Raw genomic sequence first — 72,089 nt, 5'->3', positions numbered from 1 at the left:
CAACCTGAGTTTTATGCACAGACTCCTTTGGAATATTCACTTATAATTAAGTCAGATTCTTTCAATTAATCAAAACCCTCCCATATATCTTCTAATTTTTAGTAAAAACCCTCCCTGGGTGGCTCTGCCAGGCTTTCTGACATTTGTTAGTAATTCTCTTATTTCTGGCTTGCAAAGGGTAGGAGCAGAAAGAATGAAGGGATCTCGTTGGCTCTTTCAGTCAGGAGGGGCTGCCTTTCACTGAAATTTCCTGAGTTGAAGAGAAAGTGGTAGTTTGCAGTAGGAACTGTCCTTGGCAGCACTAACAAGCAATTTGCACAAAATGGCCTCTTTAATGACCAGCTATTTTGCCACTTCTGTTACCCACTATTTATGTCAGAGATCCAATATTCCTGGATTCTAAAGACCTTCACCATAATTTTGGATTATTAACTTAATACATATTCAATTATGTAAAGGAGTTGAAAAATGTAAAATGCAAAGGAAAAACTGTCTGCAGAATGTTTGATTGTGACTTTTAAAACAGAGTTGGAACCATAGATTTAAGTTGTATATTCTCTATCTTATGTGATGTTTTGAAAAATTTCCATGTTATTAAATATTCATCAGAACCAACATTTTAAATTGCCACATAGTGTTTCACCAGTGACTGGGCCATAGCTTATATAGCCATTCTCCTGTTTTCAACGTTTAGATTGTTTTAAAATTTTCCTATCACAAAAAATGTTGAGACACATTTTATGTCTTGGCCAGATTTCTGAAAGGTAGAATATTGAATTCAAAATTGTACAGACTTTTAGTCTTAAAATTTCTGAAGGTTTATCATGAAATGCTTTTACAAAGATGCATACTTTGCTGCCAGCAATATATCTGAGAAAGTGTCTTTTACTACATCTTGATCGTTATTGACTGCTATTAAAAAAACAAACCACAAATACTCAATAATATGGTACACATTTTTAAATTTTATTTTTTAAAGATTTTATTTATTTATGCATATAAGAACTGGGGTTCAGGCCAGAGGTACAGGAGGTAAGAAGATTCACCAGAGATAGAATGGGGAGCAGAACACCTTGCCTGTTCTCAGAGCCTGGAGAGACCTTTGTTTCTTTCCCTGCACTTAGGAAGGAATGTGGGAACACCCCTAGATTATCTGACAGCCTCATGGGGCTCCCGGATCATTGGAGTGATAGTCCAACCAGGTGGTAGGTGGGAGCTTGTTTAAATACTCTTGCACAGCTGTCAAGAGTCCCAGTTTGGTTTCCCCATTCCCTCTTTTTGTTCCTTGTGCAGTTATTTCATTTGCTAATGTGTTTTTGGTATATTGAAAAAGTTTGTAGTAGGTCATGAAGTTCATGGTCTGGTAGAGGAGAAAAGAGCATATACCTGTCATAGGCATGTATGGTTATTATTATATATACCTATTTTATATACAATAATATATCTAACATTTGAAAATATATCACATATAATATAAATATATATTTAGTCATCTAAGCATATTATTTTTTTATTTTATATATTTTTTTTACATCATTTTTCATTTTTACACAATGTATGCATTTTTATCTTGGTTATAGTCCCCATGCAATTCCCAGTCCCCTTGTTTTGATCCTACTCCCTTATCTCTCCCCACCCCCCATAGTGTGTCTCTGGTTTATCATTGCTTGTTGATTTTGATTTTTACTTCATTATAATTAGTCTTTTTCCTGGTCCCTTATTTAGGTTTTCTAAATTCCTAAGCATATTAATTTTTAATTAGAATTATATATTATATAATATATTCTATTAATTATACTCAATACATAATGAAGTTATCAGTCTACTAATAAACAATGATAATTATATGTATGAAGATATACATGTAAATACATAGAATATAGACTAAAAATAAATATTTGCTTATACCCAGATTCCTGCATATTTTGTTGTCTGTGAACACACAGAGGATAGTTCATGACATATGTTAATTTCCACAGGAATGGTGCAGATGATGCCACAGTTGTTGGGGAGAGAGCACATTGAGGGCTGTGGAGGCAGAACAGACTTACCCAAGTATGTGAAACTTAAACTTGGCACTGAGGAATAAGTTCCCACATGGTGAAAACCATCAGGGATGATATTCCTTCAGCCAAGTTGTTTCTGAATAATTTTTCCAGCAAATTCTCATCCCAATGGATTCAAGGGTGGGGGTGTTAATGAAAACAATGTGTTCCTGAGAGAAAACTAGTGAGTTTGAGATAATTAATTTAGGTGACTGGTGGCAAAATCTTGGAGATAGTGTATTGTATTTCGTAGTGTTGTAAGTTATTACCTGTAAAATAAGGTCATATTTTACAGAAGGGAATCATTGGAGGTTATTCTATAGGCGACTAAGCTGCAAATTATTTTTGTTAAAGAAGACTGTGTTAGTGGGCCTCCCCTGGTGGCGCAGCAGTTGAGCGCTGGGCTGTGAGGCTGCCCGCAGCCTCTATAGCGCCGGTTCATCCCCCAGCCACTGGTGAGGGTCCCACAAAAATAAAAAAAAAAAAAAAAGACTGTGTGAGAGCAGCAGTTAAATACACTGAGTGAGGCAAAAATTTGTGGTAGGCTGACTTGATGAGAGATGACAATTTCTCTGAGTGAAATGTACTGAAGGTGTGAGGTGCTTGTGTGAAGCATCTTAGCTAAGTGTTGAATCGGGTGGCTGACTGACATTGGAGTTTGGCTGTGGGTGCAGAGATGATACTGCAGTAGTACTCATTTAATTGGCAGAAATAGTACACAGTCAAGAAGGAATGTGGTTTTGCAGAAAACAAATGACCTATTTTGTGTGGCTTGAGGAAAGAAATGGGTGAAAAGCATATCATTTCGTTTCACTTGCTAATAACTTTTGTGCCGTCTGTCAGGTATAGGGATGTGTGTCATCGTTACTGGATTGCGGTTCCTGTGCTTTTCCTAGTAATTCTGATAAGTAGTGAGGCTGTGTTCCAATTTTCAGAAAATCATGAATTCTCTCAGGCCATTGTTTAGAGTCTGCAGCAGTATTTTTCCACTTGGAACAAACTGTTTTCTTTTTATGTCTTTTCTTCTTTTAAAAAAGCCTACACTGGTTAACATAATAGTGGTTAATATCTAAAGTGATCCCATCTAGAATTCTATTAACATCTTTGTATTGGGAGCAGAAGCTACTTTAAAGGAGGATATATTTTTTTCTGGTTTCAAGGTCCTAGGGATTAGTATTATTTGAAAGTTAATATCTTTAGTCAAAATAAGAGTTTGGGCCATTTCACTTTCTAACATAGGTTTTCCTCTTGTCTGTGTTGGCAATGTTGCTTGAGAAATTCTGGTCATTCTAGATTAATAAAATAACTATTTGTCATTTTGGAAGAGAAATCCTATAGAATTTGCATCAAGCTAAATATGTTACTTCTAGAAGGTGATGATGCTTTCTGGAGGTTCTGTGTACTATGAGGGTGACTATGACGAAGAACTCTGAGCTTCCCTGGGGTGGAGAGTGTCTGTAGTTACTCCTGCTGGTGGGTGGGTGGGCTGTTTTAAATAATAATACTTATGCACCTTGTCTCATAGTTGATTAGGGAGTCAAATATAAAGATAAAGTATATTGTTTTTATTTACTGGAATAAAATATCAAGTAAAAGAAACATTAATGGGGATTTACTTCAGTTGTCTTCTTAATATACAGTAGTCCTTGTAATATCAAGGGAATGATAAATTACAAAGGATATTTTAATTTCAAATTTCAAGTGAACACTGTACAAAATTGGAAATCTCTGCTGCTGGAATTTCCTCCTTTCATTTCCTGGAAACATGTAGCAAAGGCAAAACTTCAAAATGTGTGCAAACATTTTAGCATTAAAACAAGTTGTCCAAATATACAAATGTGTGTACATAGGCTTTCATTTGTCTTGAGTAAATTTCAGGACTGTGATTGCTGGGTCTTATGGTATCTATATGTTGAATTTTATAAGAAACAGAAAAACTGTTTTGTAAAGTGGTCACACTATTTTGTACTCCTGTCAGCAATTTATGAGCATTTCAGTTGTTCCTCATTCTCATCAGCAGTTGGTATTCTCAATCTATTGTAAATTGAATTTTTTTTTTTTTGCCTTTTTCAGATAAATAGTCTTGTAGGTCTTGCCCAGGTACAAAGAGTTTTTGTTACCGGCTTATTTGATGTAAGGCAATTCAGAGTTCATTTCACCGTGGGTTAAGTGTCTACTGTAAGTGAGTTTGTTTCTAGTTTGACCACCAATTCTCTAAATTTACCCAAAGGACACAGAAACATTAATTCAAAAGGGCACCTGCACCCCTATGTTTATAGCAGCACTATTTACAATAGCTAAGCTATAGAAACAACCCAAATGCCCAAAAATAGATGACTGGATCAAGAAGATGTGGTATATATACACAATGGAATATTACTCAGCAATCAAAAAAGATAAACTCATGCCATTTGCAGCAACATGGATGGAGCTGGAAGGGGTCATGCTCAGCAAAATAAGCCAGAAAGAAAATGAAAAATACCGGATGGTCTCACTCACAGCAGGAATTTAGAAAACCTAAATAAAGGACTAGGAAAAAGACTAATTATAATAAAGAAAAAATCAAAATCAACAAACAACTATAAACCAGAGACATACTATGGCGGGGGGGGGGCAGGAGAGGAGGGATTAGGGTCAAAATAAGGGGGCTGGGTATTTTACGGGGAATATAACCAAAATGAAAATGCATACATTGTGCAAAAATGAAAAATGATGTAAGAATTATATAAAATAAAATATTAAAAAAATAAATATAGGCATAGAACTGGTAACATGTTCATGTGCATTATCTCATCTACTCTCCAGGTTTCTGTATGTCCATCAATCTTTGTTATAATTCATGCTACATTTCTATGTAATTGTCATATTAGCATATGAACATACTGCTGTAGAACATACTGCTCTTTACATATTTTGATACTAAAATCTGTGTTTATCTGAGTTCCTTTTGGGCAGGGACTGAATGATATTTAAATTTTAATTATCCACATTTAATAACATCTCCATCTTTAAAAAGTGTTAACTGGATAAACAAATGCACCGATTAGTAATTTCTAAGGCAAAACTGATCATTTATATTAGTGTATAATATAATTTATTAGAATATTTTGAATGATCAGAATAATTTAAATGGTTTGAAAAACTTTCATGCTTAGAGAACAGTTCTACATGACCATAAAAAATGTTTAGGACCCCTGGTCTGAGAATTTCAGCAAAATACCTATTTTGATCTGAATCATTAAAATGTTTCACTTTGCTTGGATGAGAAAATTCATTGAAAGAGATAGCACTCATAGAGACAAAGTTAAAAAAAGGCAAAGTAGGGAGGTTCAGGATATTTTTGTTTTGCTGTACAAAAATTTGCATTTTCAGAGCAATCTTTGGATCTATGGAAACCATGGAAACTGTCTTCAACATAACCATTTTTATACTTAGGTTTATGTATAATTGCCAGAAAGTCATTTTCATCTGAGCTACTGGTCAATGGGTTTTACCTTTGATAATATAGCAATTCCATTTTTTCGACGCAGCATAATTTCAAGAGTTCCTCCTATGCACTAGGCGTTCTTATCTCAAGTCCAAGTGCTTCCCTAGGGCTGTGTGATAGTTTTGAGTGAAATACAGTATGAACATTTGCTGTGGTATTTCACTACTCTCCTTTCTTTGGGGGAAATAAGTGCATTCAAATTTGGCCAGAAGTTTGTCAAATATTATTCCCCCCCCCCTTTTTTTTTTAAACTTAAGAGCCTTCATTTTGATGATTTATTTGTTTACTTGTGCTTTCTTGTTTGATTGTGATTCCTAAATACTGAAAACTTGACTGACTTTTCAGGGATTTGTTTTGGGATTTATTTCTCAAACGCACTGACAGTAAATTACCCTGGGTAGTCTCTCCCCTCCACCCCCCTTGTAATCCTTAAATTTAAATGAAATGTCCCCCCTTAGTATTGGTTGATCTTGTATTCAATGACACCTTGGAGAAACATTTGTTGCCTTCCAGGTTAATTTTTTTCCCTATTGTTTTGATGGTTTAACTTTGTTTTCTTTCTTTTTTTTTTTTTTGCATTACTTAAATTGAAGGTTGAAATTCAAGAAATAAACTGTAAATTATTCCAGTTCAACAGGAAGGAGGATGGTTTTGCAACTGCACATATGAGGTCACAGTTGAGAGACCATGGGAAACATTTGAAGCATTAAGAATTAGACAACTGAAACACTTTATCACTTATGATATTTCATTTGGTATTTACAAGATATACCCAAAGGGACCCTCATCTGCTTTGCCATATGGAAAGTTTCTAAATGGTAGCATACAGACCAAGAGCAAAAGGGGAAAAAGAAGCAATTTAAGGTGGTTTAGGTGCTCAAGAGCAGCGGTATTTTCTTTTGTTGTGAGAAACAGCTGTTGCTTTAGGAAAAGGTACTCAAAAATGATATACCTCCTGTTCCTTTGGGATCTGGTAAAAATATCCGAGAATAAACATTCACAATATGTATTTTATTTTTTGTCCTTTTATAAAGGTGATTTTATTCCACGTAGTTAACTGACAGAATTAATCATGCCAATGTGTTTAAATGTAGGATTTTTGTTTCTGTCTCAGTTGAAAATAAGTAAGGAGAAATTCAGGTATTCGAAACCATTTTTAGTTTATATTTCCTTTCTGTTCGGCAATGCTGGCATCTTGAAAAGTATTTTAACAGCAAAGATTCAAAAGTGGGTCTTGCATCTAATAAACCTAGTATCTAATAAAAACCCATCCAAATAAGAACCAAAATTCTGGGTTAAATGTGAGAAATTTTTTTTTTTCCCACAACTTAAGTGTTGAGATCTGATCATTAATCATCTGTCACAAAAAGGGCGATGTCCTAATATGGTGTAATATGCTTCAAAAATACTTGCTCTGTTAAAAAAGGTGACTGTCCGAGGCCTCTAGGCATTTTTAAAATATGAGTCATATAAAGTTTTGATGGTTATTGAAATAAAGTAAAAAATATTTTTCCCTATAATTTAGGATTGATTTTTTTCTATCTTTATTGATTCTAGTTTTTTTATGTTTTTTAACCAATTCTTTCAGTTTTCATGTATTTATAATTTTTAAAAATTCTATTTGGTTTTGTAGGTTTTTTTAATTGGGGTAATGTTGGTTTACAACACTGGAGAAGTATGGATTCATACCTCTTTAGATGTGTGTTACTACACTGCTTACCACCGAGTATAATTTCTTTTAGAGCTGATCTTCTACCTCTTCACTGATACTCATTCAACACACACTATTGCTCAATCTGCAAAGCACTGTTTTTGGAAGGAGAAGAAAAGGTCTTTGTGGAACAGTCCATTGGGAAGATGGGAGCTAGGTATAGTTGCAGTCCACTGTGACAAATGCTGTGAGGAATCTTAGCAGAGACCCAATGTGACCCCACTTTTTCCTAAACAGAAATTTACTTAACAAACAAACAAAAGCTCCTTAAGTTGCACCCTAACCTGAAAAGACAGCTATTCATGATGTGAGTACTAGTAAGCTCAGCGAGAAAATGCTGAGCTTTTATTTTTTTAGAAGCTTTTCTAAAGCTTTTATTTTTTTTTAGACCAGTTGTAGGTTTACAATATAATTGAAAGGAAAGTACAAAGATTCACTATACACCCCCTGCCTTCATACATCCCAGCCTCCTTCATCATCAACATCACTCACTCACCAGATAGCATTTTTTTTTTTAAATCAAAGATGAGGATCTACAGTGATATGTAATAATCACTCAGTCTCTAGTTTGCCTTGGGATTCATTCTTGGTGTTGTATGTTCTATGGGTTGTACAAATGTACAGTGACATACATTATGATGATGAATATTTTCATATCCTAAAAAACCACTGTGCTCTGCCTTTCTGTATCTCCCCCTGCTGACTTCTGGCAAATACTTACATTTTTACTGACTCCAGAGTTTTGCCTTTTTTTTTTTTTAAAGCATGTTCTATCTTTGAGATCATACAGTATATGGACTTCCAAATTGGCTTCTTTCACTCAGTAAAATGCATTTAACTTTCCTCAATCCCTTTTCATGGCTTGGCAGTTCATTTCTTTCTTTTGGGGGATCATCTCTTTTTTGTGCTGTGTATTATTTTATTGTCTGGATTACTACTTTCTAACTATCCATTCAATCTACTGAAGGGCATGTTGGTTGCTTCCAAGGTTTGGTAGTGTGAAAAAAAAAACTGCTGTAAATCCTTATGTGTAAATTTTTGTGTGGACATAGAAGTTTTTAACTCCTTTGGGTAAATACCAAGTAATGTGATTATTGGATTATATGGTATGAGCCTGTTTAGTTTGGTAAGAAACTGCCAAAGCTCCTTCTACAGTGGCTTCTAAAGTACCATTTTTTAAAAAAAGTACCATTTTGTATGCCCATCAGAAAGAGGGCTCTTATTTTTCCACATCCTCACCATCATTTGGTGTTGTCATTCTAATATTGGACAGTGCTACCTAGTTGTTTTTAATATGCATTTCCCTTGTGACACATGGTGCGGTGCATGTTTTGATATGCTTATTTGATATCTGTACATCTTCTTTGTTAAGGTCCTTGACTCATTTTATTTATTTCTTTTCTTTTTTTTTTAAAGACTTATTAATTTATGCATACAAGAACTGGGGTGTAGGCCAGAGGTGAGGAGGGGGTGAGTGGATTAATTAGAGACAGTATGAGGAGCAGAACAGGCAGATGCACTGAAATATACTGCTGAGAGGAGCAGTGGGCAAGACAGGAGAGGTCTGCTGTGCCATGTGGGTCAGCTCCCTGGTAGGGGATCAAACTCATGTTGCAGTGACTGGTGTACCTTGATAGCGCTGTATCTTTAACCCCTGTGCCACCAGGGAGGCCCCCTTGGCCCATTTTAAAACCATGTTTATATTTTCTTTTTTAAAGTTTGAAGATTTTTTTTTTTTGGTTAAATTTTATAGTTTTATTTTTAAGAGAAAAAAGTCAGAAGTCTAATATGTGCATTTAGAACAGTGCTTTATCGGATAACTTTTTCTTTGGTTCATTTTCTCACTGAAAAAGTCAATATGGCTAAAACCTTTTTCCAGATATCTTTTTCTAACTATTGTTTTGTTTACAGTCCTTTGAACCTTTAAGAGTTAAATATAATGTTGAAAATCTTGGGAGGGGTCAATTGAAAGCATTTTCCCTGGGCCTTTAGAGGTAAAACATCTATTCCTATGGGTTCCAAGGATCTTATGGGCAGTTCAGATTTGCCATCTTGAAAAACGTTTGCAAAAGGCTAAGATTCCTCCATATGGAGGCTAATGTAAAGCCAAATGCAAATTAATATCTATTGCTTCTAAATACTATTAATATGGAAATACATTTTCCTTTTTACCAGGAGTGTTTCTCTAGTGCAGATTTTCTTTTATCTTTATTTATAGCACACACACACACACACACACTTTTCAGCTACTGACTGTGATTCAGATTCTTGATCTTTCGGGCTCTCTTAAATATTGACAGTTTTTGAGGGGTGTAGTGGGTGCGGGCTTTGGAGGAGAGCTTAATGTAGTATAGAGTAGAATTTCAATTTTGGAGCTTTTTGGTTGATACAAATTTCTAGTCAGCTGAAAATTCACAAGGATAAAGATAAAGTGCTCTTAGACTTTCAACTGTAAATTGACTGCATGGAACCAATTTGAGAGCAGGCCAAGAAGGTAAGGTTTAGAGGAGAACGAGATGATCAAATGTTAATGTAAGATTGATAATGTTTTAGTAGTCATTGAATTGAAATTTGAAAAAGGGAAATCTGGGAGTTGAGCAGACTGACATTAAATGAAGCTGAGAAGTATTTCAAATTCTAAGTTCAACTCTTTCCCCAAATACTCTTCCTCTAATACATTGTTATCAAGCTCCTTATTTATAACCTAACCCCTTCCCATCTCTGGGAATTTTCCTCTGATTGTCACTAATGGAGCTGATCACTTTTTCTCCTAATGATTCATATCCTTGAAAAATACATTTTTATATTATTGAAACTATCTCACTGTGCCAAAGCAGTACCAGTGTTTTAATAAGTTTTGTTAAATACCTATTTTGAAATGAGACAAATATAGATTCTTCTGTTTTACTGCTAAGTGACTTTTTGACTCTGGACAGGTCACTTACCATTTCTGGGTTTCAGGTTACTCATTATTGGAAGGAATTGCTATTAATAGCATAGAATTCTCAATGAGTTCTGTATGTTGTAAACACTTCAAAAAAAGTCAGTTTCATGAAATTTAAAATTCTTTCAAATAAGGCTCTATTTCTTAGTGTGTTATTTCAGTGCTTCTATATTAATAGATAATGCATACTATTTACCTTTGATACTTTGTACAACTTCATTACAGTATTATTTTCTCAATGTATGCTGGAATGTTCAGAAGGTTAAATGGTGTATAAGAGAGAGTTGCTAGAAATTGATCTAACATCTAGGCCTTGTAGAAGTTTTTCTTTACTAATGTGGAGGGAAACCCCTCAGAGGGGACTTAGAAAACACATAAAAGTTGTATTATAAAGCTGCCAGTATTTGACCTTAGAGCAGGTCCAATTGACAAAGGAACTGCAGGGTATGAAACATTCTCATTACAATGTCATGGCAACATTACTGAAATTATTAACTATCCAAGCGGGATGATGGATGTTATAGGGTGATGATGTCCTTGGCAGAACATATTGCTTAATTATCTTCTTTTAGTACTAGCATACAGTCACGTTCCTATGATCAAGTGCTATTCCAAGTGAATATGAAATGAATTCATAAGGAGAGAATATTTAAAGATCCTATCCAATAAAAGAGCAGATTAAATGTCAGATCTTCATTAGGGGTTCTTTAATCAAAGTTCCTTTTTGTGGTTTTGTGACAAATCCTTCCAATTTGGCACTTGAACCAAAGACCCCTAGGTCTAAAAGGAACTATTCTGTCACTTGAGTTAAAGGGTAATTTAATGATTTTTAAAAGTAAAATTTATGGTCTCGTGGGTAGGACTTATGAGTAGAATTCAGAAAGCCTTTAATTTCAGTGCCAGAATTAATATCTCATCTTTGATATTTTTATAGGGCTATGAAGTCCTGTGACTTAGTTTCCCAGTATGTTAAAAATAGAATACAATAATCTAGTATGAGTACTTATAAATTTATAGCCAGTAACATTTATCAGGTACTATTAAGATTTTTAACAACACTCTGTGGTGGGCTTACATAATTCTAAAGAAGTAGAGTGGCTTCAAGTGAGTTACTTAATGTAAATGCTTGTCTTAATTAACATTTAAGGAATGTTTAAAGATGGAATGGACAACGAGATAGACTTTTATCCAGGTCTGCAAAAAGGCACACCAGTAGCATTCTCTTTTTTCCAGATGAGAAGTATATTACATTTAAGGAAAGCCTTGAAGGGAGCTTGAAGAATACTCATCCTAGGCATCTAATATATAATCCTAGAATATCAGAGCTAAATATAGTAGTTTTACTGCAGAGTGAATTGATTCAGTAGAAGAATAAAACTAAACTATTTTTGGTGATGATGAAATTGGAAGTAATTTATTATCTCTGTGGTCGTATGGAACTGTTTGTGGGCATGCAAAATAAAGGTGGGATATCAAATGAGTTGGTTATCAGAATCTATGTCGTCAGTACTATGCCTTGGAGAATTCTTATGTTTTTAAAAATAAAGTCAAGTATTTGACTTATCTCAAAAGCTTTTGAATGAGAATTATAGCATTAAAAATGTAGTATATTTAGTTCAAATATGGGAAAAGTAGTCTCACAGGAAACTCTTTTGGCTGTTAATTTGCATCTATTAGAACTCTATATATAGCAAACCTATTGTATGGTAATCAGTGTTGCTATTTATTATGACTTAAGAAAAAGAAATTGAATTTTAGATGATAAAGGCCTATAATTTGTGCACAATTGAGTACATTAATTAAATTTTAGTTTTTCTGAAACCAGTAAACCATGTCTAATAAATATTAGGTTTTTGGTTAACAAAAATATCACAATCTGGGATTCTTGGTATTCATATTTTGGTGCGTTTGAAGACCAAATTATATCAAATTTGTTATTATTCATTGAAAAGATTACTAATGATAAAAATTTTATAAAATACTATATCAGGACCTAAAATAAAAAGCATCGATCAACTGGAAACCATTTGAATTTGCATCAAGTCATTAAACCAAATTATATTTTTTGATAGGATACTACTCCCATAGATCAAATGGGACAGATAAAGCAACTGAGAGTCTCAGATGCTTTCCTTATAAACTACTTGTAGAAACTGATCTAACAGAAAATACATTTATAGAGACTTAAGTCTTCTTTTAAGATTTATCTGATTTATTTATACATACAAGAGCTGGGGCATAGGCCAGAGGTGGGGGGTTGGGGGGAATGAGAGGATTCATCAGAGAGAGTGGGGAGCAGAACAGGTAGAGGATCTGCTGAAATACACTGCTGAGGGAAGTAGAGGGTAAGACAGGAGAGGTCTGCTGTGCCATGTGGGTCAGCCCCTAGGCCAGGGATTGAACTTGTGCTGCAGTGGCTGCCGATAGCTTTACAGTGCTGAGACTTAACCCCTTGTGCCATGAGGGAGGCCCAGAGACTGATGTCCATTTAAACAGCAGTATCTAGGATGTATTGATGAGTGAAATATTTGCCGTAGGGAAGGTACGTCATGTTCCATTTACTATGTATGTTCCTATCAATGACTATTGATATATAAGGTACTCTTGTTAACTATTTTTTTTATAGAGTAGCTGTTCATGATATTAACTGTAGTAGTTTCTGATGATTTTAGCACGAGTCATTCAGTTTTGTTCTCTCCCTCTCCCCAACACTAAATGGATTTCAAAGATTGCTTTGTTTTACATTCAAAAGTTTAGTTACCTAAGTTGTGGACCAAATATTTCTGTGAGTGAATATTTTTTTTAAATGACATAATCATGCTCATATACATATATATAAAATGTGGCTTTGTTAGCTGATAGCAATTCATGTGTTAACTTGTGTGTTACTTTAAAGACATACATGCTTTTTATATTTACTCATGCCAGAAAAATTATTTGAGTTAAGTCTAAGAACTATAGATTAAAAAAGGTAACTCTTTAAGTGTGATTTTGCCTTGGCATTGTCTCTGGTATTTTAAAGATTAAAATATGACAATTCATGTTGCAAATTAAAACAAAAACTAAACCAAATTTAGATGACAAGGTAATTAAAAATGACTTACTTCAGTAATAAAACAAGTTTAATTTAGACTCTCTCTTCTAAAATCTAGTCTTACCTGAGAACTCATCTCTTTTGCTTTACTGTACTGACTAGATGAGCCGCTGATGGACGTATTGGGAAATGTGGTTTGAAATTCACTAGTAATTTTTTTTTTTCATATTCAAAGGGTAGGTTTATTATAAAAAGTGAAGGAAAGGAAAGGACACTTGCACTGTTACCAGCGGGCAGAAAGAGCTGCCTGAAAGAGATGGGTTTGCTAAAGAGAGGCCTGCGTAGTCACAGGCAGGCAGGAGAGCTTCTGCCCCACTAGTAATTTTTTTGTTTGATGTCAAGAGTCAGCTTCCATTCCCTCCCAATAATGATAGTACACTTCAAAGATCAGAACTAGATAGATTCTTTAGTGAAAGGAGGAGATACCCCAACATTGGCATTTTCCTTTGATGTTTAAATGTTCTTCAATTCCAAAGAATGTCACCATTAGCTAGTGTTTTTTGAAGCCACGGAAGACTCTCATATGGCTCTAATTTCAATAAGATATTGAAAGGAATAATAGGTATTAGCCAAATAAATTGAGAAGAACGAATCATTTGCCCAGGGATGAAAGATACAGATTCTGCAATGTTTCTAGAATGGGCTCATGTACTGTCAATATTTCCCCAAAGTTCAATTTGAAACTCTCTGACTTTAGTAGGTTGCCATGTTATTATATAAAAAAATAGTGTTCTATAAGTATCCACAAATGTTTTTAATATACTTTACCAGAATAATGATTCATGATTTCTTCATTTATTTTAGTAGACATAGAATTAATATTAATCCTAATTCCTAATATTATAGAAATCAAATGGGTAGCATTTTGTGAACTTACACATTTTTAGAAGAGAGTAGAATTGACTGAAATGGTCTCACTGCTCTCCTTTTACTGCCAAATACCTAATATACACTGCTATGCTTTGATTTTTCTTGACATCTTACTTCAATGAACTTCTAGTATTTGTTTCCTAGCACTCCGTGTAATGCTTGTACATCAACTGTGTAGATAAATAATATTTTGTAGAATGAATGAGGAAATTAATTCATTGGCAATGTAATCCCATAAAAATAACTGCAGTGTATTTGAGTTAAAGCAAGGGATTGCTCAGAAACAAAGGTCTGAAATTTTGTATGATAAATAGAAAACCAGTGGATTTTTTGTTTTAAAGTAGCTCCGAGTTATTACAAAAAAATCAACAATAAGAAAATGGCAAATCAAGAGTATTGAAAGCTGCTTGCTATGATCCAGTAATAATAGTCCAACTAGTATTTTGTTGACATCTTCCTGAGTGATACAGATACAGAGCATTTCTGACCAAACAACCATGACATACACTGTAGATCTGGAATGAATGCTATTACGATAGCATGTCTCTCTCTCCGGGGGCAGCTGCCCATGTGTATATCTCTTCTACTTTATCGTCAAGAAAGAGAAGGTATGATGGAGCCAACAATGTTGATGAGCATTGATCTGTTTCAGAAATAAATTAACTCAGTTTCAAGGACTGAGAAATGACTTCAGGCTTTTCCTTAAAAGAAAAAAAAAAGATGATATCTCATTTTCAGAGTTCAGAGATGAGAAAAAAAGTGGAAATTGAAAGAAGCAAGGTAAAAATTCAAAGAAATTGGGTCAATTTTGAAGGAGAATTTTTATTTCCTTCTGTTTTGTTTTTTACCAGTTGATACTTAAACAGTCAGAGTTTGCTTTTCAGCTAATGAGTTAATGCAACAATATGGATTGTTAATTTGGAAGGTGACTAGAAAATTTTCCCTGTCATATTTTTTCATTTTATTCTCCCATCCTTTATAACTAAGAAAAATATTGCTTTCAGAAGATATTGCAGGGAACACAAACTTGAGATTCTAGTCTTCTAACTAGTTTCAGATGGGGGCATAAAAATGATATTTCAGAATGTTAAAAATAATCAATGTGAGTAAAAGTTGGACTTTGAATATTTGCCTGCAGTATTATTACTTCCTCTTGGTGGTGTGTTTCTAATTTTAGAGCCTGTGAGTGAAAGACAAAGTGCAGACATAAGTAATCTAATATTGGCTCCATTTGTTTAGAAGATCTACTGGTTTTATTTTCAGACTTAATACCCTTGAGAGATTCCTTAATAATTTCACATTCCATCAGAAATGCCCCTACCTTCAAAATTATGTCTAATGGGTTCGTTTCTTTTGATTTGTAGAGTGGTGGAGTCAATGAAATTAGTACTTATCACAAATATTGTAAAACACCTTCATTAAACCTCTTACCAAGAAAGATTTTAATGGCTAGTGTGCATGTACCCATGGTCTCCATATATTTCCCCCACAGCGCTGTTGGGACTGGGGTGTGACTGACTGAAGGGAAGGATTAGTATGTCCAAACTTTTTAGCAGACCAGTTGAAGTCAAGAAGGAGAGAAAATGATGAATTATCAAACTAGATTATCAGGAGTATAACCATCAGGAAGATGGTTAGACTTCAAAAATATGGGGCAATTATTATAAACACTGAAAGCTCCCAAAGCTGTATATGATTAAAAAATATTTTGGGGACACAGAAAAAAACATTTAAAGACAAATGAAATGAGCCAAAATGACAAAAGAGTGAGCAAAACAGAAAAGCTTAAAACTTAGGTATGCTGTGTGTCACTAAATTTCTCCATTTTGACAAACAACTGTCAGTATTATACTAGATTAAAACTTTCTTAGAATTTAGGGACTTTTTAAAAAATGTCATATCCAATTCCCGGTATAGTATTTTATCATTAGACTTACACTGTAGATCTATTGTATTCAGTATCATGGTAAGCCCATGCGTCTCCTGAATATTATCATAATTCCGATTAAATTCCCCAATAAATTGCCTGAATAGAAATGTTGATTTTCTTCCTTTTGAGTTTCTATGCAGGAAAAATTTCAACTAGCCTGCTGAATAGACCAGCTTTTTAGAAAACAAAGACTTTTCTTGAAATAGAATGAGTTCTCTTTTTAAAGGTTCTCTGTGTATATAATCACTAGGTGTTTCTCTTCCTTCATTATCAGCAACAGCAGTGCCTCAAGTCTAATGTCAGAGGCATCTGTTTGAACCAGAAATGCTTTATCAAAGTCAGGAGGGCGTAATAAGGCTGGATTTCCACCGAATGCATTTGTTAGGTTCCTGAATGTTAAATCACAAGCTGAATCATTGTCCAATTTCTTCTTTCCTTTGTTGTTTTTTTGGCAAGCCAGGAAATGGCTCTGCAGAGATAAATCTGAGTTATCCATTAATGGGTCACCATTTATACTGAAACCTGTCTCTTTTCACCTTTCTAAAATGAAGCTCATCTTCATTAATGTGCTTTTTCTATCAGGTACATGAAATCACTGAAATGTTACAGGAAGATGCATGCTTCAGGTGACCCAGGAAGCATCATCTCTGTGTAGTCTCATTACCTCCAAAAGCAAATGTAATAGCTGCATCATAACACCAGAGAGAGGGAACATCTTATTTGTGCACTCTTAGGTTGTTAGAAGATTTGTTGCTTCATATCCCAATTTGTTCAGACAGACAGTAAACATACATTTGGTTTTCCACAGCACCGCCTCTCAGGTACAGTTGTGAAGGTTGGGTTCTATTTTGTTGTCACTGTACTCTAAGCTTTACAACCTCCCTTGAGCAAGCTGACCCTCCATTTGGATGTTGGCTGACTGATTTCTCAGTGAACCTCCTGTTCAGAATTATGGGTTGCCAAATTAAACGCACTCTATGTGGTTTGCAGTATTATCCAAAGTGATGCTTAGATGTGTCATCTGAGCATGGGCAAGGGAGCGTATTGGCATTTATTTCCCATGGAGACATCTTAGGAAATAAGTTGTTAGTGTTTTTTAAATATTGTTTGCACCTTCATGCATGCCTTTTGACTTATTTGAAATAATAATATATTTTTATAATATAATAGAATAATAATATAGTACTATAATAATATTATAATAATAATATAATACTATTTGACCAAATATAAAATAATAATTATGATGATGTAAAAGTGAGAGCTCACCTTTGGTGTCTATCATGAAGCTATATTTAATTTCAATTAACAATTTGCTTCTACTCTAAATAACAGCTGTGTAGCGTAGTGGTCATAGTTCACACATTGTCGTGAGCTAGGGATGAAAGTTGAAGGTGGTTTGAGTTGGGTAGTATGCTTCTTCAGTGAGCCTACCGCAGTAGTGAAAACAGAAGCTTTCATAATTACCATTGTTTTAAGTGGCTGTGGGAAGGATAAGGTTGTATACAGCCCATCCTGAGCTGCAGGGTCTTGAGAGGACAGAGTCTCATCCTTTTCCATTCCCTGTTTGGTGCTGGCTGTTTGTTCTCAAGATAGCCCCTAGTAACCCTCACCTTGTATACTCCAGGAGTCAGGTTTAAGTCTTGGTAACTTAACTTTTCTTAAAGGTGGGATGGACTGTGGCTCCCCACAGCAAGTAAATGTGTTTCTTGGCTCTCTCTAGAAATAAACAGTCTTTGTAGTAGTCCTAGAATACACTGGGTTGATGTCAAGAGTTAGGAATTCCAGGCAAGTTTGGTGATATACACCCAACTAGCTCAATTATTGAGATCCCCTGTTTTTTCTTGGGGTATGTGGAAGGACCCACAGCACTTGAATTTCTTTCAAATCCAGAACCTAAAAGCCTGGGTTACTCAGAAGCAGATAATAAACAGAGAAAAGCAGTTATGGGTTAATCAGCAAATATCTTGAAATCCTGAGCTTCTAGAATAAGGGAAGAGGATGAATGAGTTAAGTTGTACATAGGGTTAGCTTTGGTGAGAAATGTCCTTTCATGTTAGAATAAAGGCTTAACAAGGAAAAAATCAGCATCTTTCATGGAGGGAGGAGACAGGTTGTCTCAATCTAGCAAACTCTATCTCTTGTGTCATTTGTGTTTAGTTCTCTGAAACTACTTTTGGTTTTCAGGCTTAGCACTGGCCTGTCATCCACTGCCATCCCAATAGATGGCTTTCTCCTGGATAGGTTGTGGTGGCCTCCCCATTCCAAACTGCTTCACTCATTCTTTCCCATCATCTTTTCATTCAGTAATCTGAAAGTCAACTCTTGTAATTTGGCCTTAGATTCCAGGTAGGAGTAAGGGAGTGCCCTGCTTCCAGCCTCAGGGACATAAATAAGTTGCCTCCACCAGTTCATACACAGATGGTTCTGATTTCAGAGACTTTTCTGCATTGTTCTGTTTATATTTGTGTTTCCATGCCATGTATTCTTGAGGAACCTCATTTTTTTTTTAACAAAACCAAAAAACTCTGTGGGCCTCTAATGATTTCTACAGAATGTCAGACAAAAAGATGAGATATACTCTCTCTATTTAAAATGTTTCCAACATAAATGTTAACAGTGTGATGTTATCCATCCTATTCTCTCCTACTTTTTCCCCACTACATGCCACTGTGAAGGAAATGTGAAACCCAGTATCAGCTACATCTGGGAGTATTGTTTCTAGAGCCTTGGGTGGCTATTTGGCATAATCTGGACATTGATGAAAAGTTGGTCTGCCTTCTAAATATCTATAGTCTTCTTTCCAGTCAGATATACCATTCATGGTATATTATATTAATACACTCTGAGGTAAGAGGGGTTCACCTGTGGACCATGGACCAGATGAGCCACAGGGTTTTACATATGGAACTGTACTTATGGGTAATTGGTTCTCATCTTAATACTACGCCTCTCAGGTATGTACTTTAGAGTATTTAGCTTTTTATGAAGAACAGTTTTGAACTATCAAAACATTGAAAATAGAATTGTCACATCCACCAGCAATTGCACTTTTGAGACTTTATTCAAACTAACTTGAAAAGATACCTGCACCTCCATATTCATTGCTGCATTATTCACAATAGTCAAGTTCATGAAAATATCCTAAGCATCCATCTTAGGGATGGATGGATAAAGAATTTGTTATGAAAATACACACCCGAGAATATTATTCAGCCATGAAATACAAAGACATTCCGTCATTTGTGAAAACATAGATGGACCTTCAAGGCATTATACTAAGTAAAATAAATTAGAATTTTTTTTAAAGATTTATTTATTTATTTATACAAGCACTGGGTACAGTCAGAAGTGCGGGAGGGTGAGAGAATTCACCAGAGCCAGAGCGGGGAGCAGAGCAGGCAGAAGGACCGAAGTACACTGCTGAGGGGAGCAGCGGGTGGCAGGAGAGGTCTGCGCGCCATGCGGGACCCTCCTCTGGTGGCCGGGGAGCAGCCGGGGATCGAACCGGCACTGCAGAGGCTGCGGGCAGCTTCTCAACTCAGCGCTCGACCACTGCACCACCCTGGAAGCCAAGTCAGAGAAATCTTAAAAGCAAACACAGACAGGTTAAACTCGTGGTTACTGGAGAGTGGGCATAGGAAGAATTGGAGGACGTTTGTCAAAAGACTTAGATCTCCACTTACAAGATAAGTACAAGGGGTGTAATCTACAGCATGGTGACTATAGCTAATGTTGCTGTATTATATATATGAGAGTTGTGAAGGACTAAATTTTAAGAGTTCTCATGATAAAAGATTTTTCTTTTTCTTTTTCTTGTGTCTCTATAGATGATGGATGCTAACTAAACTGAGGAAATCATTTCACATGTGTAAGCTAAAGCATTGTGCTGCACACACAGAAATTTATGTCAATTATTTACAATAGAACTGAAAAAAAATTTAGCTTTTGTTAGTGTCCCTCGGGGAGAAAAAGCAGAGCCTGAGAGTGGTGTTGGTGAAGAGAACTCAATGTCTTATACTGAGAAACTAAAATACCAAGGACACTTCATGTCTTCTAGAGCAAAAGGGATCAGGCTTTGTGAAAGGTGGGAAAGCATTGAAGAAACATTATCTTCAATTTTCTCCTGGTTTCCTGCAATCTATGTGTAATATTGAGATCTATGACTTAAAAAACCATATGTGTTTCTTTATTGTGAAAAAGAAGTGAGTTAGTAAATTAGAGGGAAAAATAAGACATTTCTTCCATGTGACAAGGATGGTGGAGGGAATCACATGTGATTCAAGTATAATTGTGTATTTCTGATTTAGAGGGATATGGTTGCAGTTATTAATCTAGGTAAAGTTTTTTCTGTAAACTCTGGACGTGGGAAAGAGCTGAGGTTTGAATTTCAGCTTCAGCCTTGTGTTTCCATTTTAAAATTATACACAAAATGTTTGTGAGTATAGATGTTGGAGAAGAAGGTAACATTTTCTCAGCCCATTCTCTTGACTATTTGCAGAAGTCCCAGTCTAATGAGGAATACTGTGCATGCTCAGACCTTTCTGTTTCATGAATCTCAACAGATGATGATGAATTGCTCCTAACAATTATTCTACTTTATCACTCTTTTCCAACCCTGGGTAGTTTCTCTCTATCCTAGAGTTCTCAACCTTAGTGCTTTGACATCATACACTGGATAATTCTTAATTGTGGGACATTTTCCTATATATTGGAAGTTGTTTTAGCAACACCCCTGGCCTCTGCCCATGAGGTGCCAGTAGCATCTTCCCCAATTGTGACAACCAAAAATGTCTCTTGCCCCTGACAATATTCCATGGTAGATAGGGAGGGGGAAAGACTCATTCTCAGTTTTGAACCTTTGCTTTGCCCTATTCCTTTCATAACAAATTAATTTAGGAAAGTCTTCTTTCTGCTGAGTTTGCTGATAAGGTACTTAGTTGTTCATTTATCCATTTAAAAGATTTATTGCATAGCTATCTTAGACCTGGCGTTAAATACCAATCTAGCTGTGTGCTAGACTCTACACAATATTCCATCATCTTTATACAGTTTGCCAAACCAATGCCCCTCTAGTAAATTTGGCATAATCCATGTTTTTTAAATGAAATTTGCTCTGGAATTTGCTTGATTAGAATAACCACTAAGATAAATGCACTTGTTGGTTAGGACTGGGCTCACCAAGGACCAAAATGTGTAAGTTTGGGGAAAGCATATTCAAATTCCAGTGCAAGGTCAGCAGTTTAGGACCTCTTGGACCTGTGTCCAAGATATCAAGAGACTGGAGCAAAGGTTCAACAACTCTAGCACCCCTGCCACGACCTTGCCTCTGAGTTACTTTGAGGTTAGCAAAAATAATATTGATTTCTGTTGGTGCCACAGATGCTGGTACCCTGAGTCCATAGGCAGAATGATTATGAATTTTTGTAATGAGCCAGGCCAGCTGAAGCTTGGTGGGTGGACTGTTTGGAAGTGTGGTTGGATCCATTATCTGGGTGTTTCAATAGACAAAGCCCTAGGATATGACACTTAAAATCAGCAGGCCCAGCAAGCACACCATACCTCTTTAAACTGAAGCCTGCAGTGCAAAACCAAAAATGGGAATGAATTAGTCTTTTGGGAACTAATCTCCACGTTGAAATGTGGTAGAAATTACAGTGAGGAGCAACTTTCTAAATTATTTTCTTATGCTTCATGTCGTTCTTTAGTGCATATTTTTAGTGCTTCCACCGACTAACTTCATTCTCTCTCCTGCTATTTCTAATACATCTCCAATGATGTATTTTCAACGAGAATTCAATTACCTGGAGAGGCAGATGTGCTAAATGGCAATTTGAGGGTTTTTTTTTTTCCCAAGTCGATTTCAAAGCTGACTCATGATTCTACTCTGGTACTGTCAGGAGAGAATCACTGTCAACACGCTGTTAAAAATGAAACCTAATAATGAGGGAAAATGGATGAAACATCACGTAAATCTCCTTGTTCTTACCGATTGCCTCATTTAATTGGCACCATTTTATTGAATTTTTAATAGAATGAAATGAGATTTTAATGTAATCTCACTGAGTTTAGACCTAATTTAATATATTAACTTATTATGAATCTTTCCTCATTAATTTGTTTTGTATAAAGTTATGCAATGAAAAGTTTCCCAAATTGCTAGTTATTTGTAAACTTTTAAAATTTTCTCCTAAGGAGGCTTGTTATTTGTAATGCAGGAAGCAAAATGAAATTATTCAGTAGTATTTTCTTTACTAATGTCCAAGTTAAGATACTGTGAACTGTTAAGATAGTGCATGTTTACATTTGCTGAACAGTCATAAGCTTGAATATTGAGCTTTAATTATATTAACCCTTTAAAAGAGTAGAACAATGATAATTAGTATACAAGAATGTGAAGGGCCTGAAAATTGAAAAAAAAAATAGTGTGGATGTTAACTGATTTCATCTGAAGCCAATCTCATTATAAATCATATACTTTGAGTCATACCGTATAACTTTTTTTCTCAGAGGATACTTTTGTCTACTATTTTATGATTATTTTGTTTCAATGTATTTAGGGAATTGGCAGCAGACTTCTAAAATAGGGCACTTAATGAACTGCAAATGTGTAAAGTTGTCACTATTTTAACCTAGCGATGATAAAATCAGAGACATGTTGAGTTCACCAGAGGAAAATACAGAAAAATCAACTAATATATTGGCATGTGTGAATAGAAAAGCTTTTGGTAAAATTTACATTGGTTCATGAGTCTAATATTTTGTAAAGGTTTATTTTTAAAATACCCCTATATATATATATATATATATATATATACACACACACAATCTCTCTTTTTCCAAATACCTATTGAAATAGAATGTCACTGGTTGAATCACAGTAGGAAGAAATGAAATGTTTCTGAGAGATTCTGTATTTCAAAGTCATTTTCAGCCATATATATATATTTAATTTCATATACATATCAATCATATGTGTGTATATATATATATGATTCAACCAGTGACATGCTATTTCAATAGGTATTTGGAAAAAGAGAGATACTTATTTGGGGGGTAGGTGAAAAAGGAAAGGAAAAACAGTGATTTTTTTTCCTATTCCTGAATCCAAAACAGAAGACTCTAACATTTCCCTTCAGGTGGACATTTCTCATAAAGGATCTGCTATCAGAGACTATTTAGAAATCGGGCAAAGCTACATCATTTTCATTATCCCTATTCATGGATGAGGAAGACACATAGCACATCATCTTGGCACTGTAGCTTTTAAACACAGTTTATTTATAGGGCTACTACATTAGTTACAGTATATTGGCTACTATATTAGTTCCTGTGGTGGTCAAACAAGTTACCACTAACTTGGGAGCTTGAAATATGAATGTATTCTTTGAGTTCTGGTAACCAAAAGTCTGAAATCCAGGTTTAGGCAGGGTCACATTTTTTTCTAAAGACTCTAGAGGAAAATCATTTTTTGCTTCTTCCAGCTTCTGTGGTCCAGATATTCCTTGGCTTCCTTGGCTTGTGCCTGTGTCACTGTAATCCCTACCATCTGTGATCACATTGTCCTTTTCTCTTCTCTGTGCATCTCTTATAAGGATGCTGTCATTGGATTAAGGGGCACCCAGAAAATGCAGACTGATTTCCTCATTTGAAGGGCCTTATTTCCAAATTAGGTAACATTCACAGAACTTTGGAGATTAGGGAATGGACTTATCTTTTGGGGGAAGGTACTGTTCAACGTCAGAGTAAGCTATACCATAGAACAGATCACCTATAGTGATCATACTGCATATTACGCTCCCTGTTCACATTTATCTTATAACTGGAAGTTTGTATCTTTTGACCACCTTCCTCCAATTGCCCACCCTTTTCTCCCTCCTTCTGGTAACCACAAATCCAATCTATTTTTTCTGAGAGAAATCATACACTATTTCTTTCTCTGTCTGGTTTGTTTCAGTTAACATTATGCCCTCAAGGTCTCCATGTTGTGGCAAAATTTGGCTTTCTTTTGAGACAATTTGGTAACAATGAGTTAAGCATACAGCTTCTTTCTCTTGCATAAATCTTATTTGGCATGGCAGATTTGTTGCAAATGTTGTCTGGAAAGAAGGGTTCCTTTCTTTCTCTCTTGATGCTCTGTTGTTCAAGATGACTCAAGCCACTAATTCCACACTCCAGCTGATGGGCCAGGCAGCCTGGACATTGATCCTCTCTCCTGTTCACATCCTACTTTCATGGACTTTACTTGTGTGACCACAGCTTATTATGAAGGAGATTAGGAAATGCCATCTGTGTTCTATGTGCCCACATGGAGGCTTTCTGTTATCTCAGAAGGGGAAAAAAGAGTGTTGAGGACATTCAGGATGGTAGTGTTGATAAATAAACTGGATTTTGAAATTGATGTGAAATAAGATAGTTTACTAATCTTGCATCATAAGTCTTGTTTTTTTCCCTTACTTGAATTCAGAAAAAAGAAATCTTAGTTTTGAGTAGTGATAAAAATCCTGAAAAAAAAAAAAAGGCTGCAAGTTAGCCTACATATTAGAGTGCTAAGAAAATGTTGCAGCTGTATCTGAGAAACTGACAGTGAGGAAATGTTAGATTTCAAATACTAGAAAATTCAAATAAGAAGAGGACTAGATAATTGGGAAAGCATGTAGTACATATCAGAAAACCAGTAGTAGGATGGTTCTGAGTTGACTTACCCAGATCCAGGCTTTTGCAATTTTTAAAATTCTGACAGCCTCAGAGTCCTGACGGTTGTCTGCTCGCCATTGCAATATGCTGTAGCTGTTTCAAGTACTACATCCTCACTTCATAGCCTCTGAAGAACAGGGAAAGAGAGAGAGGAACAGTTTGATTCAGGACCCAACGGACAACTCTCCTCCTATATCATTGGCTTCCCATAGCACTGGCTATCATTGCGTCATGAATTCTTGAAGAAAATGGATTTGTTATTGTTAAAACCAATCCAGGTGCTTCATTCTTCCCTGCGAGGGTAGAAAACCTTCCCTTCTGTGTCAGTTCTTATGTTATTTTCTGGATGAGAATTAAACATGAAAATGAGGGAAAGACTAGAAGAAAAAATATTTTATAGATCTTAGTAGTTTTAAATGTTGATCAAGATTATATATATATGTATGTATATACATAATGCTATATATGTACGTATATACATAATGTACATACATAATGCTTTGGTGAGTTGTTAATGATTTGGAGGAAGAATGGTAGGGAAATACTGGGAAAAATAGAACTGGCAAAAACTATGAGAATATGAACTTTTTAGTTGTAACTACAACACTGCCTTCTCCAGAGAAATTTGCTGGGACAGTTCATCCCATGATAGTTGACTATGTGCTACTAGATATCTTTTTGGTATCCAAAAAGTACATGTATATTTCCAAGCCAAAGCCTGGGCCTTTTCCTGGTTATACCATACCACAGTCATCTGCTCCTGCTCTTCTCATCCATACATTATTGAATAGACCAGAACTAATCAGTGTGGTGGCCTGGGTACTTTCCTGGGTAATGATAAGTCCAGAAACTGAAATTTAGAAACGTGTAAAGGAATCTGATGTTGTAGTGGCATATAAAGATTCAATCTGTTTTAGCAATTCATTTTTATTACAGCTTATGGAAGGGTTGGTTTGTAAGGGTTTAGGAAGAAGAACAGAAAACCAACCATCTCTCAAATCTGCTTTTCTTCCACATTGAAGCAACTTGATTGTTGTTTCAATTCTAAACTAAATATATTTCTATATTTAGAATATGGTCTATTTCCAATATATAAAATATATTTTCAGATTTCTGGCTCAAGCCACATGAAAGCTTTGAGGAGCATATGCTAAACCTTGTGGTTCTTTTGAGGGAGGTGATAGAAAGCAGAGAAGGCTGAGAATCTGGCTGGAATGAAGTCAGACTCCATATTCAGTGCCCCATCAAGGACCTGTGAACTCTTCTAGCTGGATATACATCTCCCTGAGGTTCCTCCTCAGACATTTATACTTCCCTCAGGGATAAGGTGAGATTCAGACATTCACATGATGTCTGAGAGCATGAAAACCAAGATGAGGACATAACACACTTACCTGTACACTCAGGAAAATACTATCATTTTTGGCCTTCCATTGTGGACCTTAAATATCCTAGGCCCTGAGATTTCTCTAACTTAAGAGGAAAAGGTACATTAAATACATTTTGGTGTTGGGTCTGATATGCTACTGAAAGTTAAAAATTGCAAACAGAGTAGTAAAAAAAAAAAAAAAAAGGAAGGCATTTGTTCTGTTGAATGTAAAAAGCTAACTTAAATATGCCCACATGTCTAATGCAAGGGTGATGTACATTGGTGTGAGTGCCATTTTCTTTCAGTTACATGAGGCAAAGTTTCTTGGATACTTAACTTCTGAATAGCAATGTTGACTACCTGTTACCCCCCACCTCACACACAGGAAAGTCATATGTTAAATCCTAATGCCCAATGAATGGTATTTGGGGTGGGGCCTTTGGGTAGTAAATGGGATTAGTATCCTTATAAAATAAATTCCAGAGGGTTCCCTTGCCTCTTCTCTTGTGTTCATACACAGCGTACAGATGGCCAACTATGAAAAAGGAAGTGGTCCCTCACCACATATTGAACGCCCCAGTATCTAGATTTTGAACTTACCAATTTCCAGTGCAACAACAAATTCTGTTGTTTGTAAACAATGTGACCTGTGGTATTTTGTTACATCAGCCTATATTAAGGAAGACAGATGTCAATCCTAATAACTGTATGTACAGGTGAAAGATAAGTAGAGGCTTTGCTATGCTGGATATTGAATGCAAAATTTGTTATCCTTATCTTGCAAGTTAAGATTGCCATAAAGAAGTCAGTTCTGGGCCTCCTTGGTGGTGCAGCGGTTGAGCGCTGGGTTGTGAAGCTGCCCGCAGCCTCTGCAGCGCCGGTTCGATCCCGGCTGCTCCCCGGCCACTGGAGGAGGGTCCCACATGGAGCGCAGACCTCTCCTGCCGCCCGCTGCTCCCCTCTGCAGTGTGCTTCGTCACTCTGCCTGCTCTGCTCCCCGCTCTGGCTCTGGTGAATTCTCTCACCCTCCTGCACTTCTGACTGTACCCAGTGCTTGCATAAATAAATAAATAAATCTTAAAAAAATAAGTCAATTCTGAGCTTTAGGTTGATTGCCACCTTTGACTTTTAATTTTCAGACTTTTTTTAATATTTTATATAATTCTTACATCATTTTTCATTTTTGCACAATGTATGCATTTTCATTTTGGTTATATTCCCCATACAATTGCACCCCCTTTATTTTGACCCTATCCTTCCTCTCCCTGCCCCCCTCCCCTGCAGTCTGTCTCTGGTTTATAGTTGCTTGTTGATTTTGATTTTTACTTTGTATTAATTAGTCTTTTTTCCTGGTCCCTTATTTAGTTTTTCTAAATTCCTGCTATGAGTGAGACCATCTGGCATTTTTCTTTTTCTTTCTTACTTATTTCACTTCATTTCAGACATTTTGAATACAAAGTAGAAAACATGATAATATTTTTCATTAATTGTATTTCAGTGATTTCACTTTCTGTAGATTTAAATATATAGTTCCTTTCTCCAAATGCAGGTCAGATTGAAACTTTGCAGGAACTAACTATGGTGAGGAGGAAGAATATTAACCACATGCCCCAAGTAATCATGTGTTTTTAGATATTTATTACCTATAATTTATTATTCATTGAAATACATTTGTACACTCTTGCTTCACCTATAATACAACAGATTTCTAGATCTAGTTTTATTTCACTGTCGTCTCTCTTTCACTGTCGTCAACCTCAAATTCTTCCTGTTTAAAGGATATCTTGTGGTAATAAAAGCAAAACTTTGTTCCCACTTGTTTCTTTTTCAATTTTTTTCTTGATTACTGGTAGCGGCATAGAATATAAACTTTGGCAATTTTTATCTTCGTTCTCCAGCTTGTTACTTATGTTCTGCTTGTCATCAAGTTCTGTAGTTTCCTCTTGTTTTCAGGTATATTTCCTTTTACTGATTTCCTATCCGAGTGTGCGAGAATTGGGGGGGAGAAACCCATTTGAAGCAGTGAGACTAGCTAAAGAGCACAGGGAGAGGATGGTTAGCAAGAACGAGAAAATGAAAACTAGAAAGCTACCCAGTATTCTGGAACAGAAGCTAGGGGTCTTTTTACAGTGTGGTGGGACATTGACAATGCACATGGCTAAAAGGTTACCAAGCGACCTGACTACTGAGAAAGTTTTACTTAACAAACTTTTAATTTATAATTTCACTAGAGGGCACTCATAGCTCAGGGGCGAGAGGATGGTGTGTAAGACCTGCCAGCCAGGTCGGAGTGGGGCCTGCGCCTGCCCCTTGGCGCAGGTGCTGCCCTTGGCTCCCTGCAGGTGGACAGACCTGCAGGTGACCACGCACTGCGCCTGCTCCTCACTCTCTTGCGGGTGTTCCGGCTGAGGCGCAGGTGCACCACATTGTTCATGGCGTGCTGATCTTGCAGTTTGGGTTCCAGGTGAGGTTCTCAAGCATGTGAAGCAGCTCTCTCAGGTTCTTTCTCGGGTGCAAGATGTGGCACTGCACCTTGCCAGCGCCCTGGGAGAGGTGCACGCCTTCCAGGAATTGGGTGCCCATGTGAGTTGGGTGCCCTTGTGTTTCTGGTACAGGAGAACCCGGGGTTTGTTCAGCATTTCTGGAGTCTCCAGGTGATTTTTTTGACCGAGGAGAAAGGTGAGAGAGAGGGTGATCTCATCAAAGGGCTGCTTAGTTCTCATTAAGCCTAAGACCCGGTTCGTTGTTTCCTTCAGCTCCAAATCCTCTTCCTCTTCCATATGTGGGGGTGCGCACGGGATCACTTATCTCCATTGTTGCTCTAGGACGCCCCTTTGTAATGTATCACTTTCAGCAAGAGGTCCTTGAACTCCATCGACAGTCTCTTATTGCACCTGGCATGATGGCACATCCTGGGAGAGGGAGGATGTGAAACCTTCCCTTCTGGACTGTGGGTTTCTAAGTCTCCCTTTCTGTTCTAAGGCAGTGGGGGGTCCTGGTTGAAGGGACTGGGAGAAAGTGCAAGGGAGGAACTGCTGGTGGGTGTAGTAGTGTCTGGGAGTTATGATTTTGTGTAATGTCAGGAGCTGACTTTTACATATGTGCCGAGCACTGGGCAATACTCACTTAAAGACCTTACTGATGCTAGGAAAAATAATTAAGACGCCATTGACTTTTAAAATATAAATGTAATGGGTTTTAGTTGTCAATAACAATGTCGATATTTATTCAGCTTTTTTTTTTTGTGTGTGCTAACTTTGGGTGTGATAGACTGAAGGACATTGGTGACATTATTTTGCAGCTCTCCTGTAAAATAATTTGCAGCTCTCACTTTACTTTTTAAAAAAAATTTATTTATTTATGCATACAAGAGCTGGGGTATAGGCCAGAGAAGCAGGGTGGGGTGTGTGTGTGACAAGATTCACCAGAGACAGAGTGGGGAACAGAACAGGCAGATTGACCGAAGTACACTGCTGAAGGGAGCAGTGGGCGAGACAGGAGAGGTCTGCTGCGCCATGTGGGTTGCTCCCTGGCAGGCCGGGGATTGAACTTGTACTGAAGAGGCTGTGGATTGCTTCATAGTGTGGTGCTTAACCCCTTGCATCACCAGGGAGGCCCCCCCCCACTTTCCTTTCAGTTGATCTTGTGTCTTTCTGTGAGCCTACACCTTGGAGGTCTTACAACTATGTCTTCCCCTTTTGGAATATTGCTGCCTTGATATGAGGAAGGCAAACTATTCTGCTCCAGGAAGAAAGACTACATGGAGAGAAAGGTGGAGTGACCTAGCTGAGTCTAGCCCCAACCAACCCTACAGCTCAATTCCAATACAGTGTGAAGTCATGAAAGACCAACAAAAGAACCTCTCAGCTAATGCAGAGAATTATGAGAAATATAAATTGGTTAAGATTTGGGGTATTCTGTTATGTAGTGTTCGATAGCTGATAAGTCTATCCTTTTGGCATATGTTGTTAATAAATACATTGATACATATGATAAGCAATTTTAAGTTCAAGTCATTAAGCAACTCACTATGTCAAGAATTTTTCAATAATTATAAATTGGATAAAAATTGTGCCATTACAAAATAAAGATGAAGCATTTTTTTAGGGACCTGAACATTCTCATTAAAAATTTACTATTATTTTTTATTTTTAAATTATTTAAAACTTTAAATATTTACAATTTTTAAAAATTTTTATTTTTAAATTTTTTTTTATAGAGAACTGAACATTCTGAAAATAATGTAGTTTTTACTCAGACATTAGGCCTTACAGTCAAGAGGTGCATACTTCAGAAAGAATTAGGACAAAATGATTCTCCAATTACTGTACCCTGATGCTCTGCATCAAATACAGCTGAATTCATGCTTAAAATGCAAATATTTAGTTCTACCACAAACAGGATAGACAATAATCATTTTAATTTTAGAATAGATTTTCTTGCTATTCTCTTTTAAACACATATATGTGTGTATGTATGTATGTGTATGTATATTTATATATATATATGAGATACCCTTTAGAATGACTAAAAGGGAAAAGAGATAAGGTTGGCTAGAATAATGAATTGTTAGAACTCTTGTGCACTGACAGAATTGCAGAACTGTTTGGCAGTGTTTAATAAAGTTGAAATGCTTATCCAGAATTTCCAATCCTAGGCATATTTCAAAAAGAAACGTTGGACATACAGACATTTAGACATACAGACATTTCTAATGTCTAAAAGGTTGTTGAGAATACTCTTAGCATCTTTTTTTTTATAGCCCTAACTAGAAACTGCTTAATGTCCATCTCAGTAGAAAATAAATAAAAATTGGAATACTGTATAGCAATGAGAAAGAGAACTAACAACAACATGAATGAGTCTTCCACAATATAATGTTAAATTCAAGAAGCAAACACAGGCTATGTACTGTATGTTTGCATTTGTTAAAAACAACACTAAGGTATGGTGTTTAAGGATAGTTATTACCCTTCATGGGGTTAGTGATAGAAAAAGGGGTTCCATTGTTCTGGGGTTCTCAGTTTTTTTTTAATTTAAATTTTATTTTTATATTCCCCATACAATTACAACCCCTTTATTTTGACCTCAATCCCTCCTTTCCCCGCCCCCCACCCCCCATAGAGTGTCTTTGGTTCATAGTTTGTTGATTTTGATATTTTCTTTCTTATAGTTATTCTTTTTTTCTGGTCCCTTATTTAAGTTTTCTAGATTCCTATTTAAGTTTTTTATGAGTGAGACCATCCGGTTCTCAGTTTTTGGACCATGGTGCTGTTTGTGTGCTGTTTGTTAGTGAAATAACAGACAAGTTAATGGAACAGAACAGAGTGCCCACAAGTGGAACCACATAAATACAGTCAACTGATCTTTGACAGAGAAGCGAAGGTAGTATAATGGAGCAAAATATTCTTTAAACATCTAGATATTCATATACAAAAAATTAATCTAGGGGCTGACATTGCACCCTTCACAAAAATTAACTCAAAATGGATCATAGAACTAAATGCAAAATGCAAAATGGAAAAATCTTAGGAGATATCATAGGAGAAAATCTAGATAACTTGGGTATAGTGATGATTTTTTTTTAAGAGTGTTATCTAATTCTGGTTATAGTGATGATTTTTTGAGCTGCAATCCCAAAGGTGGCATGATGCTTGAGGGGGGTGATAATTGATAACTTGGACTTCATTAAAATTAAAAACTTCTGCTTTATAGAGACAGTGTTTCAAAGGATGTTAGACAGAATGCAGAGTATTTTTAGGGTAGTGAAAATTCTCTATGCTATTATAATGGTGGATATATACTATTAATCATTTGTCTAAATCTATAGACTATTCAACACCAAGAATGAGCTATAATACAAACTATGGTCTGGGTGATAATGATGTGTCAATAGGAATTCATCGATTGTGGCAGGTATACTACTCTGATAAGGGATGGCGATCATGGAAGAAGCTGTGTGCATGGGGAAGCATATATGGAAAATATATCTTTTTCTCAGTTATGCTGTGTAACAGAATTTGTCTAAAAACAAAATTTTTAATAAGAGATATATATTTTAGATATTTACATATATGCAAAAGTGTTTGCACATATATATTTCTTTTATAGTTTTCCTTCTCACCCCCATCCATAAGGAAGCTCACAATTATCTTTGTAAACATGGGGAGAATAATATGAAATCCAGAACATATTATTTGTGAGAATTGCAATGATAAATGGATTAATTTTCTATGGGGTCTTTAGTCTCCCTGATGCTGGCAGACTTTATTTAGTTAGCCTCTCCATCCTCAGCCCCTGGATAAATAGCGTTGCCAACTGGCCTGCTCCTTCTCCATCAATACTACTCTAATGCTATCTCTTTTCTGTCCAGGGGTCCCTTTTGTATTCTTAGAGGTTGTCTTTCTGTGTTATTTGAAAAATTTGTTGATATGATATGTTCCCAACTTTATTCTGTGTCTGTGCACTACAACCTTTAGCCATGATTTTTTTTTCTCCATTCACCACTTCTTAAAGGTATTGTTTATGGTTTGAGTTGGCTATAATCAATCTCCTTTATATGTTGGCTTTGCTCTTTCACAGCAATTTGAAAGTGAGTTTTACATAGTAGAACCATTGATATGTTGGTCTTTTAGTTGATCTAAAACTTACTAGCCACCTTGTATCACTCCATTATTTCACAGTGTGTATTTTTCCTTTTACTCACAAAGCTAGAGACATTTGCCTGGGGTGGGCAATTAGTGGCGAAGGGAATCAACATTCATTGGATCTCTTATATGTGTTTTTATAGGCTTTGTGGGGAAGAAAGGCAAGATTATCTTTTCCCTTTTTTTAGGCTGATAAATAATCAAATTAATCATCAGACAGATTGACAAGTGAAGAAACAAAAATAAGTTTAGTAATAACATGTTGAACTCCTGTATACATGGAAAACCTCAGTAATTTACCAAAAAGACTTCCCTTCATAAATACCTTCATTGTATTTTGGGAAGGGGGAAGGTCAGCTATGGGAGGTCACCAGGAAAGGCAGAGCAAACAAGGACATCACCTTTATGCAAATTTCAGTTGCTGCATTCTCCAGTGATAGAGTTAGAGATTTTAGTCTTCCAGTTAAAATTGTAGTTATGGGTCTTCCTCATAAAATGAGAGTGATATTCCCCAAAAGGGAGATTTTCCATTACACATGTAAATTTGCTTATAAAAGGGAAACCTCAACCCAGTGTTCAGCACCCTTCCAATGAAATAATCCTTATGCTAAAGAAATGTGTTTTGGGGGTGGTGATATTTTTCCATACAGTTTAATGTAAATTATTTTATGTAATCTTCATAGCATGCAGGAAAGGTATAGGTATTCTCATCATTCAGATGAAGAGGTGCTTATCCCAAGTTACCCAGTTTAGAAGTAATGGAGTTCAGATTCACTATCCAGAACTGTCTCTAAATCCCATAATTATTCCATGACATCAAGATGCAAAGCTAGTGAAACCATTTTTTTTCCCCTCCCATCACTCAGTGACTCAAAGTTGCTGTTGCAGACTGCTAGGGGCTATGCAAGCAAGGGCTAAGGGACTGCTTGCATTGAGTTTACCTCTCAGACCAAGAGTTTTCTGAGTGGTTAACAAAAAACAGATGACTATGAAACTTAAGTGTGGAATGGAATCTGGGGACTCTCTTATTAGCAATGGCTGTTTGAAGAAGCAGCTTGCAAATTTCATAGAGAGGGTATTGTTTGCAAATCTGGGTAAAATTTTAATTGTGAAGATATTCTTTTTCATAATAGATACATTGAAGAGAATGAAGAAGATCAGATGGGAGAAAAACATTTTTATGGGTTATTTTAAAATACTTTTTTTAGGAAGTAATGATTTGTTTAAAACTTCCTGACCACCCTATCTAAACTGATACCCATTTCCCATTTTTGTCTTTTGTCTGCTTTATTTTCCTCCTCACTACTTATTCCTTATTCTCCAACATATTAAATATTATTCACATTTATTTGTAAATCATTTCTACTAGAATTTGGTCTTTGTGAGAACAGTTATCTGTCTTCTCTTTGAAACAATGTCTGACACAGGAGATATTTGTTGAATTAACATGCATTTCACAATTGATATTTTATTAGTGTCTGGAGATTGAATAATAGATACTTTTTTTTTTTTAAATAAATTTTATTGTTATATTCCCCATACAATTGCAGCCCCCCATTCTGACCCCAATCCCTCCCCTCCCGCCCCCGATAGATACTTTTAAAATAATTTATTTAGAATGTTCTCTCAAGTCACATTTGTGGGTCTGCTTCAAAGTTCACGGGATAGTGGGTTGGTGGGCTTAGACTGCTTCCAGTTGGCTTTATAAGTATCTAGTCAAGGTGTCTATAAGAGTTAATTTCAAAAAGTTCATCTTTCAAGTCTTCAAAGACAAACTACTCAATCACACTTGCTGAAAATGATTTTAATTTTAATCACAATTGTGTCAACTAATCATAATGACAGACCCTCCAAATCTCACCCTTATTGCCCAATGTGGCTAGACTGGTCCTTGTAGTTCTAAATGATGGCAGAATGCATGTCAGGAAACTACCAGGAAACTTTGAGTAATAAGGTTTATCACTCAGTTTGAACAGTAAGATTTACAAAGAATAGATTCTAGATGGCCCACACTTAAGGTTTCATTCATCAGCGGTGAATTTATTTGAATATACATATTTTATATCCTTGTTCATTTTTGTACAATGTTTGAATTCTCCTCTCAGGTGTTAAAAATTCCCACCACCAAGTCACCTGTGAACCATCACCATAGTCTCTGTGCTCTTCCTTCCCCTGTTTTGACCTTCTGCATCCCTCTCCCCTGCTGAATGTCTCCAATTTATAGTTTGCCTGCTGCTTTTGTTTTTGTTTTATTTTTTCCTGATCCCTGGTTTAGTGTTAAATTTAAAGCATAAGAGTGGGAATTTGGTAGTGGGAAGAAGATGGTCAGTAAGTGGTCAATCAGCTATCTAGGTTGTTCTCAGCTTTCTCAAAGGGGCTAATGGATGGGGCAGCCTGATTCCTTGCTCCTTTTGCTGGCAATATGTTTATTCAACATGGATGTCTTTGAAATGAAGGCTTTGGCAATCAAAAGCTCAACGACCGGCACTGAGTGACTGATGGACTCTGGAATCAGAGTAATTGGATTCAATCACAGCTTAGCTTAACTTCCACTGTAACCTCTTTGTGACTCAATTGCCTCACCTATAAAGTGAAGATAATAATAACAGTTATCTGATAAAGTTCTTGGAGGGAATTAGATGAATTAGTATCAGAAAGCAGCTTGGAACAGTGCCTCGCTTATGATAAGTACTATGTTAAGTGCTAATTAAAGAGAGCATATGATAAAATACAGTGAAGTGAAATGAAATACAATTAAAGATGATGTATAAGCTAATGGGTGAGTTATAATAGGGAGAATAAAAGCAAAAATGAAAATGGTCAGAGATCTGTTCCATTGGGAGAACTTCTCAGGGATGACATACTGGAAACTTGAATTGACTGCCGTATTTATTGAAAATTCTCATAGTTGAGGAAAAGATATGCAAAAAGAAATGTTTGTATTCAAATTTTGCATAAATAGAACTTCGATTGAAGGAATAACCATGTATCTGGGTGAGCTCATGACATATATTGTAGTGGTTTTGAAAAATGTGGACTTTAGATGATTGTTTCTTAGTGCTCTACCTTTATACACATTTTATGAAAATATAGCATAAACCTTTACACCTAAACTTAAATATTTGAATTTGGAATTTAATGATGAGATAAATGGAATCTTCAGGCAGGTAGTGAATTTAGTATGTTTGCATTTGAAATTGATGATGAACATTTTGTCATTGGGAAGACAGAGGGCTCTTAATCTGGGATGCATATGATTTGTGGGGTCATAGAATATAGGGAATGTTTGAATATAACAGCTTTTGAGCATTTTTTATTGGGAAAAGGTCCATCAGAGGAGTTTATGTGCCAGCAAAGTTTAGGAATCATTGGTGCAGAAACTGCAATCTTCAGAGTCTCTAGTTACCATTCTATGAAAGTATTTCTTTTAAAGGAAATAATAATTAAACATCATCCTAGTATGAGATAATCTGAACATTACCCATTTTAAATGAAAAGGGAAGAATCAGGAAAATTAAATACTTGCTCTCGTAGGTGCAGAAGGAATGTTCCCATACCCTTCTTGGTTTTCTGGGCTGGGAAATAATATCAGCATCAGACAAATTAACAAGAAAATAAAACCAAAAAGAAGTTTAATAATGACATGTTTACCTCCTGTATACATGCAGGAGATTTAGGAAGACTGAAAAACCCAACAAAATGGCTGGAGTCAGCATCTTAAATGAGGTCAGCTAGAGACTTGGGGAAGGGAAAGGTCAGCATGGGAGGTCACCAGAAAGGCAAAGCAAATAAGGGTAGGACCTTCAAGCAGACATAAGTTGTTTGCTGCCCTCTCTGTTTTTTTAGAGTTTTAGAGGAGGTTTGGTCTTCCAGATACTGTGAGGGAGATGCCCTTACAAAGGGAGCCTTTTCTTTCTACATGTCAATGTCTATTACAAAAGGGCAACCTCAACCCAGCCTTCAGAGCCCTTCCTTTGAACTAGTCCTTGTCAAAGAGTCATCTTTTGGGGATGGCTGATTTTGTTTTCCTAGGCAATTTATCCCTAAGGTATTCTTTATCCAGTCACTTGCTTTTGTATATGTTTTATATTACTGTTAATGTGCACACACATGTACACACATATATATTTAATTTAGAAAATAGCAAGGTTCACTATCGACTACCAGTGCTTGGTTTTTGAGTTTTTATAAATTCAAAAGCTTTAATAAATGTAAATATTTTTAATAAACTAGATATTCAGATAGATTTTATTATCTGATAATTTCATTTCAGAGTAGTAAATGGCTTTTTTTCACTTTATTTTCCTCTCTAGAAGATACTTGGTTTAATAGGATTAGGAACCACTTTGTTATGCTGTTTGCAAGCAGTTTTAATTGGATAAAATCAAATACTTTACCAACTATCTCTACAGACCTTACTGATTTTAGGGCAGAAAAACAAAGGTTCTGATATAGACTTTATGTTTAGGGAAAAGGGTTATAGCTCAGTTTAGGGGATAAAAACAGAGTTCCGTAATCAAGGCAGAAAAAAGCAGAATCTCTCTGGGCCTCCTCTGTCTTTCTCATCTTTCTATATCTGTGTATGCTCTCTTCTGTCATCCTTATCTTTCTTTTTATCTTATACGGGACGATATTTGTTAAGAGCAGGCATATAATATATTAATTGATTCATATTCTGTACAATCACCAATTCTCTTGTCCTTATCCCACCCACAATAGGGTTCAATAGTATTAACAATAGAAAGGATAATAAGTGAATCTAAATTTAATCCCCTTTTGTTTAAACTAATCTCTCTCTAATTAATGGCTGCTCATTCCATTATTGCTAATGAATCAGGAGACTATTCTCTCCATCTGTGCAGGAAGCACTTTATTAAATCATCAATTGAAAATCAAAGGAGAGAGCACAGTCCAGCTTCCCATTGTTCCCCTGGTGACTTTTAGTTTAATGAAAAGGGTGTCAGAAATACAAAGACTAAATGGAGTCTTCTCTCTTAGGTGCATAGCTTTTAATTCTGGATTGTATCCCAGCTCTAGTCAGACGTTTTACAATCTTAATATTATAAGGATTAAGTAGTTTATAGACTAGTCAGTGGATTACACAGAGGGGTGGAAGGGATAGGGGCAGGGTAAGGGAGGAAATGAAGTTACAAGGAAAGTTTTAAAAAATATGTCAGTCAACTCTATGTGAGCATCCATCCTCAACCTATCTGAGGTCTTCTTTAGTAGGTATGAGACTCGGTCTAAGTGTGTATACTATGAGAAGCCCTTTGGGTCATTTCTGTGCCATAACTGACCTTCACCCCCCAACATGTGCGTGAGCACAAACACACACACACACACACACACACACACACACACACACACACTGAGAACCACTGTAAATGGCAGTGAAATACAAGTTCACTCTCCTGCTTGAAAAGAGATGACATTTTATTCTTTTGGATTGTTTGAAACTTTGGGGTGCAAAAGAAATCCAGTTCTCCTTTTTGTTCTTCTAGAGCTGGATGAATAACCAAAATAGCATCAGAGGGGCTAGTAAAGGAAACACTTAATATAATAATATACATCTAGAGAATTACATGGTTGTAAGTTTTAAAGAATAGTGGAGTGGATCAGTTATATTTCTCCTGTGTTTTGGGATTTGGGGTATCAAGGACAAAGAGAGGGAGACTTTACATGACATAAGAAGGACCTCTTCCTATTCTGAAAATAAAATTTATTCCTAGCTAGAGAAAAGATAAGCTTACAGCCTACTAACTACATTCTTTTTATGAAAGGGGGAATCAATGATAACTTCTTTGATTAGGAAAAAGGCAGAAGCTTAGGACACACTGATCTCTTCTTTGATTAGGCATGGGTAAAAGACTTAGTCAAAAAAGAAACTTCTGTCCTTCACAGTCCTTATAGTTCTCAACTAAAAGCAAATTGCATTCTTTAGGTAATGGTAATCTACCTCCCAAGACTCACAGGGCCTTAATAGACCTCTAATCCCCATGCCAAGATGACAGAGACCTTCTCTGAGCCTGTTGAGAAAAGGCTTTTTACTCTTTTGGGAGCACAGGAACTTCAGTGTTTAAAAACTTCTTTAAATTGAGAGCTTGGGAGGAATAATCCAAAATAATAAATGCCAATTTTTCATGTATTGTAAACCTTCTCTGTGCCAGAAAGGTGCCAGGTGACGGTGCCCGGGTCAAGGACAAGCTCCTGCTTGCAGAGACTCCCAGACCAAGTACTCAGAAATTACTTCTATGTCGTAAACCTAATAATGGAATGTTGAATTAAAATGCTATCTTGGTGATTATCTGTCACCTGTGTTGCTTAATGGAGATTTCCAAATAATGTTATGAAATATTTTTAATTAGATTTTTCTGATGGTAACTAAAAATACTGTCACTCAAATCATATATACTACAACAGCATCAGTGCAGAGAGTAACAAACTGACATACTAGGTAAGCTCCTGGGTCATTAATTCTGTCTCACTGCTCAGAGTTTCACAGTAGATGTGAATGTATCCTGGTCATACTAAGCGTAAGGCATGTCTTTCTGGAGATACATACCATTAGACCTTAAGTTTCTCTGATTTCTTAAGCTATGCTCTTGAGTTTAGGGCTCATGGACAATTTACTACAGGGTAAAAACCACAAAAACTATGATTTTTGATTATATGCATCTGAAGAACATAATGACTTATTTGGGTACAAAGGAATTAACATTATCTTTTTAAAAATACTAATTACTTATTCTTTGCTAGATGTTATCTTGGCCTTGGAAAAAAAGAAACAATATAATCCCTTTTTTCAATGAATTTGCAGTCTGGTAGAGGAGATGACCTATAAACAAATGATTACCATATAATGTGTATGTGTATCAATCAAATATGACAAGGTACAACAGTAGCATAATTGGGGTGATAAACCGTAAAGTCAGGTAAGACAATGGATAGGAAGGGCTTCTAAGAGAAGTGACCTGCAAAAGATTATCCGGAAGTGAAAGGCTAAATCTCACCCCGCTACATATATATTTTCTTAACAAGGAAAAAACCATTAATCTCAATTATTTGAGTTGCTAGAAATAAAATGTGAATGAAAAATCTATGTTAAGATTTGTTTGATGAAGACCCACTGAAATAAACTTCCTGTGTGATATAGTAGAGTCCCTGATAACCAAAATGGCCACTTATTTGGGCAATTTGGCTCACCAAGAATAGTGTGCAAGGATGACCAGAGGGCAGGTGTCAATCTGCCATAGGTTATACTACAAGAATGAGGTAATTTGGTATAGCTGTCCTTCCTGCCTCTGTGTCTTCATGGTTCCCTGTGCTGCTTCCCATCAAAGAATGTATCATAATTTACCACAAATGACTCCTTTTTTTAAAAATACCATCTCCCCTAATAAGCTTCTTGAGGGCAGGGACCATATCTGACTTGACTGTGCATCTAGGTTTGCTATTTGGTCATCTTGCATTTATGAGTCACAGATATTTGTTGCATTAAAAAAAATCAATAAACCTGAAGGCAGATTTAATCAGGAATACAAATCTATTTTTGTGCTAGGTCAGGAATCAACAGGAGGCAGTTGCTGGGTGGAGGTCAGTGCTAACAAGCCTACAAAGGCCAGATGAGATGAAACCCATGACAGATGGGGAATGGCACCATCTCTTATGATGGCTTGTGTTTTGAAATATTTAGTTTTTGAATGGGAGCCTGAGAGTTTTCAGTGCATGTTTTCAAATAAAATATTCTTCTTTTTTGGCTTTTATGGCTTAAGCCAGTTTGAATATTTAAATAATTCCAAGCGTAATAATTTAACACCAAAGTGTGCATGTGGTAAAGCTCTTTGGACTTTTACCTTTCCTTAGTCAGAGGGGTCTATTTTTACATCATGTGCATGAGGTCAATGTGTATGAAACTATAGGTGAGAGCTTTTGCTGTAGAAGGAGAGAAACCTGTCAGGCTTCATGGTTTAGTAGTATCTACAGGATTCCAGGTCAAAATAGCAGTTACGTAAAACGTGGTCAATTTTGTACTGTTGTCTTGGTCCTTGGGTTGTCTTGGTCCTTGGGTCAGTAGTGTATACAGTGCACTTCAGAGGTATTATCTTGAAGGCCTACATAGCTTAAGCTTGGAGTCAGAAAGTGTTCTACCTTCAGCTCCCTCATTTATTTCCTGGGTGATTTGGCAAAGCTACATCTCTTTGGCTCTCAGTTTCCTCTCGTGTAAATGGGGATTAGTTGGAGACCTTAGGACATTCAGATATACTATACTAACAACTGGTGGATGGAAACACTAGAATAGTCAGTGTCATTTTTGAATGTTTTTCACTAGAAATACACAAAGCACTCTCCACCAGAGGGTCTTTGAATTTACTCAACCTTGCTCTGGAATTTTCTCTCCTTACCCCCAGCCTCTTTCATTCTTTATGTCATTCAATGAAAATCTCAGGTATTATTTCCTCAGAGGGTCTCCCAGACACACCTCACTAACTTTGTAATCACTGTCACATTAGCTTTTTAAAATTTTCTCCACAATGTCTTCTGCAAACTGAAATCATCTTTATATTCTGTGTTTCCTGACCAATTACTGCCTTTCTTCTCCTAGTAGATGATAAGGTACTTAACAACAAGTATCTTGTCTGTCATCTTTACCACCATAGTCCTAAGTACTGGAATATGGGAGATGACCTCATAAAAATTTTTTAATCACTGAATTGTTAAATATTTTGAATTATAGTTTGACTCCTTTTTCTCCACTCGCAGATAATATGCACAATTCAGAATGCTTTAGGCAAGGATAAAAAACATGCCCATCTCTATCTGTGTGTATTTCCCCAGTTTGGCTTGACCAGAGGAAGAAGTCAAAGAAAAACCCACGTGTACTTCATATTTACTGGTGTGGTAATTTTTTCCAATAGAAAAAGAAAAGACAGTGAGTTTAATTGGATCCAGTCTCTGAGTATCTTTTCCATCGAGAAAAGAAAGTAGGAGAAGTGTTCTCGCCAAATGATGACTTAGATTTAGTCAATATTTCTGGGGGTGCCAAGTCAAGAGGTTGCAGAAGTTTATTTTTCCTTTACTGGGGTGCATTTCCAGCTCAGGCACATGGACTGGCATGGAAGATCTATCAGTTATAAAGGAAAAGAATACATTTGGTGTCTGCCTCTGCTAGCTGGGGAAATAATTGAAAGCATGAATATTGTGTGGTTTCTCTAAAACTTCAAAAGTGTACATAATCATGGGAAGGAGAATGCCATCTGTTTGTTGTTAAGGTCATGTTTTATTTTTCTGCTAATACTCTCAATATATTCAGTAAACTTGGCTTTTTTATAAAGAAAATTAATTATTATTTATGCTAGGTTTAGATTAGTGATGAATTTACTCACTTTCCCCTTTCCATTAGCAGTAGAATGGCGTTACATAATAGATTAGAACCATTTGGTGATTCATCACCGTCACCCGAAATTGCTCATTGGCCAAAATAATCAGTAGAAACAGGGCTCAGAAAGAAAGAATCCATCTTTCGTATAGTTAATAACATGCTGGCAGGTTTGCAGAGTGTGGTAACAATAGCATTTGTTCTGCAGTGTAGGAAGGGATGCATTGTCAAATGGGATTTATAGGCCATTTGCTATCAGCACTCATCTGCCTTAGCATCTGTGGAACCCCGATGTTCGGTGGTGAATGGACCATACAGAAATTCAGAACTTGAACCTCAGACCCAGAGAGGTATGGAGACATACTCACAGTAAGAGATGGCAGGATTGGGGCCGAACCCAGTTCCCATTCCTAGCCCAGGGGCTGCTGGCTGTATTGTGAGTGCTCTTCATCAGCTGTGCCATTCTTTGCTAGAATCAGTGCAGCCCCCAGCAATCCACAAGTGACGTCACATGCAAATTCCACAAACCCCATGTCTCTAGGGTAGACTGTATTTGGGGCTGTTGGGTCACTGTCCCATAGTTTACACATGGTATTTATTCTGTAGGTTAATTTATTAGTTGCCTTAGTAATTTGAAGTTATATCAAGTTCAGCCTAATAATTGTTCATTATTTGTGAATTAAAGCACTATATGTGTATATAATTTGCTGTATGAGAATCAACTAATAGATACTAGGGTGATAAAAAAATTATAAGCCCTTTTTAAAGAACCTATAGACACCTTATACATACTATACAGAAAGAATGGGCAGAATATTGGTTAAAAAATCTTCTTTTCTCCTGCTACGAGTGAGACCAAGTGGTGTTTTTCTTTTTCTTTCTGACTTATTTCGCTGAGCATGATCCCTTCCAGCTCCATCCATGTTGCTGCAAATGGCATGAGTTTATCCTTTTTGATTGCTGAGTAATATTCCATTATGTATATGTACCACATCTTCTTGATCCAGTCATCTATTTTTGGGCATTTGGGTTGTTTCCATAGCTTAGCTTTTGTAAATAGTGCTGCTATAAACATGGGGGTGCAGGAATTTAGAAAACCTAAATAAGGGACCAGGAAAAAGACTAATTATAATGAAGTAAAAATCAAAATCAACAAGCAACTATAAACCAAAGACACACTATAGTGGGGAGGAAGGAGGGATTAGGGTCAGAATAAGGGGGGTGGAAATTGTATGGTGAATATAATCAAGATGAAAATGCATATATTGTGCAAAAATGAAAAAAAGATATATAAAATATAATAAAAAATAAAAAAAATGCAAATAACCTGCAAAAAAAGTCTTCTTTTCTCTGACACTCTTATTTATTGTTTTCCTGACTTCTTTGGTTGTTCTTTTTCAATCTGCTACTCTTCATTCTACATATTCTTTAAACAGTGGATTTCCATAGGGCTCTGTCCTAAATTCTGTGTATTACTCTGACCCTTCATTGTCCCATCCAATTCTGCAAATTCTGTTATCCATAACAGGACATACTAGCCTAGGAACCAGGGATAGTCTTTAGAGGCCTGTGATTCCTCTAAAATCATGTGTAATATTGGTGTGTTTGTACATAGCTTTTGTCATCTTCAAAGTTCTATGATGTGGATAGTTCACAGGATTTTTTTTCTCTCCACTCGTGAGCCCTGGAGACCAGATCTCACTGCACCAAGGCTCCTCTACTTGGAGATCTCATAACTGAAGCTGAAACTTAAAAACTTAAAACTTAGAATGCTTACCTTATCAATTTCCTACCCCCTCTGAATACCTCCCCTGCCCCCAGGATTTTGTTCCTTCTTTTGTGTTTCCTGTTCACAGTGAAAAACATCATCATCTACCAGATTTTCCAAACCAAATACCAGGGAGCTTTCAGATTCTTCCTTTTTCTCTCTGCACATCTAACCTAACTCCTATGGGTTCTTCTAAATCTCTCTTAAATCTGTCCCCCCATTTTCAAGTCACTGCCCCTCCCACCCCTCACCTTTATTTGATGCAGTAGGCTTTTGGCAGATCTTCCTCTAGATTATCTTCAATCCATTTTCTATTTTGAGGCTGGAGTATGTTTTCTAAAGTAAAATATGAACACGTATTGCCTGGCTTTAACTCATGAGTCAATTTCTGTGAGCTCCAGGGTTCAACCTTGATTACATAACCTTGCACAAATTGTTCCATGCTCTCCTGTATCTTCCCTTGCTTTAATCTCTCACTTTCCTTAGCCATGTCTTTCCTCTGGCTCCTCAGACCTGCTGTATTCTCTCTCATCTGTCCTTGAAATTTGCTTCTGACCCTCCTCTTCCAACCTTCCTCCTAATCTTCACTCCCTCTACCTCGGTCCCTTCCTCTTCTTGCACCACTCCTCCCATTCGCCAGGCTACCTAGTAATTGTCTTCAGTTCTCAGTGCTTCGTGGAGGACTGGATAGATGAGATCTCCCTTATATGCCCCCACAGCACCTTTCCTTTCATGGAATCTAGGATTTAGCACACTCTGGGGACATGTTTGCCCCTGTCCTGCAAGCACTGTAAGCCTAGTGAGGACAAGGCTCACATCTGTTGGATTTGTGTTCCTGGTGTCTAGGATCAGGCTCCCCACACAGCACGTGCTCTGTTAAACACTTAGCGAGTGTATCACTGGAACAGTGAAGTGCAGGTAGAGGTCTAGGAGAAAGGCTTATCATTGGGACCATTGTCATTGGGTGACTAGGGCTTCAACTTAGTACTGAAAATGATAGAATGTGGTTTAGGCAAGGTGAGAAAGAGTAGAAATCAAGGGATGGAAAAAATAGTATTAAAGTCTGGAAAAAGGACTTGACTCTGAGATGACAGGGCAAAGAAGTTATCAGTGGGTGGAGTTTGGCTCATGGGTGGTGGTATGTCCAGCGAGTACAGTCTTTTGCCTATAGTGTAGACATCAGATAAGAACAGATAGTGACCTTGAATACTGGGGTGAAGAGGGAAGCCACTGAAAGGGTCTGGGCAGGTGCTTTCATATTGGACAGTAGTAGTATTTCTAAAACTTCAGCTATTTGTACATACCTTTGGGATTTTTTTCTACATCTGTGTATTTTAACTACATATACTTCATATTTTCTCTAAATGAATTTTCTACTTAAATGATCTTTTTATTTTTATTTATTTTTTTAAGATTTATTTTATTTATACAAGCACTGGGGTACAGGCCAGGGGTGCGGGAGGGTGAGCGAATCCACCAGAGACAGAGTGGGGAACAGAACAGGCAGAAGGACCGAAATACACTGCTGATCTTTTTAAAAGGAAATTACATCACAGTTGTACATGAGAAACAAATACTGCTTGTCGTTAATCTAAATAAACAAAAAATTGATGAAAAAATGTTGAATTTCATGTAGATACTGTTTTCTGCCCAAGTTGCTAAGTTTAAGATCTGCTCTATCTTTGTCATAAAGGGAGATAAACGAGTATTAAAAAAGGTAATAAAGATCTTTAACAAATCAAATCTTCTCTTTCATATAACCATAACAATAAAAAGAAAATTAAAAAGGGAATATATTTCTCACTATATGATTAGATATTATTTGATTCCTCATGTGGATGCCACATAAAATCATCTCTACTTCCATTAGAGTTACTTGCCTTCACTTTGGGCAATGATGGTAAAAAGGGGTCTGCAAACTTTTTCTGCAAATGCTTTAACCTCTACTGGCAATGCAATCTCAGTTGCAAATATGTAACTGCTGTTCAGCATGAAAGCACCTGCAGACAAAACTTAATGGAAGTGGTGTGGCAGTGTTTCAATAAAACTTTATTTCTAAAAACAGACATGAATTTGACCTATGGGATGTAATTTATTGACCTTTGGTCTTTTTTAGTGGTTTACTAATTTATGGTGTGATGGGGATTACTTGTGTTAGGCATTGAATAATGTCTTTCTCTCCTCCAAATATATGTCAAGTCCTAACTCCCAGGACCTCAGAATGTGACCTTATTTAGAAATAGGGTCTTTATAGAGGTAATCAAATTAAATTGAGTTCCTAGGGTGAGTTCTAATCAAGCATGCCTGATGTCCATATAAAAAGGGAATATTTGGACACAGAGGCAGACACATACAGAGGGAAGGTGAATACTGTAAGCCAGAGAATGCTTGAGACTACCAGATGCTAGGAGATAGATCTAGAATATATCCATCCCTGGTGCCCTTGGAAGGAGCACGGCCCTGCCCATATAGAAATCAGTGTCCAGAACTATGAGGCATAATACATTTGTGTTACTGTAAGCCCCCCAGTGTGTGCTAGTTTATTACCACAGGCCTAGAAAATGAATACAAACTGTGTGTTTTTTTAATATAAATTTTGGAGCCTCATCTAAGAAATATTAAATAAGACTATTCATGTGTAGGAACAAGGTATATGTTTTATTTTATTTTAAGATTTATTTATTTATACAAGCACCGGGTATAGTCAGAAGCGCGGGAGGGTGAGAAAATTCACCAGAGCCAGAGTGGGGAGAAGAACAGACAGACTGACGAAATACACTGCTGAGGGGAGCAGCGGGTGTGGCAGGAGATGTCTGTGTGCCATGTGGGACCCTCACTGGCTGCCGGGGATTGAACCAGAGCTGCAGAGGCTGCGGGCAGCTTTGCAGCCCAGCGCTCAACCGCTGTGCCACTGGGGAGGTCCCAAAGTCAGATTTGTAAACATTAGACATTTTGTTATAAAAGGAAAGGTAAAATATTAGGAAGAAATATTGTCAAAATATGTGTTTTTTCCAATGTGGAGATGTGTGCCTGGTCAAAGGTGCAGAGGAAGTAACCAGAAAAGAAATAGTGAAATCTCTAAAGTACCTAGACCAGAAATGGCTTCCCCTTCTGATATGTGGTAGAACTGGGAGATATTCTATGGTTTTTAGTGTTTTTCCTTTATGCCCAGTCTCTGCTTTCTCACATAGATAAGCATTTCCTCCCCCCACCAATTGTTAAAAATATTGTTGTATTTTACAAATCTCCTTATAAATTTTTCTAACCACTTATAGTCTAGGCAATAATAAGGCAGGAATTATATTTGTCTGGAAACATCTTCTAAAGGTTCTTAAGTGTTTATGAATTATAATTTAGTGAAACCATTTCTCATAGCAGCTCATCTATGTCTCTATCAGTATATTTTTTCTATCTATATAATACATATTCCATTTATTTCTAAAGATTGATTTGAGGTAGCTGCTATATAATGATTACAAATTGCAGATGTATGGTTACAAATAATTATATAGATTCCTCAGGACAATCACAAAAGAAAAAACTAGAAAATGACTAATCATTGACAAATTATTGTGAAAACAAATTGCTAGAAAAGATACTGCTAAACAATTTCATGACAAATTGGTTATGGAAATGCACAGCAAGACATTTTTGTATAAAATCCATCTTTGACAAGGGGGAGAATGACTCAAAGAGGGCTTTGCTCTGGGCTGTCTGAAGGGAGCATCTAATTTTGTCAGTCGAAGATCAGACAGAGCCAGCTGAAACTTGAGCCAACAGAGATGAGGTGTCCTACACACTCCCCTGGCTTTATTATGACATCAGTGACTGACTCCAGACTTCAAACACATGGCTATGGAAGAAAAAGGATTTTGGCTGCCTTTTCCAACATCTATTCCAATATTGACAGAAAGCAAAAAAGTTAAAAAAAATACCTAAGTCTAAAATATCAATACAAAATAATAGACTCAAAGAGGACACAGGATGCAAAAAGTCTGAATAGTAAGAATTCACCACTGGCCTGCCAGGGAGCATGTGGATTTTAATGCCACTTCAGGGCAATAAAAATGAAATGTCCCACCATCTTAAAGGTTTGGGACTTCTAATAGAATAAGCATTTGATTAATGAAACAACATGTACTATAAAGAACAAGGGATCATAAAAAGCTGGTTTTAACAGCCTAAGTACCTTTTGCAGCTTAAAGTCTTTTATCACCTTGTAAATCACCCCTGGAGAGAAATAACCAAAGTGAGCCAAGGCAGACTTCCATTACCAGCCCGTCCACGTTGGGACCTTGGCTCTAGTTTCTCAAACATACTGTCTTTGCTCACTCACTGTGGTACCTTGCCTTTATTATGGGGTAGGACAACTGGTTGCCTCTTACAGGCAATGTCTCAGAACAAGTATGTCCCCTCAGGAGGCACTTTCCCGTGATGTCTTTATTCTGCAGTCATGCATGCCTCTATTGGTAGAAATTAACCATGAGTACTAGCCAGCTTGTCCTCTCCCCCGCCCCCCACAACTCCCAAGCTTGTGGCTTGTAGCAGCGAATGTTAATCTCCCCCAGGTTGGTGTGTGGGTTGGCTTCACTGGAGTTCAGATCTGTTCTATGTGCCTTTCATTTCCAGGGCCCTGGTGGAAGAAAACTGGCATAGGATGTGCTGTTCTCACTGTGCAGGGAAGGAGCACAGCAGGGTGAGTCACACAACCAAATTCTTCTAAACTTGGTGTACTTTGTCCTCTGTAGGGCTGATCTCGATGTCAGTGGAAGGGAAGTACATTTACCCACAGCACATCCTGACCTGGATGAGGAAGGAAGCGTGAACTGGGATTATATCATCCTGTTGACCATACTGTGAATTACACAGATGTGGATCATGCAGGTACCTAACTAGAGAGCCTGGACAGGAGTTGATGATTTCTGAGGTCACAGTGTATGTTCTAGTCCAAGGAGACTGATGCATATGGTATATGTTAGTAAAATGGCAGGAAAGAATCCTTACTTCTGTAATTATGATTTACTTAGGTTTACAGCTTTGGCCTCAAGCAAATTTTTGACAAACTAGAGACCCTTGAGATATATACTAGGAACTGCAAAATGCAGGCTGTACATGTGATTTTGTATAATCATGTAATCTTGTAAGGTGGTTATTGATAACTCTGTTTTTCATACAAGGGAACAGAAGCTTGGGAGCCAAATTGCATGAATGGTCAATTTGCTGGGAAGTCCAGACTTGGGATTTGAACCCACGTTTGTCTAATATCTCAGGATTAAGTTTATGTATACATGTGACTCACATACATATGTTTCTCTATAGTATGTGAATATATATATATATATATAGAATATATTGACATATACATGTTATATGTTAACATGAGTGTAAACTATGGATTTTGTTTAACTGGAAATGTCAGTATAGGTTGATCGATTCCAACGGTTGTACTGCTACATTGCCCTGGATGTTGATAATGCAGGGAGGCTGAGCATGTCTGGGGATAGGTTATATGGGAACTCTGAATACTTTTCACTCAATTTTTAAGAGGTATTCAATTGAGATATTGACAAATAACATGATGGTAGTTTCAGTTATAACATCATGCTTTGTTCTTTGTACACATTTACAAAATAATCACCACAATAAATGAATCTAGTTAATATCTGTCACCATACACAGTTACAATTTTTTTCTTTGCAAAAAAATTGAGATTTACTTTCTTAGCAACTTTCAAATATGCAATAAGCTATCACTAACTATAGTCACCATGCTACACATTGCATCCCCATAAATTAACATATTTTATATCTGGAAATTTGTACTTTTGTCTCTCTTTCACCATATTTCCCCACTGACAGTCACCAAATTTCCCTCTGACAATCACTAACCTGTTTTCTGTTTATGAGGTTGGTTTTGTTTTCAAGTGAGAGCATATGGAAGTTTTCTTTCTCTGGTTGATTTCTTACACTTAGCATAAAGCTCTCAAGGTTCATTCTGATTGTTGCAAATGGCAAGATCTCCTTCATTTTTATGACTGAAAAATATTCCATTGTATGTAGATGCCACAACTTCTTCATCCATTGATAAACACATATGCTGTTATCATGTATTGACTATTATAAATAATACTGCAGTTAACATGAGGATGTACATTTTAGAGTTAGTGTTTTTGTCTTTGGTTAAATACTGACAAGTGGAATTGCTGGGGCATATGGTAGTATTATTTTAAATTGTTGAGGGACATCCATGCTGACTAATGTCTGTACCAGTGTACTTCCCAGCAACAGTACACTATGTTTCCACTTTCTCCATGTTGTTGCCAATACTTGTTATCAGTTACCTTTTTGATAATAGTCTTTCCAATAGGTGTGACGTGATAGTGAATTGTGGTTTTGATTTGTGTTTCTCAGATGATTAATGATGTTGAGCATGTTTTCATGTACTTGTTGGCCAGGTTTATGTCTGGAAAAAGTCTGTTCAGATTCTCTTCCCATTTTTAATTGTATTTTTTCCCTTGCTGTTGAGCTGTATGAGTTTTTAACATATATTTTGTATATTAACCCTCTATAAGATATATGACTTGCAAGTATTTTCTCCCATTTGGTAGGTTGCCTTTTCATTTTGCTGATGGTTTGCTTTGCTGCACAGAGACCTTGTAGTTGCATGTTGTCCCACTTGTTTAGTTTTGCTTTTGTTGTCTTTGGTATGGGTGTCAAATCCAAAATCCGTCACCAAGACCCATGTGAAGGATCCTACCACTCAGGTTTGTTTCAAGGTGTTTTATGGTTTTAGGTCTTGTGTTCAAGTCTTTATAGCATTTTGAGTTAAGTTTGTTTATGGTATAGGAGAGTGGTCCAGTTTCCTCCCTACACATGTGGCTTATCCAGTTTTCCCAGCATATTTTTTGCGGACTATCTTTTCCTCTTTGTATTTTCTTGGTTCCTTTGTTTTTCACTCAATCTTGATGTGAATCTAAAACTCGTCTAAAAGGTGAAGTTTATTCATTGAAATAAATGTAGGAGAATTCTATTGTCTACAGAGGAAGAAATATTTGCTTAAGAATGCTATGGCAATGGATTTGTTGGGAATGAAAAATAGAAATAATCTGGGGGATAAGGCATGAGAAATATATTAAGTAACTTCATATACCTGTAAGCAACCATTAAATTATTATTTAGAGGAATATTTAATAACATTGAAAGTATGAACAGTGAGAAGAGATTATAAAGCAGTATGTATTATGGAACCTCAAATTTGTAAAAAGAATGCTAAAAAATGAACAGTGAATAATTCTTGGTAATATATCTTTAGGTGACCCACCTCCACACACCCAACAAATTTGTTAAATGAACATATTTTGCTGTTTTAACTTGTAGGATGGTACCCTCCTGCGGACCTGTAACTCCCCAGAATGGCCTTGCTAGCCATTCTCAAGCTGGGAAAACCTCATCTTTCTCTGTGCCGAGTGGATACTATAGGGAAACTTTAGCAGCCATGTCTTCTCTAGGCCCCAATTTGGGGTCCAGGGGTAATGATATAGAAGAGGCAAATGGTCTTGCAGAAATTAGTTTTGCTCTCAAATAGTGCTTAGTGCTGGTTCTTTCCTCCTAGCTTACATGTACTTCATTATTTTTATTATGTAGTTATGGCAAAACACAATGCAACAATTATCAACCATTTAAATGTTAAGAAAGAAGAAAAAAATAAATCAGAACAACAATCACAACTATAAAATCCCAAACAAAACGTCTCATTTATTGTGAGAAATGGGAGCATCTTTTTTATAAGTTCTCCTCAAGACAGAACAGACAAAAAACAAGAGATACGACAATTGACTATTTATAAATGGTAAAAATTTCTCCAGCAGGAAAACAGCCGTAGGCTCTATAATAATTGCACTTAAAAGAACTAACATCTTTTGAGTGTATACTATGTACATGAAGCATTTTTCTACCCAAAGCATGTTTTGTAGTTATTTTTCAAATATTCTCCATTTTATTGACCTATTTTTTAAAAAAGATTTATTTATTTATGCATGCAAGAGCTAGGGCACAGACCAGAGATGTGGGGGAAGGGAGGGTGAGAGGATTCACCAGAGAGAGTGTGGGGAACAGAACAGGCAGATTGACCAAAGTACACTGCTGAGGGAGCAGTGGGCGAATCAGGAGAGGTCTGCTGTGCCATGTGGGTTGCTCCCTGGCAGGCTGGGGATTGAACTTGTACTGCAGAGGCTGTGGATTGCTTCATAGTGTGGTGCTTAACCCCTTGCACCTCCAGGGAGGCCCTTGACCTAATTTTTTGATTAAATTTGAAAACATTGAATTGTTCTGAATTTACTTTTCATTTTCCTATTAAAAGAGTAATTTGCATTTTAATGTAATCTATTGGGCTTTTTTTAAAACCCATGACCTATTATATGATTCTAAATTCATCGAGTCTTTATTATTGTGACTTTTTCTTATGTGAGATGATAATATTGAGTTCATTTTTACTTCTGGGATCAAATTACTTTCAGTGTGCAATTTGGGCACCAGTAGAGTGAAACAAGAATTTAACTTAAAGAATGTAGTCCACGGAGTGTGTGTGTGTGATATATATGTATATATTTCACCTGTGTGTGTGTATGTTTGTGTGTGTGTGTGTATATATATATACAGGTGAAATATATACATATATATCACATATATATACACACAGGTGAAATATATACATATATATCACACACACACACACACACACACATATATATATATATATATATATATATATATATACAAGTGAAAATGATATATATATCTCACGAAGTTTTTATGCCAGTGGTCTATTGATAGACATTGAAGTTAATTCCATGTCTTGGCTATTAATGCATCTATGATCATAGGGTTGTTTAAGTTTTTTCGTATACTTTGGGCAAATACCTAGGATTGATATTGTTAGAGCATATTGTATTTTCATTGTTACAGTCTTAAGTAATTTCCATATGGGTTCTACCAATATGTATTCCAACCAACAGTGAATGAGTGTTCCTTTTTTTCCCACACCACATTGTCATCGACATTTGTTGCTTCCAGTCTTCTTGATATAGGCCATTCTCACAGGGGTGGTGTGAGATCTCAGTGTAGGTTTTTGTTTTCAATTTTCTTATAATGTGATATTGAATGTTTTTTTCATGTGCCGGTGGGCCAACTGTATGTCTTTTTTGGAGGAGTATCTGTTATTATTTAGGTTTGTTGCACATTTTTTTTCCATTGGATTGTTTTTTAATCTAGGTTTTCCAATTTGTTTGCATATAAATATTCATAGCAATCTCTTGTGATCCTTTGTATTTTTGCACTACCAACTACAATTTCACCTTTTGCATTTCTAATTCTTTTTAATATGGTTTTCTCTTTTCCTCAGTGAACTTACCTAAGGGTTTGTTGATTTTGTGTATTTGTTGAAAGAACCAGCTCTTGGTTTTATTGATATTTTGTATTGGCTTTTAGTTTATACTTAATTTATGTCATTTTTATTATTTCCTTCCTTCTGATTTTTGGTTTCATTTTTTTCCAGTTCCTTCAGATGTAAAATTAGATTGTTTGAGACTTTTCTTGTTTATTTATGTGGGCCTATATTGCTATGTAATTCACACTTAATACCACCTTTACTGTACCCCATGGGGTCTCATAGCTTAACTTTTCATTTTCATTGGATTCAGCTGCATTATCTTTTTCCATGTTGCATTCTGGGGTTGATCCTTCTTTTCCATGGATGTTACTATTTTCCCAGTAGGTGGCGCTGTGGCTTAATTTTGGGATCCTCTTATGAGGCCTGTAGGAGGAGAGAATGTGGGAGAGTGGGTGCTCAGATGCCTTGAGTTTGCAGTTTTTTTGTGGTGGAGAGTGTCTAGGGCTAGGAAGTAGGTGCCATTGCTTGCAGTTGGATCAAATTTCAGTCTGTACCTAGAAGCTGCTTCCTAGGTACCTGTCTCAATATTGTAGGACTCAAATGTTTAAAACTGATTTCTCTCCTCAGAACTCACTCTCAGGGGCACAGGGGTTCTGTTCTGCCACTGCCCATACTCTACCACTGCTATCAGACCAGTGGTCAGGTCCTGTTGTATCCCGGGCACAGGGCTCAGAAAGCAATGTGTTATTTTACCTTAACTGCAAAGGTCCCCTGTGCTAGTCTGGGTACATTGGAAATTGTACCCTTCCATAGTTGGTCTGTCCACCAGGAATGACTCCATGTCATTGTACCCTTTCCCTTGCTTCCCTCCCTGCCCCCAAACCTTGGTAAGGAGCATAGTACCCACCTCAGGGAGGGAAAGTTGTGTCTTGATCCAGTAATGCTGGCAATGAGCTGGTGAGGTGTACATATGGGTGATGGTTGTGTCTGAGTTGTATTTGAAGGAGAAGCTTGCTGGCAGAGAGCTCTTCTGCTGTTTTTTGACTCTGCACCCCACCCCCAATAATGCAGTTTTGTTAGTCTTTGTAACAAAGTTGAATAAAGATAGAAAACTTTTAGTCAAATAATCCTAAAACTTGTGAATAAGAATTGCCTTTAATTTACAGCTGTAGTCTCAGAGGTTCAGAGAGATGAGATGCTTTGTTGAAAGTCATATAATGGGTGTTGTTTTACTGACTTTCGAGTTTTAGCACATATCCGTTAATATTTACTAGGAAGTCATATGAAGGAGAAACTTTGGACATTTTTTGAAAAATCACTGCTTTCCAATATTCACCCCTATTGAAAATACCTTTCTTTGGAGAATCTGCATTAATTTTCTTGGCAATGAATCTGCAGATCTTCAGAGTTAATGTTCTGTATAGGTGTTAACTGCAGCGTGTTCTAACCTTACACAACTAACCCCTCTACAAGTAAATGGGTGTTAAGAAAGAACAAGCATTATTTTCAAGGAAAAGTGAGAGGATGTGTTTTTCTTGTCTAAATTAAAATGAATTTTATTAGTAACTGTATTCACAGCATGAGGAATAGCATAAAAAGAAAATAGCTTCATTTGCTGAGGGATAATGGCCCTTGGCTAATCCATACGGTCCCGATTCTAACTGATTGTGTCCCATAAAATCAATGTGCACCATCACTAGCCTTGTCACTCTTTAAACTTAGAAGGAAAGTGAAAATCATGACTTCATCCCTCATCACGTTTCTCATTTTTTCTTGTCTTTGATAATAAAAAAGTGTTCAACTTCAAAAAATAAGTCCAGAGTGAGTCACAGAAATCACTGAGTATTTTTCAGCAATCTGGTTTCATCCTCTCAGTAGCAACACATGAGTGATGTGGATGTGTCTCAGATATAATGCCCTCTTTTTTCCTGTTATGTAAACATTCCAAAAGGGGAAACAACATTAAAAATTGAACCCAGGAAAGATGCCTCGTTATGAATTATGATTTAGCAGTAAAGTCACTGCAGGAGAAAGAGAACCTGTCTCTCTTACCCTGATGGTACTTGCGATAAAATACAGGAGGATGTGGCACCACTCTTCTTGATAAATTGAACCCTAGAAAAGCCATGAATGTGAAATTATCTAGCACATGATAAATCTGCTGTAATAAATAAAAATCCAATAGTCAGAAGAAGTAGGAGCTGCATGAAGTAAACTTTCTTTCAAACGCTGCCTCCCTAACTTTTGGCAGGATTCCTGTTTCTCTGATGACTGTGTAATTAGGTTTTTTCATTTATTATTTGCACCCCAAAAACCCTTGTGTGGAAACAGAGAGTCAGAGAGCATGTATGTTTCACCTTTTAAAAAATGCCCAAAGGATTTGTCAAGATAACTGTGCAGTTATTTGAAAATTTGTTGTTACTCTCAAATTAACAAGGTGGCATATTCTTACAATTGACTTTCTGAGAAGTTATGTCTTACATGCTGGCATAAGATAAGTCTTAAATATGCTTTCAATTTGCCTCTGTAAAATTTATCTTTGGCCTCCAGGCAAAACCAAAAACCATATTTAAGATAATGTACAAAGTCCTAAAAAACTTCATCAGAAAATCCCAATTTTTCCCTTTGTAATTAAGGTAAAGAAATGCTCTAAAAATACCAAGTTATAATGTGTTTATAACAACAAATTGAGTATACTCATTTTAATTAATTTTAATACTTTTTGAACGTACTCCAGGATTCAGAACTTTCTTGATAATATTTTCTAACTGTTGAAAATGTAATTCTCATGAATTAAATTGAGTGGGAGTTAAATTAAGTGATATTCTATCTTGTTAAAAAAAGACTTTATATGGATAGATCAGTACTTCATTGTTTCACATTTATCTTTGACTTCCCAAAGACTCAGTTAGTAAGAATGGCAAAGCTTGCAGATAAAGCACACCTCTAAGAGAAGAATCAGAAAAACCTTGCAAATAAATAGGAGAAATAAAACACTGGTATGATATTAAAGATAGTTTATATTTATTGAAAATCTTACTCCATATCATATTATTCAATACAGTTACCAAAAAAGGGTTATTTTTCATATCTTGATAAATCCAAATGCCTTTTGTATGGGTCTTTTTTACTCCCTCCCCATTTTCCATAGATTTTATTTTTTAATTTTTTTCCATTGATTTTAGTCTTTGGTTATAAACCATAGCAGAAATGAACACAGTCATTTATTTCCATTCCTTTTTCTCATCCATGCTGAACCCAAGCCTATGGACTATGTTCCTTTCCTCAGTTGTGAAATATGACATTGGTGAAAAAGCTAAAAAAGTGGATTTCCTTTGACTTTAGAGAAACAGATATGACTCTGGGACTAGAGAGAAGAGAAGGACTCTCTTTGCTCTCCTCTCTAAGACTTGTACAGTTCTCTGGCTAGGGGTAGTGTGGGTTACTGTTAGAACAGTGTTTCCATGGAGTAAAGGTCTACCCTGTGTCTCCCAGGCAAAGCCTTGGTTAATCTTCAAATCCTGAAAAAACTGTGTGAGAACAAAGGCAGGAAGAACCTTATACCTGGGGAGAGCCATGATGACATACTGGAGAAGAAGTTAAGTGAGGAGTGAGTCTGGGTGGATAGTGAATAGATAGTCATGAAGTTTCCCATGGTACAGAAATGTAGGCTCAGCTCCTTTGTTTCTACTTAGAACACTGAAATTACCCAGAAATCTACTGATCAGAAAGAGAAACATGACATAAACATGTGAGCAGTAGTGACGAGCATGTATGGATGGAGATGGTGTTTTCTAACAAGATGACACATATCTCATCTGATGCTGGCTGGACTGGACAGGTGATATCTAGGACCACACAATTCCCCCATACTATAATTCCCTGGATCTTAGATATAATTTATAGAAAAGAAAGAGAAGTAAATTGACAGACATTAATTTTTCCCTATTCCAAAGAAATTAAAAGCTAAAAAAATTAAAAAAATAAAAAGTAACTCTTTCCCATACTAGTTTGCATTGAGGCTTATATTACCTACATTTATTTTAACTTTCAATGAAGAGCCTAATTCTTTGGTGTCTATTTGTACATATATCTGATTGCTCATATGGGAGGCTGCAAGGGACATTGCAAAGAGGTTAGATAAGCACAGCAGAAAATAATGTTTAGCCTCTATTTTGCTATTTCTCCTTCCCTGGTCTTAGTTTTCGCATGTGGAAAAGAAGGACTTCGATGGACTGGTCTCTCTTACGACACTTCCAGCTTTGGTGATATGATTCTGAGTCTGCACCATCCTATTTGCTAAATTGTTGGTTAGTGCTGCTAGATTAGAGACTGCATATAAAGCACTTATCTAGGAGCTTGGCACTTAGATGGTCAATAAATATTAATTTCTGTCACCCTCCCTGCTCAATAGCATTATCTAATGACTACTTTCAAAGTAAAAGGTGTGATTCTTAAGATATAATTAACATGAAGGGCCATGATTTTTTTTCTTTCTCTAGGTTTCATGTGCAGGACCTGTTCTGAGGAAGCCACAGTGGGTTGATTTGTCAGCATATTTGCTTCCAGGGACGACTCTTTTGCAATTCTTTTATCTGTGGTTGAAAGACCTCTGAGTCCTGACCAGGAGAGTTGGTTAAAGGGTTTGGAAGTGGCTAGGAAGGTCTACTTTCTCACTGGTGAGAGATGAATCGAAGATTAAATGGTGGATTCAGGGTGGCACTTATTTGATCTAAATTTGTGACCAGATAGAGGCAGGACTGTTGGCAATCCAGAACTTTTGTGATCATTCTGGCTTTCTGCTTCTATTGTGTTCTTATTTGAGCATCCAGACCATTGGATTAGTGTACCCTTCCAACAGGAGCTATGAAATGGTTGAAATTGTATTCCTGGTGAGTTCACAGAGCTGTAGGAAATTGCCATTGAGGGTGTGAGAGAGTCTGGGGGTCTCTGTAAATCAGTGTTTGCAGGGACTGTTGCTTAGATGGTATATCAACAAGAGATGAGGAATTTTTACTTCTGCTTTGAATTCAGTGGTTTTCCTTCTGGGCTGCCACTCTCGGTTGTGTGAACCTTTCCCTTCAGCCAGCAACTCCCTAAGAAGACACCATTTTCAATGGGATGTACTTCTTCTATAGCTGGCTGAGGGGAAGCAATTTTTTTTTAATGGTTTTACTGTCTGCCTGTCACCTCTTGTCTAACCATTCTCCTTACTCCTTGAAGCTTCCCCTGGTTCTGAAGGCAACAGCCTTTTCATTATTCCCAACCCATTCTGGCCTTTCACTCACTTATAGGGTCCTGTTAAGGTGCTGAGCCAGAGTGGATATGGGCTGGCAAAAAAGGTGTTTTGGTTTGAGTCTTTACTTCTTTGCCTCAAAATTCCTACACTCAGAGGCTTAGCTGATATTTTTTCAAAATGCCGGCTGCCAATCACCTGGATAATAACCATTCTGGGTGCCTATGAAATTAAATATAAATCTGAAGGCTCCCACTCCAGATCTGTTGATTCAGAGTTATTGGTGGGAGTCCCCAGAATCTGCATTTTAACAAGCACCCTGATGCTTCTTTTGTAATTAAAATTTAAGAGATACCACCTGCTCATCATCCCCTTCTACTTTTAAATTTCACTGCTGGAAGCCACCTTACCTTAGTCATGCAGTCATGCTTCTCTTTACAGGATAAGTTTTGATTTTTTTCAATGCCAGAGAAGGTAGCATTGATCTGCAGTGTATTTCCCATGCTCACTGCAGAGGTCCATATACGCAAGGAAGCACATTGTGGTAATTTTCTCTTGTATGCCGAGCCAACAGCCTGAACGTAGCTTATCAGAGCATGAAGTTTCTTGCACTTCCTAACAAAACACATACCCCATCAGTTGTGACCTGTGTGGCCACAGCAAATCTTGCGCCTTCCCATTGTGACTTGCTAGCAGTCAACAGCCCATATGGGGAAGTGGTTGTCACTGAGTGTTGGGAGTAACACACACTTGTACCTTTTCAAGCAGGTGGGCTGTTCTGTGATGTGCATCAGTCTGGCTGCCTGGGATGCCTGCTCAGTCCTTCTCAGCCATCAGCTGACTTGCTCTATCTTACTCTGTCCTCTCATAGCATTTCCCAGTCACTCCCATGACTTGAAATTGCACTCAATAAATTCCAATGTCATTGCTGTTTGTAGTTGCTGCCCTACTCCCCATGCAGCAGTTACTTAGTTTTCTGCTATTGTTTGTCCTTGGTACATGTCTCAGCCAGTGAAGCATCTCTGGCTCTGAGCTGTCCGATTTAGAGTTTTATAGTTAGCAGGAATGGCTCTTAGTCCCTTCAGTCGATAGGACCCTGTTGGCTGTCTGGTAAAGACCTGTCTCAAAAAAAAAAAAAAGCCCAAAACATTGTAAAAAAACATAAGCTAATATACAGATGATTATAGAGGAAATAAATTATGTTCAAATATATTTCTCAAAACATTTTAAATGAGAATGTTGTGATAAAGTAATATGTATGCCTTTTTACTTATGCATTAAATAGCAAGAAATAACTGCAAGTTTGATGATTACTATAAATTTGGAAGTGCCAGTAATCCTAAATGATAATTTGAGAAAACTGTAGCAACTGTACTGGAATGTAAAACTAGTTGTAATTTATATTGGAGCCATATCATGAGGATTGCTGCTATTATTGCGGTTTATCACTTAAATTCATAGGAGGAAAATGCTATACATTTTAAATTAGAGAAAATAAAGATTCATTTCTTCATTTAAGCTTATGTTCCTTCAAAATGAATTTTAAGAATCTTCAATCTAGCTCAACCTCCCAATTTTACCAGGAAACAAAGACCCTGAGATGTGAAATGAATTACCAAGATCACAGTTCATTGTTGGTTATGTGGGATTCAATCTTGGATCCCCTAATCCGTTTCTCTTTTTGCTGTGTTCCACTGCTTCTGTTTACTGAATTACAAGATGGCCTTTATTGGCGATTCTGCTTTATGTTTCTCCCATGGTTCTGTCTTCTTTGTGTTATATTTGATTCTGGCAATTCCATACAATATTCTTTCTCAGTGGTGCTTAGATTTTGTCTAAATATTGACACTGTGTGGATGTCAGACTCAGCTTTTTCTTCCCTAGGATATAATGTCAAATTCCCTATTTTTTTAGTCAAAGAATTGTGCTAGTATTTATTTATTTATTTATTTATTTATTTTTTTTTTTTAAAGATTTATTTTATTTTATTTATTTATTTATACAAGCACTGGGTACAGTCAGAAGCACGGGAGGGTGAGAGAATTCACCAGAGCCGGAGCGGGGAGCAGAGCAGGCAGAAGGACCGAAGTACACTGCTGAGGGGAGCAGCGGGCTGCAGGAGAGGTCTGCGCACCATGTGGGACCCTCCTCTGGTGGCCGGGGAGCAGCCGGGGATCGAACCGGCGCTGCAGAGGCTACAGGCAGCTTCGCAACCCAGCACTCAACCGCTGTGCCACTGGGGAGGCCCATGTGCTAGTATTTAAAGGGAAATAAGCAATCATAGTTGACATCAAGAGTGTTCTTCTTTAAAACATTGTTGATCTGGAGTTTACTACATTGTACCTTATAATTTGAGTAAAATATGAAACCAGGAAATAGTTACAATTCATATGAAGAAAGGAACCATCTTGTCTTATCTGAGTTTGTCATTGGGAGACTAAAAAGAAACAGAGTACATTTTTGTATAGTGTATTCAGTCTTGCAGTGCCTACATAGATACAGTTTTTCCTGGAGGCAGAATAAATTATTAGTGACCAACCATATTTGGTATCACTTGCATTTTTTGTATTTGGAGTCTATCCACTTGACTGTTTTTAAAACATTCGAAGATAACATTATATTAACCTTTAGGTGTTGTGTTGTTATTTGATTTTTCTTACATATGCCTTTAACTGGACTACATACTTTTTGTTTTTTATACAAGCACTGGGTACAGTCAGCAATGCGGGAGGGTGGGAGAATTCACCAGAGCCAGAGCAGAGAACAGAATAGGCAGAGTGATGAAATACACTGCTGAGGGGAGCAGTGGGCACGGTAGGAGAGGTCTGTTGCAGCATGTGGAACCCTTGCCGGTGGCCAGGGATCGAACCGGTGCTGCAGCTTTGCAGCCCAGCGCTCAACTGCTGCGCCACCAGGGGAGGCCCTGGACTACATACTTTTTGAGGGTAGGGAGCTGGTATTATTTATTTTATTTCATTGCATCTTTCATTGCCCTTAGTATTTAGCCACAAGTATGTGGACATAGCGTAATGGAAAGTACATCAGCTTTCTACCCAGGTAGGCAATAGAGTTGTGAATATAGCTTCACTTATTTTGGCCAGGTTTTAATCCACTTATGTCTCTGTTTGTTTACCTAATAATAAGCCTTATATGCAGAGAGTTGTTTAGTGCAATGATGCTATGCAGAAGATAGTTAGGACAGTATCTTTTTCTTCTTTCCCTTTTCCTGGTGTTTCTTCCTCTGCTGTTTCTTATTTGCTAGCATCCAGTGTCTCTCATCTCTGGTGTACTCTTTCTTATAGAAGGCATAGAAAAGTCACCTCAATAAGGGGACAGTGTAGAGTGAGCAGCAACACATTCTCCCATCCATTTTAGTGAAGGTTAATTGTGGATGTGTTGTGTCTCTTTGCTGTCTTCTTTCAAGGAATTGATCCCATTGATGGGGCCCACGTTTCTCCTCCATTTTTACAGCCCTGTTTGCTCATCAGTGAAATTATTTATCATGCTTTCAAAGGGCTAAAAAGAAACCATTTCAAAAGGAGGAGAATTATGTTGGTGTTTTAGGAAGTTAACATATAACACTCTTTTTTTTCGCTTCTGTAGTTCACAATATATTGAAAGGACCCAGAATACAGATGAATAGAAACCAGAATATGTGCCATATTTTAGAAATTGTAATCATGTTGGGAAATGACTTTAGATCTGTGGTATAAATACTTCCCCTCAACTGAACTCTGCTTCCACAAACAGAAGAAAACCAACACAAAACTGGAGACTCCTCCAGCCTGCACACACAGAGCCTACCCTGAGGTGTCCTCTCTCGAGGTTCCCACTCTGGAGAAAAGGGAGAGCAAGTTGCCCTGCTGAGCACGCTCAGTTTCTTCTTCTAAACTTGCTGGTGAGATCAGCCTTGTCTCAGGAAGGAATGCATGAAAGAGGTGGAGAAGGATTGAGTGTTGCTTGGACTGAGTTGTGCACAGAATGTGACCCCTGGACCAGAAACATCAGTATCTCCTGAGGCTTGGAGGATGCAGGTTCCAGGACCACATCCCAGACCTTCTAGTTACCCTGTTGGCCCAGCAATGTGTGTCTCCTCAAGCCCTCCGGGGGGCTCTGCTGCAGGCTGTGTTTGCAGTCTGCCATTCTTGCTCAGCGCTCCTCAGCTCTGGTTGCACCTTCTGGTCACTTGCGAAGATTTAAAAACTTATCCATATTTTGGCCAAACATACATAAAAGCTTTATGAATCAGGATCCTTATGGTAGGGCATTGGTAAGTTTTGAAAGTCGTCAGGGCTTTTGTCCCCCGTAAAAGAAGGAATCCCTGCAAACGGCACAATGAACAAAGGCTGGTTGTGACTTTGAACTCTTAGTCGTGCCACTGGGGTGTTTTCTTTCCTTCCATCACAGAGTTGGTGTTGCAAACACGATGAAGTCACCTGAGACATAGCTCTTGACCACTCTGTGGGATCCAGTGACTGAGAGCCTGGTGGGATGGGGGGGGGGGGTGCCTCAGACACAGGAGACTGGGTGAGTTGCACCGGTGCCTGGCTAAACACCACTGACACCTTTAACTTGTCACTGAAAGGTATACTACTTTGTTTAAAGACAACAGAATCTAATATTGGCAGAGACTATGTAATGGATTTTTTAAATGACTATTTTTTATATCTTTGAAAAGAAACAGACTGGAAACTCGAGATTATGCTGTAGAGGGTCATTAAAAAGGCATAAAAAAGAAGTGAAACTTTCAAGTTTACAAACTTAAACCATGTTTGGAAGAACGAAAATTCTTGTTGGAATGGTTCCTGTGGGCAGTGACCAAGCAGCGCTGAGGGTAACGAAGCTGACTTTATGGAGCCCTGTTTTTATGTGTTGCTCTATGCGTGTTAAATTCACGGGCAGTTTGCTTTCCAGAAAATCATGTTGCAAATCCATTCAATGCATTGCTTCACGTAGAATGATTAGGAAGTGAGGTCATAGGAGCCAAATAAACAGCTCTATACCTCCCACCACTGTTCTGGAGACCGACCAGGCAGCTTGTCTGCTCTCTGCATGGCGGCTGCCTTGGAAGAGTCTACCCCATAGAAATATGTGCGCTGTGAGTGTGAGTCTCTGTGTCATTAAACATCTCTAGAAGCCACATTAAAAAGTGAAAAGAAAATGTTCAGTTAATTCTGATAATACACTTAATTAACCCAATGCACTGAACATACCTTTTTTTGTTTCAACAAGTAAACATGATAAATTTTTATACTAAAATCAATAAAAAATAATAAATTATTGGGCCTCCCCGGTGGTGCAGTGGTTGAGCTCTGGGTTAAGAAGCTGCCTGCAGTCTCTGCAACACCAGTTCAATCCCCGGCCGCCGGTGAGGGTCCCACATGGCGTGCAGACCTCTCCTGCCGCCCCCTGCTCCCCTCAGCAGAGTACTTCGTTGGTCTGCCTGTTCTGTTCCCCCTCTGGCTCTGGTGAATTCTCTCACCCTCCCACGCTTCCGACTGTACCCAGTGCTTATATAAATAAATAAATAAATCTTTAAAAACATAATAAATTATTAAAAAAAAATTGTACCAAGGCCTTGAAATCCAGTTTGTATTTTCACATGCAAGGCATGCTAGTTCGTATTGGACACATTTCAGATATTCTGTGGCCCCTGTAGGCTCCTGGCTGCTGTAATGGACTTAGAATTCTAAAGTATGGTTCAGTCACCAGGTTTGCCTCTCATTTGCTCCTCTAAAATTAATAGCATTTCAAACTTGGTTTCTAGAAAGTAGCTTAGTGTTTTCTCTTGCTATTTTCTCTTTACAGCAAGAGTATATCACCAAGACTTCTTTTGATTAACATTAAGGAAATCTTTTAAAAAAGTCTGTTTTCCTTTTGTGTTTTCCATTGATTTTGAAAAACAGCATTTCTATCAGTATAACTTCAGTGGTACTTGTTTTCAAAAAACCTTTGAGCCTCCAGTTAGATAAGGTTGAGATTGCTGGGAAAAGTTAGCTTGATAGGAATGTGGTCTGATTCTTGAATGCATCTAAAAAGTTGGTAAGAAGTAGTCTAGAAATTATAATAGAAGACTGGAATGACATCTCATTTTTCAAGTAGAGAAGCATTGAGAGTAGTCAGTTTTTACCATTATTCTGTGGGTCTGAGTTCTGTCTTTCTGGTCAGTTGGTCTAAAGTACTGCATACTGCCTATCTGCCAGAGATCACAGCATAAGCTGGGACTGCTGTGGGCAGGAATGCACCTGCTAGCATATTATTTGATTTATTACAGAATAAAATGTTCAGTAATTGCTCATTGATTAATTTGTGTGTTATTGACTTTTGTGAAGAAATAGATAAATACGGTGGTAGCACAAAGTGCTCACCATAGCACCAGTGATGCCCTCCTGGTATGCTTTGTTTAAATTTTCACTTTCATTTTGAGAGTTGATGATGGTCCTGTTTGTGGTTTGTTTTCAGTGCTAATATACTGGATTGGGTGAGAAGAATAAACCACTTACTGTATGACATGCATCCTGAGCTGTACAGTTTCTTAGGGGTCACACTTTCATTTTTATGAAAGTAGGATGTCTTTTCAAAGTGTATACAGAGAGGGTTAGTACATGTGTGTGAAATTAAAAATATACTCTAGTTACTTCTTGAATCTATTAATGACAAAAGCAGTATCCATATTTAGGTGGAAGGGGGGAAAATTATTTATGTCTTGAAGGGTCATTTCAGCTGTTACTGAATTATATTTCCACAGTGTATTTCTGCCATTTTCAGCCACTGTTGTTATGTCTACTTGATTCAACTGCAGTAGTTGAATAATGAGCAATTCTGTGTTTTTCATGATATCAAGTATCTCAGTTTTAGACAGTCCCAATTTCCTTGTGTCTAGAGTAATACATGCATTGTTCCTCTTATTATATAAGTAAAAAATTAGGAAATTGTAACTGTATTCTTTGATTCTTTATGGGGGTATATTTGCACAGATTATTAGTTAAACACAGATAATTAGTTCCTTCACTGGACTTGGAATTCTGTGTGGATAGGGACTGCATCTTTATTTTTTTTCTGTAGTTTAGTGATTGATATTACATATGTATAATGATTAAGTACATTAGTGGATTATACACACTTGAAAGCAGTGTCAAACAAACACTGGTATGTTTTTTGAAAGAAATATTAAATGTCACAACTGAACATTTTTAGGGACCAGGACTAGGTACGTAATTATTAAGAATTTCAAGACAGGGACCTCCCTGGTGGCACAAGGGGTTAAGTCTCAGCACTATCAAGCTATCGCCAGCCACAGCAGCATGAGTTCTATTCCCGGCCAGGAAGCTAACCCACATGGCACAGCAGACCTCTCCTGTCTCGCCTGCTGTCTCCTCTCTCTCCTGGTAGATCTGCTTTTTCTGCTCCCCACTCTGTCTCTGGTGAATTCTCTCACTCCCTGCATCTCTGGCCTACACTCCAGTTCCTACACTCCAGTTCTTGTATGCATAAATAAATAAAAATAAATCTTTAAAAATAAAAAAGAATTTCAAGACAGTGACAAGTAGAGCATTAAACTAAGCACCGGACTCTGTAGTCTATACTTATCACAGACTCATGAAGCCAACCCTATTAAGGCCTAATTAATTGGAAGTCAAACTCAATTTTAAGTGCACAGACAAACACAAAACAAAGCAAACCATGATACAGGTTTTAAAATTTTCAAGTGTTGAAGAGTCTAGCATTTCTTTCAAAGAATAATATTCTGTTTTGAAAAGAGTGATTACTATTTATTATATACTATTGGTCTAATTAAATTTCCTATATTTAATTCTATAGTTAGTAGTTGAAGTCTTAGACTTAAAAAATGTGGATATTACAATGGCAGATACTAAGGTTTATAGTTGGAGAAATATTTCACTGCTGATTGAATATGCCACGGATATTTGAGCATCTTGAATTGGTCACATTACTTTTATACTTCCGTTTTGTACCCTATCAGAGTGAGTGTAAAAACTTAAAGCCTTAAGCTTAAATTGAATACTGTGGCTAAGACTACTAACTAGAATAAATGAAACTAGGCTCCTTGAAATATGTCATGTGAAGGATATTTGCTTTGGGGGAGCTGAATGCTTTTCTAAGAACACATCTTTTCTTTGTTTGATTTGTTTAGTTCAAGAACAGCATTCATATTATGGATTAATGTGACATAAAATTTTGATTTAAAATCTCTGTAAGCCAAAATAAGACTAAGACTATCTACAAAACTGTCAAGATACATTTTGCCTGTCCTCCTCTTTCCATTTTTTTTCCTTCAAAGGATAGAAATGCAATTGGGCTTGTGAAAATCACATTAAGATTGAAAGACTGTGGGATGTTTCACCTGGGGTGCTTGTTAAAAATTGCAGTTTCTGGGGTCTCATTCCAGATCTATTTAGCGAGACTCTGTAAGCAGGTGCCTAGAATCTGCATTTTTTACATTTTCCAGATGCTTCTTATGAAGTTTGAAAATCACTGCCCTTGAGTTTTAACTGCCATTAAATAGAAATTTTAATAGCAGCAGCCATAATTTCATAATATGACTGATAAATAGACTCTGCTGCTAATAAAGAATCACTAAAACACATAACTATGTGAGATAAAATATACAGATGTGCTGACTTGCTGAAAAAAGAAAAGTCAGACTTCTGATTGAGTCATGTTTGAAGTGCAGCTGTGAAATTTGGTGATTTTTGAGCGGAATCTAAATGCCAGGCAAAATTTGTGTCTGTGTTCTTCTCTACCCCTCCCCTCTGACACCATTTCACTGTCTTGCAGCTAATCTTTATGCAGGAGCAGCTTATCTCTGCTCCCTGAATTTCTATGAAAAGACATTGGTTACAAAGTCAAGAGTTGCAGACTTCTCCGGTTTCTCTTCCACACATTCAGTGACATAGAGCTGTATCAGGCAGAGCTTGCCACTGCTTTAATTTTATCTTCCTGAACAGGATTAAAAATACTGTTCTCACCCCACTTAGAATGTTGCTGCTAAGTTTCAATATGTCAGAGGCTTTTTCATTTTCTCAGTGCCTATGCTGGCTAAGATGCTAAGTGACAGTGCGGCAGTATTTGCATTATCTTCCTTACCTTGCACATTTTTCAACTATGTCAGAACAGAGGTGCTTTGAAGGAAAACTCACAAAGAATATAAGGAAGTCTCCTGTGTCTTGCTTTGATAAGTTGGGAATAGAGCTGAAAATGTCTGAAGGAATGAGTCAAGCCTTCTGTTCTATATCCCCACCTCCCTTCCGTGTGATTTTATACACTCTGGTTGCCTTAAAATTGGTGACCTTAGTTAAGACCTTCATAATCGTGCTCAAAAATGAAGCCTCACTTAGCAGTCAATATATGCCTTATTTTTAAGATGATTTAGTAATGATTATGTCACATTTTAAAAAATACTTTGTAGTTGTCAAAGTGCTTGTAGAAACATCTCATTTAATTCCTGCCAGACTCCTGTTAGGTGTGCAGAGCAGGTGCATCCACTTTATGGGTAAGGAAATAGAGGCTCAAAAACTAATAATTAGTGGGTCCAGTGTTTGGAACTTTAAGGTAAAAAATTCTTATTTCTGGAAAGAATCTAATTGTACATTGTATATCTGATTTCTAAATAAAAGAAATGTGACCACTTTACATCTTGTTATTGTCTGTATCAGTGTACTGAGAGCTACATCCACCAGTAAGGAATAAGACACTGTCACCCTTTCCCATTCTAGGGGCTTTGGGGGTGATCTCCTTGTAGAATTTAAAATATATACTTTGGTTCTAAGTATGTCCTGGTGTGCAGTGTTAAAACCAGAGTTTTAATAGCCGTTATATTCCAAGATGCAAAATAATATGCTCTTAGATATTTGAAAATTGTGTGGCCTGATTGGCTCGTATTCTAGTCCTCAGCTGTTTACAGCTCTTTAGCCAGTGGGATTTGCCAACAGACTGATTATTTCCTGTCCAGAAGTGCAGACTGTGACAGGGAAGTATTTTGTGGTCAGAATTTATTAGGCATTAAAATTATAACACCTGGTGACAAAGATGATAACAGTAGTTGAAAATGCCACAATATGGATCTATTCTCACAACAAATATTGCAATAAGAATGGGAAATGCTGCAGACGGAACCCATCCTCATTATGTTCTGATCAAATTTCCTGCCTTCAGCATGTATTGTATTGTCTGGCCTCCTTAATCAAGAATGTTGCATGTGAGGGAATTTCACATCTAGAAGGAAACATAAATTCTACTTTTGAACATCTATCTAGTAAGAGAATCTGTTTCCTCATTCAATTAACCAAATTGGAATACCAAAAACACTATTTTTGAAGTCTCATTTGAGAAGATAAACATATATGTGTATGTATTTAATGATTGCTACTAATTAAAAATAAACTGATTTAAAACCTTTGAACAAAAATTGCACCCATTTTTCTCTCTTTATCACAGTATTTACAAAGAGCCTGGACTGGATGTTCTCTGCACAAATTATTTTGCTGTATGATCATAATGCTTCCAGCTGTGATTAGTGGAAAAGAGATTAGTTAACTGTCAAAACAAAAAAATTTTGTTAGCTTTGTTTTGCTGTTGTTAAGATGCTTTTAGGTATTTTAGATTTTTATTTTCTATCTTGAAAAGGAGTTACCTCTCTTAATAATGCCGCATGTTGCTTCAGGCAATAGTAAAGCTTGTTGCCTTATTTGTTTTACTCTCATTGACATTTGAGAAAGAGGACTCGCCAAATATGCCTGCAAGTTGGTTGGTGTTCTTTTGAAGCTATCAGCATGGCGACTTTTTCCAATTTTGAATGTGATAAAGTGTGATAAAGCAACCAATGGAACCCAACAGGAAATGCCAGACCAAAGGTCATTCTGTCTGTCCCAAAACCTCAGAAACTGGCTTTTTGCCGCACTTTTTTTGGAAGATAATACAATTCAGAACAAAGCTGTCTGTGAAGTTGCTTTGAACATGATGGTAATGAAGGATTGTGATGTGAGATCATTTTTATTTCAGATGTTGTAGATACTAATGTTATGAAACAAGTATTTAGTCCAAGCATGGCTAAGAAAACTAAATTTTAATTGGCAATTTTGGAGATTCCCAGCTCATGCATGATGCCTTGTTCTGGCATGTTTTCCAGAACTGAAATATCTTTACTGACCAATCTCCATGGTTTCCTCTTCTCAAACTATTCCCTCATGAATACCCATTCTTGGTGTATCCTTACTAAAAATTAGTTGATGAATAAATGTATTTATTCATGGTACATGTAAGATATCTGTATAATATATTTTTAAATATTTTATGAGGATGATAGGCATGGGGGAGGGCAGAGCACTGGAGCGTGGAAAAGGATATGGAGATTTGTTCACTTAGAGAATGTGAGGAAGAGGACAGGGCGTGGAGTAGGGGATGAATAAGGCAGCATCAGTGTGCTTAAGAAAGATGTGTGAACAGGATGGGAAGGGCAGGTTGTGCATTTGCATAAATTGCACAGGAGTATAGTGGGTGATGATGAAAGGTGGGAAGACTGTGATGTTTGGGTGGAAAATAACTTAGAAATTGACTCATCCTTTGGCTAGAGAGGAAGGTAGGTACCCTTTGCCATAGCAGTGGATCTTGAGCAAACCATGCTATGATTTTGTGACTTTTCCTGATTATTGATCTGTAAAGTTCTAAAACCCAAGGGAGATAGACGTCACAGTGCAATCAATATTTCTATTATAGATAAGAAAATCTCAGGAGGGTCTGCATGGAATCATCTGTATATATATAACCAACCCCACACTTAAGAATATTTTGAAGATAAATACTAAGATTATGTCTCAATATTAATTTTAAGCTTCTTTCTTCATTCCATTTTTATTTATATATTTTTTACTTCATTTTTCATTTTTGCACAATGTATGCATGTTCATCTTGGTTATAGTCCCCATACAATTCCCACCCCCCTTGTTTTGTTCCTACTCCCCGCTCCCCTCCTGTCATGTCTCTGTTTGTAGTTGCTTGTTGATTTTGATTTTTACTTTATTATAATTAGTCTTTTTCCTGGTCCCTTATTTAGGTTTTTTAAATTCCTGCTATGAGTGAGACCATCCCGTATTTTTCTTTTTCTTTCCATGGAAACAATCCAAAAATAGATGACTGGATCAAAAAGATGTGGTACATATACACAGTGGAATATTACTCAGCGATCAAAAAAGATAAACTCATGCAGTTTGCAGCAACATGGCTGGAGCTGGAAGGGATCATGCTCAGCAAAATAAGCCAGAAAGAAAAAGAAAAATACATATGGTCTTTCTTTCCATTTTGCTTTATATTTGCCCTTTCCTATTTTGTCCCTTCTTGAAATAAAAATGGGCGGTAGTAGATCATAAATGTAGAATCAAGGAATATTAAATCATCTTCCAATTGTCGTCACTTACAGTGAAATTAAACGACTATGAACTCCTTGTTAACTGCTGACAAAAATTGTTTTAGAATCCTCACAGCCTGATTAAACTGATGCTCAATCAATAATTTGTCCATTGAATCCTGTAAATGGCTTGTTTTAATTAAGGGGGGCAAAGAGGAAAAAAGAGTATTAGGCAGAGAAGAAATGAAGGTGACAACACGATCGCCACAACAAATTCCTTTATTCCACTCCATGCATCCCTGGAAGGTATATTTTAATAGGACTGTGATAACATGGCATCCTGCACTTTAACTCAAACTTAAGTTATACATGCTCATCTATTATCACTAACTTTTAACTAGTACAAGATAGAAACACTTAGGCTCAGCACCTTTCTGTGTTTTTTAGTTCTTGGGAGTTGTTCTTATTGGAATTTAATGGAACAACTGTAATTAATCTTTGGTGTCCTACTTGACCATGGGAAAGCTTAGAAGGGAAAGCTTAGAAAGGCATAATTATAGCTATGCCTTTTTGTTTTTTCTTTTTTAATTGAAAAATTTGTCCCCTGCATTCATAAATTTACATTCAATTCGTACTGATTAATATTAAATAAACAGAAAAGTAGTTAACTGATCAATTAAGAAAAGCTTGCAACTCCATTCTTTCAATTTCCACTTCTACTTTGAAGGTAGACAAAGAGCATTTCCTTCCCTGTTTTTCTTCTATTCAAGGTCCTGCATTTTTTTGCATAATCTAATGGAAAATTTTATGCTCCAAAGCATCAATTTTTCTTTCCAAGTGTTGTGGTTTCCAATTTATCACCTACTGGGTGGCTTTCAGTTTACATGGCAGAACAGAATCTTCTCAACTTTTTGATTTCCTTATTAAAATAGTCAATGGAAAACTAAACCAGTATTTAAGTAAACCAAGGATATGATCTCATCTTTATTGTTGTCCTTGTGGTTGTTGGAATGGAGTTCTTCTTATATATCTAAATAATGTTCCTGTTCACACAACACAAATACCATCATAGTATTTCCTGAATTAAATACTTTCTCCCTCCACCATCCACCCTCTACAACATGGGAAAGAAGTTCAGGAAAAGAGACTTAAATGTTTTAACTT

The sequence above is a fragment of the Talpa europaea genome (genome assembly GCF_964194135.1).
Source record: "Talpa europaea genome assembly, chromosome: 4".
Lineage (NCBI taxonomy): Eukaryota > Metazoa > Chordata > Mammalia > Eulipotyphla > Talpidae > Talpa > Talpa europaea.
The sequence above is the reverse complement of the archived record's forward strand: the minus strand, read 5'-3'. Positions refer to the sequence as shown.